General features: G+C 37.6%; 8 protein-coding genes across 14 annotated transcripts in view; 6 read left to right on the top strand and 2 right to left on the bottom strand.

Moving 5' to 3' along the window:
* Positions 1 to 1,224, bottom strand: part of LOC122075199 (bidirectional sugar transporter SWEET3b-like) — a 1,730-nt gene extending 506 nt beyond the window's left edge. Inside the window, exons 1-5 of the mRNA XM_042640150.1 lie at positions 851 to 1,224; positions 670 to 706; positions 353 to 575; positions 91 to 252; positions 1 to 2 (exon numbers count right to left, since the gene is read on the bottom strand). The exon at positions 1 to 2 is cut by the window's left edge and continues 118 nt beyond it. Coding sequence (XP_042496084.1) covers positions 1 to 2; positions 91 to 252; positions 353 to 575; positions 670 to 706; positions 851 to 1,019 — 593 coding nt within the window. The 5' untranslated portion in view covers positions 1,020 to 1,224. The remainder of the gene's footprint in view (positions 3 to 90; positions 253 to 352; positions 576 to 669; positions 707 to 850) is intronic.
* Positions 1,225 to 11,685: 10,461 nt separating this feature from the next.
* On the top strand, positions 11,686 to 18,668 carry LOC122081387 (respiratory burst oxidase homolog protein B). Its single transcript, XM_042648503.1, has 12 exons — positions 11,686 to 12,282; positions 12,371 to 12,536; positions 13,490 to 13,538; positions 13,632 to 13,745; positions 13,834 to 14,262; positions 15,172 to 15,558; positions 15,688 to 15,783; positions 15,945 to 16,060; positions 16,164 to 16,266; positions 17,190 to 17,263; positions 17,355 to 17,878; positions 18,352 to 18,668. The coding sequence occupies exons 1-12, from the start codon at positions 11,757 to 11,759 to the stop codon at positions 18,459 to 18,461; spliced, it is 2,694 nt and encodes an 897-aa protein (XP_042504437.1). The 5' UTR covers positions 11,686 to 11,756; the 3' UTR covers positions 18,462 to 18,668.
* Positions 18,669 to 22,538: 3,870 nt separating this feature from the next.
* Positions 22,539 to 28,066, top strand: LOC122075444 (CAP-Gly domain-containing linker protein 1-like). 2 transcript variants are annotated; one of them, XM_042640512.1, is made up of 7 exons: positions 22,549 to 23,073; positions 23,168 to 23,206; positions 23,300 to 23,353; positions 23,457 to 23,510; positions 26,914 to 26,967; positions 27,441 to 27,512; positions 27,697 to 28,066. In XM_042640512.1, the coding sequence occupies exons 1-7, from the start codon at positions 23,014 to 23,016 to the stop codon at positions 27,811 to 27,813; spliced, it is 450 nt and encodes a 149-aa protein (XP_042496446.1). In that variant the 5' UTR covers positions 22,549 to 23,013; the 3' UTR covers positions 27,814 to 28,066. The 2 variants fall into 2 exon arrangements, with proteins under 2 accessions (XP_042496522.1, XP_042496446.1); XM_042640588.1 differs by lacking the exon at positions 27,441 to 27,512 and having other exon boundaries at positions 22,539 to 23,073.
* Positions 28,067 to 36,299: 8,233 nt separating this feature from the next.
* LOC122088118 (heavy metal-associated isoprenylated plant protein 35-like) lies at positions 36,300 to 37,924 on the top strand. Its single transcript, XM_042657311.1, has 3 exons — positions 36,300 to 36,517; positions 36,598 to 36,673; positions 36,775 to 37,924. Exons 1-3 carry the CDS (start codon positions 36,470 to 36,472, stop codon positions 37,620 to 37,622), a joined length of 972 nt encoding a protein of 323 aa, XP_042513245.1. The 5' UTR covers positions 36,300 to 36,469; the 3' UTR covers positions 37,623 to 37,924.
* Positions 37,925 to 40,340: 2,416 nt separating this feature from the next.
* On the bottom strand, positions 40,341 to 48,466 carry LOC122086511 (probable protein phosphatase 2C 40). 5 transcript variants are annotated; one of them, XM_042655372.1, is made up of 6 exons: positions 48,311 to 48,465; positions 48,190 to 48,219; positions 47,441 to 47,532; positions 44,322 to 45,517; positions 43,965 to 44,229; positions 40,341 to 40,697 (listed from the first exon to the last, which is right to left on the bottom strand). In XM_042655372.1, exons 3-6 carry the CDS (start codon positions 47,448 to 47,450, stop codon positions 40,570 to 40,572), a joined length of 1,599 nt encoding a protein of 532 aa, XP_042511306.1. In that variant the 5' UTR covers positions 47,451 to 47,532; positions 48,190 to 48,219; positions 48,311 to 48,465; the 3' UTR covers positions 40,341 to 40,569. The 5 variants fall into 5 exon arrangements, with proteins under 5 accessions (XP_042511306.1, XP_042511342.1, XP_042511314.1 ...); XM_042655408.1 differs by lacking the exon at positions 47,441 to 47,532; XM_042655380.1 differs by lacking the exon at positions 48,190 to 48,219 and having other exon boundaries at positions 48,311 to 48,464.
* Positions 48,467 to 51,502: 3,036 nt separating this feature from the next.
* On the top strand, positions 51,503 to 54,611 carry LOC122075588 (bifunctional protein FolD 2-like). 2 transcript variants are annotated; one of them, XM_042640673.1, is made up of 5 exons: positions 51,503 to 51,798; positions 52,364 to 52,547; positions 53,017 to 53,174; positions 53,324 to 53,532; positions 54,196 to 54,470. In XM_042640673.1, the coding sequence occupies exons 1-5, from the start codon at positions 51,685 to 51,687 to the stop codon at positions 54,287 to 54,289; spliced, it is 759 nt and encodes a 252-aa protein (XP_042496607.1). In that variant the 5' UTR covers positions 51,503 to 51,684; the 3' UTR covers positions 54,290 to 54,470. The 2 variants fall into 2 exon arrangements, with proteins under 2 accessions (XP_042496607.1, XP_042496599.1); XM_042640665.1 differs by having other exon boundaries at positions 51,525 to 51,798; positions 53,324 to 53,536; positions 54,196 to 54,611.
* Positions 54,612 to 60,685: 6,074 nt separating this feature from the next.
* LOC122076121 (desiccation-related protein PCC13-62-like) lies at positions 60,686 to 62,115 on the top strand. Its single transcript, XM_042641414.1, has 3 exons — positions 60,686 to 61,130; positions 61,281 to 61,506; positions 61,598 to 62,115. The coding sequence occupies exons 1-3, from the start codon at positions 60,760 to 60,762 to the stop codon at positions 61,976 to 61,978; spliced, it is 978 nt and encodes a 325-aa protein (XP_042497348.1). The 5' UTR covers positions 60,686 to 60,759; the 3' UTR covers positions 61,979 to 62,115.
* Positions 62,116 to 67,969: 5,854 nt separating this feature from the next.
* Positions 67,970 to 69,783, top strand: part of LOC122076883 (desiccation-related protein PCC13-62-like) — a 3,189-nt gene continuing 1,375 nt past the window's right edge. Inside the window, exons 1-2 of the mRNA XM_042642495.1 lie at positions 67,970 to 68,403; positions 69,246 to 69,471. Of these exons, the coding sequence (XP_042498429.1) occupies positions 68,039 to 68,403; positions 69,246 to 69,471 (591 nt within the window). The 5' untranslated portion in view covers positions 67,970 to 68,038. The remainder of the gene's footprint in view (positions 68,404 to 69,245; positions 69,472 to 69,783) is intronic.

Here is a 69,783-nt window from a genome sequence, read left to right as displayed (position 1 = left end):
TTCTGCAAAATGTTACAAAGGATCCAAATTACTATCTTTCAAGAAAAAAGCTAAAACTGATGAGATTAGGATATGAGAAAGAGAACTCACCACCACAACAAGAGGAGAAGTGTACATTCCAATACAGACAACTAATCCAATACTTCCAACCATGGCTTTTCGAAGATGTCGATCCTGTAATGTAATTGACAAGACTACCACACTGACGCAAAACGCAATGACTGCAGGTAGTAGTATCAATGAAACCAGTTTCTGCAAACCCAGAATGATAATCATACCATCAGTTTAGCCTATGAAATGGAAAAGTGAAACTGGAATAGAGAGAATACAGAGTGGAAGGAAATTCACTGACCCTTGATTTTGTTGAAGCAAACCAGAGATAGATGAAGATGAAAGATAATTCCAGCAGGATCCCCACACAGTTGATGGTGACTAAGGGAAGATTTTCCCAGCCATTGCTCACCAAAGGCAACCCATACCACACATAAATCAAACAGTTCAATAAAGCAGTAATATAGGGGATGCAAGAGAACTCTCCTGTAGTTCTCTTTTGAATAACCCTCCTAAAAGTTAATCTGCACAGGAAAAAAAAAATCTTATAAATTAGGAGAAAAGAAAACAAAATCAGAAAGAACTGAAGAAGGGGATCAGTTTAAGTTTTCTCATTACATAGGAGCCGCATAGAGAAGTAAAGAAGCGGCATTGCCTGCAAAAAAAAATGTCCAATTCACAAAGCTTAGGAGAAGAATTACCTATATGGGTCGTGGAAACAAGGGAAAAATGGAAAATGGGTAGTGGTTTAAGAGAAGAGATGAAGAAGGGAAATCCAAGAAGGAGATGACAAAACTACCGATCATGCCGATCGCGAAGCGCAATTGTGTTATGGTCTCTGCGGAGAAAACCCATGTCAACGATTGCAGATCGGCAGTAAAAGAAAGGTTTGTCGCAAGCAACGCAGCAGAAGGAAGCCTGCTTTGCATTATGGATAAAAACCAAGAAATAGACATCGTCGTCTCCATCACTCCCTCTTATTTTTTTTCTCTTTTCTGTGAGGCTTTTTCACAAACGGCTACAAGGCCTTTATTCAGAAGAGCATATCAAGAGCATGGCCGGCCATAATTCATGAGCTTCCTTCCCTTAGAAAGGGAGAAGAAAGAAGGAAGTCTCTCAGGATGAACAGTGTCTGTGTCTGCCATGATCAGATCTCTGAAGGTGAAGAGGAAAGTGGGTTTTGGAAGGGTTTATATAAGAAGGGAAAAGGTGACTCTTAAATGATTCCAACTCACGTTCTTTATTAGGACTCGTCTTCTTTCTTCACTAGGTTCCAATAGACCTTACGTTGCCACGGCGTATCTGAGTCAGCCTATGTATCTATGATTGGTATACTGTCTACAGCTTGGCTGGCAGTGAATTCACAACTGTTACCCACTTGACTACATGACATACCATGTTTAGTCCTTTCATATTGGTTCTTTAGTATCGGTATTGAATCGGCCGTATCGGTCATATATCGTGTCGGTATTGGCCTCGGCTGATTCGATACCTGACCGAACCGAATCAATTACCAATATCGTTTTCAGGGGTAGAATGGTTAAGAAAAATAAAAGTAAAAGCAAAAGTGACCGATCCGGACCAAGGATTTAAGGGATGGTATCGGTATTGGTATCGATACCAATCCAAATCGGATTGGATCGATGTGTATCGATCGGTTTTACCCATATTTTTCTTTTTTTTTAAGTATTAGTTCTTTACTATTTTACCCCTAAAACAATATGGATACCGATTTGAATCGATGAGGGATCAGGGATTAGTCTTAGTCGATACCAATCCAATACGGCCAGTACAAGACCAATACTTGAAACCACGATTTGGACCGATCCAATCTGGATCGATATCGGATTGGTATCGATAGATTCTGAGACCGCAACCGATACCAATAACTAAATTCTTGCCTCACATGGAATTGGAAACAATGAGATCTAGGGTTTAAGAAATCGTGATCAGCCAATTTGTATAATGGTTTTAAGAACAATTATCCGAGTTGTTTACTTTTTTTTATATTTAAAATAAAACCAAAATGACAAACAAGATTTTATCGTTTCATCATTTTGCATTTCTAGCTTCTTCTTCTTCTAGTGACAGATCAAGATTTGGATCAGCATATGCCGTGACCGATGTCAATTCCAGTCAATATCCCATATTTTTAGGGCAATTTAAGCCGGGGATTTTTGTTTTGATTGAATCAACTCTGATTCGGAGCTGACCTGGTAACTATCTTGACGGTGATGGATTCCAAAATCATGAATTTGAGACTATCTACTGGTGGGGCCCATCGCATCTTAGAATTTAAAGTTCCAAGATAGGAAACTGAGTCGATGATGATTAATGGAAATAGCCAAGAGCATATCGGTGACTCGAACTCCACGTAGAGCTGAGTGGGATTTGCCTTTGCGTTACCCCCCTGTCACAAGGAGTTTACGGAACGTTTTGAGACCTAAAAAAAAATAGAATCCGAAACACGGTTTTTGGGTGAAGAAACAATGTTTTGATATCGAATCGGCCCGATATGACTGATACGTATCGGTAATGATATTAAAAATAATTAAAAATAAAGATCTAAATTCTAAGAGCATTAATGATTAATTAATTTTAAAATAGATTGCGAGATTAATCAAACCCTAAATACAGAGAAGATTCAAAATTCTAATACAATAAAACACCATTTCTCAAGATATTTTAATTTTTTTCTTATTCTGATAATTAAAGCTTCAATCTTTGTGGATGAAGAGTTGGACTTGGCTCCAACGGCTATAATCTCAAGATGAGTCATGATCTCGTGGAGATGTTATAAGCTTGTAAGTTTCCATCAACCCTGATCCAATCTGAATATAGGACCAAGATTTCCATCACTCCTGGGAATCTCTTCACTCACTCATGAGTTATAATGCTGTGATTCTATTAATCTTCGTTTTAGGATACTAGACGGTAGTGGCCAATATTGGTTGTATTGGACAGTTTTTCCCTCAAAGATATCAATACCATAAGTGTTTTATTTATTTATTATTATTTTTTTAATTATGAAAAAGGTGATCCATGAAGTGGTCATAGCCCTAAGGCCAAAGCCTTCATACATTAAACGGTTCTTTCGTAGGATCAACAAGCAACAATGAGAGGTGCCAACTTGAACTCACAATCAATCGACTCAAACGGTGATGAGATAATTTTCTATTTTTCATAGAATGATCGTCTTTCTTACCATTTACAGTAGAAGTCTAAATACATGAGTAAAATAGTCAAACTTTTTTCCAATTTTTATGCCATAGATAAGGATGCATGCATCTGAAAATACTTGATAATAATTACAAGTATATGAAAATGTTTTGAGAGTCTAAATGACTGTGTTTGATATGTATTCTTGGAATAGATTCTGGGTCTAGAAGTCATTCTGAAACCCAAATTTTCTCTATTTTTTTGCTCAGAATGCGATCTAGACCCTGAACCTATTCCAAGAATTTATATCAAACACAACATATTTCTAAATTAGTTAAACATAAGCATGATCAATTATACGGAATTTTGATATTAAATTAGTTAAACATAAAATTTTTTTTAATTGTCTTTGATTTAAAATAATAATAATATAATAATTAAATCTAAAAGATTTTATACTTAATTGCATTCAATAATTGATCAAAATATTAATATATACCTTATTCTATAAAAAAAAGATTTCAAAATATACATAACTTGAAAAGACTTTATAATTAATTACATTCAATAATTGATGAAAATATTAATATATACCTTATTCTTAAAAAAAAAAGTCAAAATATATTTAACTGTAAAAGACTTTATAATTAATTACATTCAATAATTGATAAAAATATTAATATATGCCCTTGTCTATAAAAAAAATAAAATCAAAATATACATATAAATGACGGGCAAAATGTGTCAGGCTAAGTCAGGCTTGTAATCGATCAGGCCGATCGGGCAACCTTATGGATTACACCTTGCACCAGGAACGACTGATTAACAAACGTGTCAGGCTAAATGTGTCGGGTTGGGTCGGGCTCGTAATCGATTGGGCTCGAACCCGACACATTTATTAATCAACCCGGCTTAGTCGGGCTAGTCTTGAAATTGACACCGATCTATTTGCTACTTGATGGTACATGGCTTAATTCATGTGTAAAAGGACTCAATTTCTATCTCAATGGCCAAATTTTAGTCCAACATCACTAAGGAAAGTGGCTCAAGCTTTGATTTAGGATTCTAATAAAATTACGAAAATAACATCACATATAAGTGAATATAACAATACAAAATGATATCTTTTGTACTTTTAGTTATATTCTTCACTTATTTTAAGCTAAATTTAGACAAAAAGGGAGAGGGATAGGCACACCGCCCATGTGTGGTATACTAGCGGACAACATAAATTGGGGGCATAAGATGAAGCACCATATCGAAAGGCATGATCATTTCAAAGGAGGGCAAAGAGAAATAGACATAATGAGCAATAGTTATCGATACAATGGGGGTGTGTCCAACATTTTACCTTGTATGATGAGAAGCTTAGTTGGTCCTGACTCTTCACTCGCAAAGACAACTCATGAGATGCAAAGCATTAAAACACTACAAAGAGTAGATTGCCTACTTCTCCATTCCTTCAAGTCTCCCTAGTGGATTGGTCCACTATAGAGTAATGGGTTGATAGCCCATACAAATCTTCTTGTTTTCAATAGATCGTATTTTGTTTTAGAGGGGAAAAAAAAAACACATATGCTCTCCTCCCACTATACTAATGGTGAGTTTTTTTGGCTTCCGCTGAGGAGCCCCATATTGTTGATTAAAAAAGATTCCGATCTGGTGATTTATTATAGAATGTTGTTCTCCTTCTCTTGACATTTTTATTTGGGTTTTCTCATTATTGTTTGGCAGGGTTTGTCCTACCATTGTAGGGACCCTTTCCCCTCTCTTGTCATTCCTGGAGTGGGTTCTTAGAGGAAAGGAAACACATACACGAAACTAGCATTTGCTGGAGTTTCATGTTTTCTAGCTAACATATTTCACTGGATTGAACTTGGGGTGTCAATCGGTTGGGTCGGTTTGGTCTCGATTGGACTTAACTAGGTCTGAGGACCTAGCTGGGCCTACAGGCCTATGCCCTCCGACCATGACCTACCTATTATAGGAAGGGAAATTTACCGTGCCACCCCTTGGAGAATGCCATAATTATAAGACCACCTCCTCTGTTTTACCAAATTATACTCAGACCCCTTACCGTTAGTCATTTTAAGGAATATACTATAGTTGCTGACTATTTTAAACACCAAATGCCCTTACTAAATTTGAAAGTACCTAAAATGCCCATGTAATAAGTCCCACCACAAATCCATAGTTACCATACCTTTCTCCCAACGATCGTCGGATATCACGGCGGCAGCAGCATCAGCGATAGCAGTGACCAGTTGCCGGATTCTTAGAGGAAGAAGGAGAGAACATGCCACCTTCACTTGGTCGCTTCTCTCTCTCTCTCTCTCTCTCAGCGAGCGAGCAGATCCATTTGCTGAGTACCCTTGAGTTCAGCAAAACTAACAAAGATCTCATCAGTACCTCTGCTCCTTGGGTTGAATTCGTCTGCAATTCCGATCTCGTACAATTCCGTGCAATACCACTTTCAGACGGTGACACGTGTATTGATATCAATACAATGGTCCAGATCTGATATAACTAATAAAACATTAAATCAGTGAAGAGGCATTTAAATCAGATCTGAACCATTGTATTCATTCAAGAACAATTACCTCGTCGTGTACTCACTGATTATGGGTAAGCCAGATCTAATCTTCCCTTTCAGTTTCCATTTGGAGATTCTCTCTCTCTCTCTCATGAACTCTTTTTCAATTTTAAAATTTCTATTGGATCTGGTATCTCTGGTTATTCACAATGCACTGTAACGGTATACGTGGCTTATTTTCCTCGGATCTGTGGAATGAATCTGCCCTTCACTTTCTCGTTTGAGAAATCGGGAGTTTTATGGGTTTTGTAATCAACATTTTCAGTCATTACCTATCAGAAAATTAAAAAAAAGGAGAGTACATGCCTAGATTGGATTTCTCCACCAGGTTTCGGTCTCAAGAACTCGATGCTTCCGCTCGAGAGGAATCCATCGCATGGATTCTCAAGGTATCTATCTTACTAACGTCAAAATAGACCTAGCTCGAAATGCCACTGGTTTTGCCTTTTTTTTTTTTTAGTTGCAGTGTTGTGAGTTACTTAACCATCGGTAAAGATCTGGATTAGTCACGATGCTCCAGCCGGCTGCTAACTTTTGCTGTAAAACATATTAGCAAAAGCCGTTCTAACTTAGCTATCAGATTCGAACCCATTGTTCGGATCTTCACCGCCGATGTTTGCCGGCTGATGTTAGTTAGTTGTTTGGCAACTAAGGTCACAATCTCATTGGTTGGTTGTGTGCAGGTGAATGCATTCTATCGCTTCCAACCTTTAACGGCAGGGTATAATGGTCATTTTAACTTTTCAATTAACAGTGAGTGACGGTAGGGGTTTAAGTATAATTTGGTGAAACATAGGGGGTGATCTTATAATTGTGGCATTCTCCATGGGGTGGTGTGGTAAATTTCCCTTAAAGGAATGAGCCGGTCTAGGTTGGTATAGTGTCTGGCTCAGTCGGGTCCCAGGCTTGAATCGGGCTTCTCCTAATCGGACTGTAATCATGCCTTAAAGGGGGTAATATACCAATAAAACCTTAAATGAGCCTTAAACGGGTTTTACTTTTCTTAGATTTAAGATACTTTAATTTATGTTATTAAATTATCAATAATTTTGAAAAGATATGGACTAAACGTGTCAGTCCAAATCGGGCTTGTAAATCAGCCAGGCCGATCAAAAGACCCATTGGGCTTACCCCTTGCACCGTGTACTACTTATTTATAAATGGGTCAGACTTAGACCTGACACGTTTAATAATTGAACCAATCCAAATCAGATCATAAATATGTCTGGCTCGATTAGACCTACCAGTGCAGCCTTGGAAGTGACTTAGATTGAACAACTAAAATTTTCAAATTTCTTATTTTAATCTAAATAAATATCTGCTTGAGTAGCTCAGTTGGTTCAAGCCCTTCCTCTGGCGATTACAAAAAATAAATTATAATTTTTTTTTTTTGACATTTTAGAGAATAGATCAAAGGAGAATGTTTCTTGGCCTAACTTTGTTCAACGCATCCTTCTTTACCCACTAGTTATTCCCTCCTTTAGTTCACATGGTGAAAAAGCTCCAGTTTTCATTCAAGGATGGCTACCGACCCACCTTACTTTCCCGTGTTTATCTTCTCTTTGCTCTAATAAGTGTCTTATTTATTATATATAGTTGTCTCAGTCATTCTATAGCTAGCTAAATCTGATTTTCTTCATCCCCATATCCTCCACTAATTGACACAGACAACTACGGCTAGGGGTGTCAACCGGTTGGTCCGATTAAGTTTTGATCTAGGTTGAATCGGGTTTGGTGTGGAAATGGTGAAATCAAAATCGAATCAATAAGAAAATTTTGATTTGGTGCGAGTTTGATTTTGATTTGGTTTTGGTTTCTTGTATCGGTTTGGTTTGGGTTTTTTGTCCAATTTTGATTTTATTTTCCATACAAAACTATGCAAAAAAATTGGGTTTTAATGAATTTTGGACTTTTTTTTTTGGGGTTTCACAGGATTATTTTGGTTTTGATTTGGATTTTGGGTCAGTTCTGGTTTGGTTTTGGGTTCTTTCAATTTTTAATGCAATCCAATTTGTTAGTGGGGTTATAATCTCCCAAACCAAAATTAGCCCAATAAGCCTTTGGTTCGATTTTGTCCGATTCAATCAACTCGGTCTGAGCTATTTTATCGATTTAGGTATTGACACCCCCAGGTGTCAAAGGGTCTATTTGGATTAGTTTTGGCCGGGTTGAATTGGTTTCAGTCCACGAATGAGGGAGACCAAAACCAATTCGTTAAGGAAATTCGGTTTTTGATTAGTTTCGGTTCGATTTGATTTCGATTTATTTTAGTTTTCCAATATCGAGTTAATACCAGTTTAGATCGATTTGATTTGATTTGATTTCAATTTATTTATTTATTTGGAATCATAATAAAAATACTTACCGTCATAACTTGTAGTGATGAAAGATTTGGTAAAAACACTTTAAATTTGTGATGGAATCATATTTTATCATTGTAAGGGAAAGATAACTAATATTGAAACCAATAGATAACTAATTACTAAGAAGGTAACTAATATTGAAATCACAAAATGAACCCTACTATGCAATCATTCATTTAGCTATCCAACTAATTTTGTATAGCAAACAAGTAGATCAATGGAAATATTGTTACAATTTACAAATCAATTTCTCTATTCATAACCTCATATTCATTGATTTGTAATAATTCCCCTTATAACAAAAAATATTCTCTTAATATTATAATAAATAGATAATTAATTCATCTATTTATAACCTTATAATCACTTATTTTTTTATCGATTTCATTTGATTTGATCTGATTTTTAACCGATTTTAATATATTTCAATGCAAAATCAATTCAATAAGGACCAAATAATTTGGTTTAATTCAAGTTTTTTCTGCCCGTGTCATCAATTCAGGCTAGGTTTTGACAGCCCTTGGCACAACACAGCTGGATCTCCATCTTCATTTCCTTTCTGAAAACCTTCATAAGTCAAGAGTCAAAACTGATGATCCACAGAGATCATAAGAGACGCAGAGATAGATTTTTTGATTTTTTCCAAGTGGGTTTGGTAGCTGTGTGTCTTGCCCAATCCAATTTTCCATATATTTTTCAATATTTGTGGGCTGTGGTTACTTTTCTCATTTTCGTTTACCCTATTATTTTATTCTATCGCTGAAAATTTGAAATATTTCAACTCTTCACTCTTGTGTTTTTCCTGATTGTGATAAACTGAGAAGACCTTCTATTTGTATAATTACCAAAGAGAAGACCTTCTAAATTCAATCTTCTTTTCTTCTTACTGGTGTGGAAATGGTAAGGAAGATTGGAAGAGAGGGTAAATGGGGTGTTAATCGGTTGGTTCGGTTTGATTTTAATTTGATTTAAATATGTTTATAATTTATATATAAAATATAAAAAAAAATTTCATTTTTCAATAAATTTTGGGCTGTTATCAGTTGGTTCAAGTTTTGATCTGATTTTTCATGTTTGGTTTTTTTTTGTTAACCAAGGTGTTCGGGCCAGCTTATGCACACCTCGACTAATACTTGGAGAGACTAACACAGCAGCCCACCACCATGATCTCCATTTATATCGTAGATGCATAGATGGAGAATCTAACCTGAGACTGTGCGTCTATCCACATAATTTCTAATTCGCCCTAACCATCTGAGCAACCTACAGATGGGTCTTGAATTACATTGGTTTGGTCTTGCCTGATTTCCCCGATTTGCTTTGCATCTTGACACCCATAGCTAAGCGTGTCAATTTCAATTCCTTTAAAAATAGGGGCCAATTTCCAAGTCTGATAAAAAATCGAATTGAAACCAAGCTTTGGTTTAATGGTTTGATTTTGACTTGGCTCACTAGAAGCCCAAAATAATTCAATCAGACCAAAACCGGACCAAATCAATGGATATCCTGGTAACTTGGTGGATCATTGACCTGGCTTCCATTGATGTCATGATTTTACAGATCACAGTATCCAATCCAATTAACCATTCATGCTTCCCAATCAAAACCTACCCTTTTGTCCTGCTAAGCCCTCCAAGTCCTCCACCCTCTCATTGTAAAAGATGACTTAAAACCATGGCATCATCCCGGAAATTAGGGCAATCATGATAGGAAAAATCTAAAGATCAAATCAGATTCAAATGAGACCCCTCGAGTCATTTTGACTATAATGAAAAAAATGTTGATAATTTGATTTTTAGGCTCATCCATAGTCAATTAACGGCATATGATGGTACTTTAACATATTTATATAATAATTACAAAAATATAAAGAAAAAAATCTCACATCTTGAGTTAAAAAGACACAAATAGTTAAGGTAGAAAGAACACTATCATGCTAATAGCATAGGTGCACGCTAGTGCACGGGTCAATTGAAGGAAGTGCAAGAGCATCTTCAGCACATGATGGGGCAAGGGCAAGCATGGTCTTTCCATGTCCTGTTGTGTCTGATGTGAGAGATTAGAAGTAAGTAGCATTATTTCTTCCAATATTTAATAATAACCATTTAATAAACATAATAAAATTGTAACATTTCCACCATATGAATATGATAACATTTTACTTATAAATGGATGTACTAACTTGGGCATTCAAATCAAATTTAACCTCAATTTTCTTTCCTTGGATCTATCTCCAATCCAATCAAATGATCAAATCTTATGGATGAAGAAATCCTCAAATGAAGAGAGAGAGAGAGAGAGAGAGAGAGAGAGAGAGAGAGAGAGAGAGAGAGAGCATAATTTTTAGTTTAACTTTCTCCCAAGATTCAAACTAATAAAGTTATTTAAAGGGAAAAGATTCTATGAGCCGCAAGGGAAGGTACATGAGCATCATCTCTCCATTTCATTGGTGCACCCCCTATGCTAGCTTGATCAGAAAATCCACAACCTTTTTTTATAGAGAAGTGGTTGGTGAAACAGCCTTGGCCCAAAAACTGGTCCGGACCATAAGACAATGCTTGACTTTGGTATGCATCAACGTCAACCACATTAAACAACAAGTGGAAATTAGAGACGCGTAATAGAGTTTATACTTTATATCAAGGAAAATGGAGAATATTTCTCCTAAAGATACAAATTTCACTTGCCTTTTGAACCAGGTACGCGCTTTAATTGGTTTACAGACAAATTTAAGGAGTTATGAATTGTGATCATAAAAGAGATTGGATTCGCTGCTCATATGATCACCTGAATGTACAGGTGAGCATCCAACAATTGTCTCTTTTATTTTTAATTATATCACTCTTCATCTATATGATGACAATAAGTATGATCTTCAATAAAAAAAAAAAAAAAAAGAAGAAAAGGCAAGAAGTATAACCATGGTTTCAAGTATCGGTTGTATCGAATTGGCATAACTGAGATTGATCCCCAATCCTTGACTGATCCAAGGGTAAAATAATAAAATCTTAATATTTTTTATAAAAAAAAACAATGGTAAAATCGACCGATACCCACCAAACAGATCCGAATGGGTATCAAATCGATATCAACAAAAACTGATATTGATATCAATACAGATATCGATACCATCCCTTAAATCATTTAGTACGATAGATATAAGATGCTGACCTGTATGGCCAGGTGATCATATCAACAATAGTTCTATCTAGAAAAAAAAAATCATATCAACAACAGATCCATTCTCTTGTGATCATCTGGTGGTATTGAAAATTTGTTAAAAGTTCCAACAACTGTTAAGTGTTGTTGAAGAACTTATGACCGAATCTTAAAATCCTTTTTGTCTTTTGTTGAAGAAGCAACCAACCCCATTTCCAAATTCTCATCACACAACCGAAGGGCGCCCATGGATTTCTCTGGTTTTGACTTCTCTTCTTCCCTTTCCTTCCAGAAACCATTACCTAAAGTTTAAAAGCCCCCCCTCCCCTCTCTCTCTCTACATTCCCACCCTCACCAAATCCTCTTCCAACCAAACAACACACACACTCTCTCTCTCTCTAGATACATTCACCCATTTCGGATAGCCGGAAATGGGAGGAGAGAACCAGTCGGACCAGGGTTCCGAGTCAGAAAGCATAGGAAGCGGACGAGTTGGGTTCAGTGGACCTCTAAGTGGTCCATTAAGTAGCAGCAGTAGTTATAACAAGAGAAGTAGTGGAAGCAAGCGAAGCACAAAGCTGATGAGAGAAGAAGAGTCCTACGTTGAGATAACATTAGACGTCCGAGATGACTCGGTCTCCATACACGACATCAAAGGAGGAGGTGGCGACCCAGAAGCCGCTCTCCTGGCTCGCCGACTCGAGAGACGAGCTTCTTCTCTGGGCTCTCAATTGTCTTTCCGGTTCAGGCAAGTTTCTCAAGAACTCAAGCGCATGGCTTCTTTAAAGACGTTCAATAAGGTCGACCGCAGCAAGTCTGGAGCCACCCGAGCCCTTCGAGGGCTCAAGTTTATGACTAAGAATGCTGGGACCGAAGCTTGGAACGAGGTGGAATCGCGGTTCGACGAATTAGGCATTGAAGGAAAGCTTCCCAGATCGCGATTTGGTCGATGCATTGGTAATTAAACTCAGTACTTTTTGGTACTTTCACTCTCTCCTCCCTCTATCTGGTCGTGGTTGTTCAACCGTGTTTCTTAAATTTTCAGGATTGAGTACAAACGAGTCGGACGAGTTTGTGAATGAGTTGTTCGACGCGTTGGCCAGAAAGAGAGGGATAGACTCTTTGTCGGTGACGAAGGCTGAGCTTCGCGAGTTCTGGGAGCAAATTACTGATCAAAGCTTCGATGCCCGGCTCCAAACCTTCTTTGACATGTAAGTTCTACTTTATGAAGAAAAAAAGAAAAAAATTGAGATATTTGTATTTTTTCAAGGGTGGGGCCTTCATTTTGCTTCTCTCAATGTCTTGGCGTAGGAATCACACGATTTTTTTTTAGCGTTTTTCTCCATTTTGGGGGAAAAGGAAGTCTAAAAGACAATACAGCCTTAAACCCAGACACAGGGAGGGGTGAAATGACCACCCCACCCCCATGAAAAATAAAAATTTCAGCCGCGGTTGATGCTTTTGCATGTGTTTCTATTGGTTTCCATGCTAGTGTACGACTACGCTACTTATTAGGGAACCTTCTTCTTTTTCATAATTATCCTTTCTGAAGCCAGGAAAAGTGTTCCTCTAACTAGGAACTTGGCCTTCCCGAACATTCTATATGTTTATTTATCTCCTCCTCTAATAAGGGTTTAAAATGTCATTTCATAAGGAGAAGAGAGAGAGAGAAAGATAAACAAATGGGAGTGCTGGCATAGGCATCGCTCTTGGACGAGTTTTTGCTATCTTTTATCTTGTATAAACAACATTAATGATGACGACTTAGTATAACCACATACGACTATATGGAAAACATCAAATTTAAAAATAAAATGAAAACCTCCCCAATAGAGGCAGAGTCAAACCAATAATAGTAAAGAATGTGTCTACCAACTCCGCATAGTAGGATATTGTATCTGCATCTCCACACTTTATTTACAAACCCAACCCACTCCCTATTCCCTAGACTCCCTACCGAGCTCAGCTCCGCTGCCTGTACAGGCAACACTCGACATCTAATCTTTTTTTCTTCTAAAAATAACTATTCTAATTTCTCCAACCAGTCTATAAATCAGACTCATCCCATAAACTAACAAAAAAAACTTATTTTTGAACTATTTAATTATTTTCTTATAACCATTTTCGACTCTTGAAAAATGACACGTGGCAACATCTGACACAGGGTGGACAAGAACGCAGATGGGCGTATCACTGAAGAAGAAGTCAAAGAGGTCAGATTTATTAGATATTATTTTGTTGTACTAAACAAAATCATATATAATTAATTATAAGAATTTATAATCTGTAATTTGAATGTTAAACAGATCATTAAGCTGAGTGCTTCTGCTAACAAATTGTCAAAGATCCATGAAAGAGCAGATGAATACACAGCTCTCATCATGGAAGAGTTGGATCCAGACAACCTTGGATATATTGAGGTTAATTAATTCCCTAACTAAACTCCCAATTACCTTAATTACTCTTTTAATTAACTCTTAATTGAAATTGTCTATGTTTTGTGAACAGCTCTACAACCTGGAGATGCTTCTATTACAAGGGCCAAGCCAATCTACAAACCTAGCCACCAACAGTCGCAACCTGAGCCAACTCTTGAGCCAGAAACTGGTTCCAACCAAAGAACCAAACCCGGTCAAGAGATGCTCCAGAGGGGTTGGCTACTTCCTAGAGGATAACTGGAAGAGGGTTTGGGTGATTGCCCTCTGGCTTTCCATATGTGTGGCTCTCTTTACCTGGAAATTTATTCAGTATAGGCATAGAGCTGTGTTTCATGTCATGGGCTATTGTGTTACCACAGCTAAGGGTGCAGCTGAGACTCTTAAGTTCAACATGGCTGTCATTCTTCTTCCTGTCTGTAGAAACACCATTACTTGGTTGAGGAGTAGGACCAAGCTTGGAGTCGTTCTCCCCTTCGATGACAACATCAATTTTCACAAGGTCATTTTTTCTTAACCCGAATCTTATCTGGGATCCGAGGAAGCCCTTAGAATCAACTTCCACAAGGTCATCATCCTCCAAAAAAATCAACTTCAACCAATTAATATGATTTTTTTTTCTCTAGGTGGAATTACTTAGGATGCAAATGGGTCAAGCTGAACCAGAGTTTTTAAAACTCCAGCCCAATCTTAGTTTTCCTTAACTTCGCCCAAGTACAATGCCCTAATTGATCCTGACTGGATTGGACTAGGCCAAGTTGACCTTGATTGACCCTACAAGGTAGGCGGGCTGGCCCTGATTCCCTTTTTTTTTTTTTTTTTTACTCATATGAATTGATTTTGCATGGGCTGAAAATCCCAACCCTAAACTTGTTGGGGTTCGGGCCAAATTTGTACCCTTGGATTACTTGGATTTATTGGTGTTATATAGTCCCACTTTGATTATTTGGAACCTTGGGTGTATATTCATATACCTCTAGGTCCCTCCACCTACTGTTTAAGTTCGAGTCTATTGGTTGAGATCTAACTTGATATCAAATTGTCAGTCTTTCCTTAAGACTGGTCCTTCTATGTAATAATTTGTGAGGAGGCACCCGTTCTCTTGAAGTTACGAGACTATTTTGCCGAATACTTTAGACAGAGTTGTTTTGTGCCCCTAAGTATTCTCTACCTACCCACTTGTATCGGTTTTGGATACATGACCCTTTTGTTGAAGGTTGTTCGAGCTTTTTCTGAAAGTATGATATAGGTTACTTTAGCGTCGTAGCACCTAGTACTCAGACATTCAACTTTTGAATCAGAATTTAAACCGAGTATTGTTACTGGTTATGAATGATAATTCACATTACTTGCCATCACTTTTTCATTTCTCCATTTTTTTTTTTATTGATGGAATTCTATATATCTACAGGTAATCGCTGTTGGGATTGCAATAGGAGTAGGGCTCCACGCAGGTGCACATTTGACCTGTGATTTCCCAAGGCTTCTACATGCAACAGATGAGGAGTATGAACCAATGAAGCCTTTCTTTGGTGAAGAACGTCCACCAAACTATTGGTGGTTTGTTAAAGGCACAGAGGGTTGGACCGGAGTGGTTATGGTTGTATTAATGGTCATTTCATACACATTGGCCCAACCATGGTTTCGTAGAAACCGGCTCAACCTCCCCAAACCAATTAAAAAGCTCACAGGCTTTAATGCCTTCTGGTATTCTCATCACTTATTTGTGATTGTCTACATCCTCTTCATCATCCATGGCTACTTTCTCTACCTCAGCAAGAAATGGTACAAAAAAACGGTAAGCATCTTCATAATAATTGATTTATGTGTCTATCTCTCTCATTTTTTCTTTTTTCCTTTTGCATCCAAATATAACTTAATAATTGAATCAATGCCTGTATTTATTTTATGTGCCACAACCTTATAGACATGGATGTATCTTGTTGTGCCAATGGTTCTATATGCGTGCGAGCGATTGATTCGTGCTTTAAGGTCTGGGTATAAGACTGTGAACATTTTGAAGGTAAGAATAGGCCTATTAATGGATGCTTAATTTTTTTTTTTTCAAGTTATAATATTAATTGTTCTGATCATTTGGACCTTTCAATTCATAGATGTGGATTTTGAACCTATGAATTGGGATATTCTAAGGATGATCTTGAGTTTAAAATTATGTTTATTTAGGTTGCGGTATACCCCGGAAATGTATTGGCTCTCAAAATGACCAAACCCAATGGATTTAAATATAGCAGTGGGCAGTATATCTTCCTCAATTGTTCTGCTGTTTCTTCTGTTCAATGGTAATTACTTGGAGAAATTACAAATTTTCTCATTATTTTTTTTAATGTAGTGATAATTATAATTAAGGTTAATAAATTTGCTTTTCTTCTTTTCCCCTTATAGGCATCCTTTTTCAATAACATCAGCTCCTGGAGATGATTACTTGAGCATCCATATTCGCATCTTGGGTGACTGGACATCAAAGCTCAGATCTGTCTTCTCTAAGGTACTGATATGATCATAAAATGTTGAGACATTGGGAATTATAGAATTATAGTAATTTTTTTTTTTGGGTAGGAATAGAATTATAGTCTCACATCAGTTTGTTTTGGTCCTTGGCGCCTTTATATACTTGAGGAGCTCTTTCCACCTAATGTTTTTAGTTTTTGTGTTGGAATATAGCCCTAACATAATATCAGAGCTTAAATCCTTTTGTTGTCCTCCACAAGTTGCATGCCCGCGTGTAGAGCTACGTATGCAGAAGCTATACCCAACGACGGAGAGTGTTAAGATGTTGGGGAATTGTAGAGTTATAGTATCACATCAGTTTGTTCTGGCCTTTGGTGTCTTCATGCTTAAGAGATCTCTCCACCTAATACCTTAAGGTTTTGAGTTGGAACCTCCAACATATTATCAAATACTTAGATTCCTTTGTTGTCCTCCACAAGCTGTTTGTCCATGTGTAGAGCTAAGTATGTTGAAGCTATTAGTAAATAAGGGAAATGTTAAGATATTGAGAGTCATAGATTTATAGTCTCACATCAGTTTGTTTGGTATTTAGTGTCTTCTTATGCTTAAAGAGCTCTATCCACCGAAAGCTTTCAAGTTTTTGAGTTGAACTCTCTAGCATACCAATGTTGGAAGTTAAAGAGTTAGAGAGCGGATCGGATCCTCATACGGGATTGATCCACATAGATGGAATCCACCCAACGAGAAATCCTGTGGTGGATTCCATCCCTGTGGATCAGACCGTATGAGAACCTAATCAACATTCAAAGAGTTATAGTTTCATATCAGTTTGTTTTATTATTTAATGCCTTCATAAATTAAAAGAGCTCCCTCCACCTCATATCTTAAGGTTTTGGGGTGAACCCTTCAACATATACCTCCTTTTAAACCTTTCCCGATTTATTTGTTTGTTTTGCTTAGGTATGCCAACCTCCAACTGGGGATCAAAGTGGCCTCCTAAGAGCTGATATCAAGCAAGGGGAGAGGAACCAAAGGTAATGGTTTTGCTTAATGAACTCTCTGATTCTTCTTCCACTGTCTCTGATAATATCCTCCTCTTGACGAAGAAGTGAACTTATGTAATAGGTTGCCAAGGCTGCTTATCGATGGCCCATATGGAGCTCCTGCACAAGATTATAAGGAATATGAAGTCCTCCTCCTAGTTGGGCTTGGGATTGGAGCAACACCATTGATCAGTATAGTTAAGGATGTCTTGAACAACATAAAGCAACAGAAGGAGATGACAGAGAAAGGAAGTGTAGAGAGTGGAGGAGAAGTTAAGGCAAACCAGGAGAGATCTTTTAGGACTAGCAGAGCCTACTTCTATTGGGTGACAAGAGAACAAGGCTCATTTGAGTGGTTTAGAGGAGTAATGAATGAAGTAGCTGAGTATGACAGAGATGGGGTTATTGAGCTTCATAACTACTGCACCAGTGTGTATGAGGAAGGTGATGCTCGGTCTGCACTCATAGCAATGCTACAATCACTACACCATGCCAAGAATGGTGTAGACATTGTGTCTGGGACACCAGTTAAGACTCATTTTGCTAGACCCAATTGGCGAAGTGTCTTCAAACATGTAGCCATTAACCACCCTAATCAACGCGTTGGTAAGTAAAGCATATTAAACTTCATTTTAATTCAGACTTAACTCGGCGCAACGGTAAGGTTGCTATAGCTATTATGACCTTGTTGTTTTGAATTTGAATGAGGAAACAACCTCTCCACAAAAGTAGGGGTAATAGCGGTGCACATTATGGCCTAACTAATGCACTGGATATGTCCTTTTTTATTCTAACTTGATCACCTACTACACCCTGTTGATTCTTGGATTGAACCAGCTTATTCTAGTATTCTCATAAATAATTTTAACTCCGTTTATAATTTATTGTAAAAGGATAGAAATGAAAATTTTCCTATTGTGTTTTAATGTAAAATAAAAATCACCGAAGGAAAGAGAATTTTACGTGGAGCGAAATTTTCATGTGAAATATCATTTGCATGGAAACTTACAAAAAAAAAAAAAAAAAAAGAGGCTGATTAGAAATTGAAATTTAGTACTGATGTTTGATTTTGATTGCAGGGGTGTTCTATTGCGGTGCTCCTGGTTTGACTGGGGACTTACGATGGCTAGCACAAGACTTTTCCCGAAAGACTACAACAAAGTTTGATTTCCACAAGGAGAATTTCTAAGCATTGTCTTGTTGGTCTCTTACCTATTTGTTTAAAAAATATAATATTTTTTTGAATTATAAATTATGTGTAACTTTTTTTTTTTTGAGTATAGTTCATCATTCTTATAATTTTTTTCCTTCCTAAAAATACCACCAATTTTGAATGTATCTCTTTTCGATCATACATATGAGTTATAGCAAAATTATGATATGATTGCCTTTTTTTTTTTTAATAAAAGGCTAATTTGCATTGTAGATAACCTCTGTGTGGTATGACTTGATATTTGAGATGTTGCTTCCCAATTTTACACCCGACATACTTTCACCCGTCAACCATAATTAAAATGGGTCAACCGTAGGGTGATTTTACAAGAAACACCAATTAGTAGATATTGAGATATGAAATATCATCTTTCAACAAGTATAATTTAGCATTTTAAAAATTCTGATCTTAATCTTGACTAGGACGTTAGCATTTTAAATCAGATCCGGCTCCTCTCCTTAGCATTAATCGCCTTAAAATGATTTGACTGGGAAAGGTGATAATACAATTTGATCTAATAATATATATATATATTGGGTAGAAATCTAATAATATCATTTTACTATCATAAGGTTTTACATGATTATAATTGGATAAATGTGATTCAAGCATTCTGAATTTTAGAATTTTTAAATCTAATTAAGCTGAATGGAAATTAATATTTTTTAGCCCCTATGTTAGGTCCATGCACAATCTGTGATAAAAATTTGACCAAAAAATCCATGATAGATAAAACGTCGCGTTGTTACTGTTGTTTTATGGTTGTCCTTGTTGGCAACCTGGCTAGGTGGCGGTGATGACGTGGCCAGTTTGGTTGACGTGGATGAAAATGATGACATGGCAGTGTCCAGTGTCACCAATGAGATAACAGAGCCGCTTGGTATGCATGGAGTGGTTTAATACATCATTAATAGGTGGTGCGAGTTTCTGGGTCAAAACTAAAAAAATTGGCTTATTTATACTCGGGGGCATTTTTTGTATTGAAAATGATATTTTTGGAAGATTGGTTCTTCATGAAAAAGATAGATTGTAATTTACCTAGTCTAGTGCATTTGATTTCGTCACATTCTGATATCGTATGAAGAAGTTACGATATTTGTGGCATTCGAGGGTAGTTACGGCATTGAAGATGACTTTTTTAAAGGAAGTGTTCTCCATGTAACAATACAACAAAAATCCAATCTTTCCAACGGTTTTGATTTCATCGCGATCCAATTCTATATGATAAAGTTGCGTTATTAGAAAGGTCTAGGGGCATTTTGATATTTTTACATGGATGATTCAGATGATTAAGTCTTCTAGAAAGTCATAGAGCGTCCAGTTATGGACCCAACGCACTTTGTTTCATCTCGATCGGATATCGTATGAAAAAGTTATAAGTATTTCCGTGAAGCTGGTTCAAAAATCCGAACTAGAAAATCAACAGATGCTCTTGGTGTTGGGTGGATTTTCTGGATTTTAATTTTGAAATTTCAGGGGCTTAGTATAATTTCAAGGTTTTAAAGGTCTGAGTTGATAAGGGGTTTTTGGCATTAAAGTTTATAGAAGCAGGGGCTTATGTGTATATAAGAGAATCAGAGGGATCCTTAATACACGGCTTAGATTGAGCCACGTGATAAGATTCCGATCTGACTGTTCGTACAAGAGCTTGTGTTGAAGATGCTTATCTAAGGCTTCTCATTGGTGGAGTGTATTAGATATGATGGTCTGGTGTTGCACCATATTGCATTGAGTAGTGTGTGTCGCATGTGCATCATCACCGAAGCTTAGATTCCAATCCCTTAGATCTAGATCAAGTAGATCTTATAGATCCAGATCTAATGGTCTATAAATTATTCACCTTTATGGGTTAAGCCGACATAGATCCGAAATATACGTTGATGTAGCCAATCCGTGGTCGACAACACTTATGACGATGTTAGTGTCTATGTCATGATGACATCATCGGGATTCAAATCTAATGGTTTGGATCTATTATCCGTTGGTTTAATCAGACGGCTTAGATTATAAGATCTTTTATATGAGATCTAAGGTCAGATTTCGCCCCTATTGCGCGTGCCGCTGGTGTAGCCTACGCCACCCCGACGAAGATTCCATTTCAAGCTATCTCATTGCTCCAACTTCAAATGGTCATATCTCCCTCATTTAACTCGGATCTAGTGAACCAAGTTGCTGCTTCTTCGTTTTTTCAAGCCCTACACCATGGAAGAAAGAAAAATGAGTTTTGAGTGAAGGAAGGCTACGGTTTTGGTATGAGAAGTTTTCCTCTTGATGGGCGATCATTGAATGAGGTTTATTGCTTGATGGAATGTGTTTTTACTCCATTAAAGTGGGTTTGAGAAGGTAGTTGAGTGTTTTTGATGTTTCAAAGCCAAGAGAAAAGAGAAAAGAAGAGAGGGTTTTTCTATTTGTGCTTCAAAGTGCAAGAAGATAAGGGACAAGACTTGTGAGATGCCATGGCCATGTTGAGCTTACTTGAAGTACTCTAGAGGGGAGTTGAGGATTCCAGTGTGTAGAGACTATGCTCTGAGACAACTCTGCTAATAACAAACAAGGACTGTGAGATTTTCTAACCCTAGAATTTACATTATATGCATATATGATAATATGTATGTATGTTAGGGTTAGTTGTGGATGAATGTTTAAATGCTAAGTTAGTTGTGGATAAACTGTAAGCATGCTAGCTAGTTGTGGATGTATTTGCTAGGCAAGGCTTAACTGTAGGGCATTGATATAAGCCCACATTTACTGTATTATTTATTGAGTGCTTAGTGGGTGCTAAGCACCAGGAGTGGGTGTTCCCGTGTAGTGGGTGCTACACATTGTACCGGTACTACGAGTGCCATCTTAGCTTCTGCTTGAGAAAATTGAGTGTGGGTGCAGTCAAAAGTAGTGTATTGAGTAGGTACGAAGCCTTTACAGACACTACTCTGGGGATGTAGGCAAATTGCCGAACCTCGTAAAAATCCTGTGTTGTGGGTGCTTATTGTTTGCATTTTATATTGAAGTGCGTGGAATGTGGAATGGGTGTACACACTTGGAAGTGCCTATGAGAGGCTGAGTGTGCATACGACTGTGTGCAAACAGGGACAGGTATACCAGGTTTTTCTTGGCCAGACATCAGACAGATTTTTGGGATCGGAATTGGACTCACTGATTCACCCCCCCTCTCAGTGACTGCCGGGTTACAACAGTTACCATTTTGCCTTACTTTTTTTTTTTTTTTTTGTCTTTTTATTCATCAATTTACGTATGTGAACAAATGAAAATGATTAGACCGTGACTTAGACTGATTAGACTAGATTGGTTGACACCACTATGTGTATCAGATCCAGATCCTCTCTAGTGTGGGAGGAAATCCACAACACATCTAGTGGTTGAGAGTTCTTCGGGCATGCACCCCAACACCTGAGTGGACTACCTCAAGGGGTTTCCCACTACTGTATGTGGTTGGGCTCTCTCCCATGCTGAAGAGGATTAGTATCTAGGTTTATCCAGCTCCTTAGCGAATTCAGATCCTATATGTTGGGGTGAAACAAGGCCAGATTTCTTAAAGCCCTAACCCAACCCAAAGTCTTCAAAATTCAACCCATGTCCAACCCAAACTTGTCGGGTTCATATTCAAGCCCAACCTGACCCTAATTGACTCTGTCAGGGCCGAATTGGGTCAGGTTGGGCTAGGTTGGGTTGACCCTGCCTTCTACAATGGTTGAATTAACCTTGATTGACTTGTTTTTGCTATTCATATCTTATACATTAAAAAATTAAAAAAAAAAAAAAAAAATACCAATAGGAGCCTAAATTGTAATATAAAAAATTAAGATTAAATTTTAGGCCGGGTTGAGCCAGGCTGAGGCCTCAACCTTAGCCCGACCCAATCCTGGGTGGATTTTTCAACCCTAAATCGCCTTCGGGGTAAAAAAAACTTGGCACAAGTTCGGTTCAAGCTCAAGGTAGGTTAGATCGTGTTTGGATTTTACTTTCACCCCTGCCATCTATTGCCCCACTGGAGATCCAATGTGTATCTGGGTGCAGACCCGTGTGTTGGGGTATGAAATTCTTATGCTCAATCATCGGATGTGTGCTGGGTCTCTTCTCTTCCGCATGGGAGTTGGGAGCATGAGATATTTTTTTTAATTTTTTAATTTTTTGGATTGGGGCGGGGGGATCACGTGATTTTTATTAATTGTGGTTGTTGCCAAATCTTGTTAAGTGACAACGCGAGTCCCCTAAATTCAGATTTCTAGATTGATTTTAGCCCGCTCAAATCCGTCGTTTTTAACGCAATTTGAACGTACACAACACCGGTCCCCGTCACATCCACTTCACTGTTCCACTCCCCACATCTTTAAACGTTCACAATTCACACCTGCCTTGGTTCAACTCGGAGTATCTCTTTACTCCTTCCCTTGAATTCTGTTGTTGAGTATTCATTCTCGAAGAAGCTCTTGAAGACGGAACCCTAAACCCTAGATAATCAACTCGGATCATCCAATTTTCTGTTACATTGTCGGATCGATCTCTAATAATGGCGGATTCTGATTCTACACGGTCTCCCGCTGCTACTGTTGCTGCACCTCTTTCTTTGGTACAGTTTCTTCCCTCTGAAAACCCTAATATTTACCCTACTGTTTCTCTAGCTCTGAGTCTTCTGACTTCTCTTTTTTTCTTTTTGGCTTCAGAAAAAGGAGAACATTACACCTATTAGCTCAAAGATCGCTGTGCGTTGTAGATTTTTTCCTCTGCTTCTCTCCCCCAATACTAATTTACTAAATATATATTGTTAATCTTCTTGAGCTCCCTACTGTTTGCAGGAATTGAGTGAATCACGGTCGGAGCTGCTTACTAGAATTCAAGGTTTGAAACAGGTGATTTGTCATTTTTTTTTTTTAATCTAACCATTTTGTCTCCATCTCTCTCGCTCATTCACTATCTTGTAAGTAATATCATGTAAATGTTCTGTGCTTGCAGGATTTACAGAGTTGGAGGTCGAAGTTAGATACTCAAGTCAAGATTTACCGAGATGTGAGTAATGTTTGTTTCATCGAACCTAAGTCTATCAACTTTCTGCTCTTTTGTGGAGTTATTATTACTCAAGGTGATCGCTTTCCTGGTGTTACGATGAAAATATTCTCTTAGAAAAGGAAATACAAGAAGCACAACAGAACATTACTTTTCCCGGGCATTCTCGGGTTTGTGTTTCCAATTTAAGTGCAAAGCTTTGTGATACTAACTACCACATGGTCTTAGGGATATTGTAGCAAATGGACCTTCATTCCTTTTGCATTTTGTGGTGTTGGGTGTGGGTCTGATGGATCAATCAGGGATGGTTATAAATTTGACTATGCTCTCGACTTAGAATCTTAAATAGCACTATCTATTAATTCATATTCCTATTTCAGTTTCTATTGTAGCATTTATTTGTTTATTGACTATCGTTTTTTAATTCCAGCCTCTTACAATGATGTGCATGCCTATCTAGGTTTCCCCCTTTCTTCTGAACTGATCTTCAGAAAATGCAGATGTTTCTACCATCTACCATGACATAGTGGCCATGATCTGCAATTCCAAAACATCGAAGTGAAAACAGATCTTTAAGGGGGGGGGGGTTTGTTGACATAAATCTCTCATTTTTTTTATGGACTCTGTTGTGTGTGGAGATGAGTTTAGGAGTCTTGTACGTGTAAAACTCTGAGGAAATAACAACTTGTAAGAGGAGAGTTGGTGACATAGGGCAAATGGTGCTTCATATTTCTTGTTGCCATCAGTCCTTCCTTATATTGGTTTTCTCAACAAATTTTAGGATTTCAATTGTGATTTTTGGGAATTCATGACACCAAAAGTATTGGTGGATACATCATAAATCTACTGCACTGCCTAACATAGGGAGTAGTTGATGCTCAGTAGTTTTAGTGAGAGGACAGAGGAAACGATGATGGACGGATTGGTTAATCTTTACGCCCCAATTTGTTGGAAGCCTCGTTTGTAACAGTACAGCACTATGGGAATGTTAACATAGGTCATGTGCATGAATGACATGCAACAATCAAGGAAGGCTGAGCCATTTCAGATGCTCAGTTTGTTGTAATATATTGTCGAACTAAGGCTTGAAGTGTCTTTAGTTTTTGTGTTTTTATGAAAGAAAGGTTGTCCAAGTGATCAGCATCCTATATAATGTGTACAGATAACTTGAGTATTTATCCATAAAAGTGGTGGTTTTTGTTGTGCTGGAAGTTGACAGATTGCAATAACTGGATTCTGCCTCATGGAGATATCTCTACATTGTATAATGAGAATTGATTGAGAAGAATTTGGATGCACAATGTGAAATCAGCCTGGGGGCGATTAAGTCGGTTGAGAATGTTTGTAGACGGATTAGGTCTTCTTGCTTAAACTTGTTTACATACGGTTTCATAACGGGTTCCACTGACATATATGTGGCTTAGAGAACACTTATGAGATGCGGCAAGTTGATATATTGATGAATTCAGAGTCTGGAAAAGCCCTCAAAACTCTTGAGTGCTAGAACCACACCTTAAGGACCAGAATCGAGTCTAATAGAATGGGGGAAGTCATGAAATTTTACAAATCCAGAATTTATTCAGGTTCAGAATAATGGATTAAACTGGAAATTTCCATGAGTGCTGTAATTATGAGTAAATTATTTTTGAAGTTTAGTAAACAATTAGAGAAGTGGACGATAGAATAGGAAGTGGAAAACTGTAACTTCTCAAAGAAGTTGATATGTGGTGAAACTCTAGTATTAAAGTTGCCCAGTCCTGGTAATTAAGTTCGAACAAGTAAATATTAAATTAATGAATTCTAGATATTGTAATGGGCTGATAGCAGAAAAACAAGAAAACGGGGCAATCCAATAAGATTAAAGATATGGGGTTTAAAGCTGATAGTTAAATTCAGATGAGAAGGGATTTAGGTAACAGACAGTAGAAAGCCATTTGAAGGCAAACCAGTAACTAGTGGGAGGGATTGATGAATTTAGCTGGGCTGAAACTGATTGTGAAAACAGGGGTTCTATCTATATTAGAAAGGAGCATAGTCCCCCCCCCCCCCCCCACTCCACCCTCCACCCTCCACCCCCTACCCCCTTTTATCCCGTCAATTGGTATGCTATATCTAAGTATGCTTTTTACAGACATCAAAAAGCATAATTAAGCCACATCAACTCATCAAGAATCAGTAAGAAATAAGTATGAGTGTATGATCACTAACCAGAATATCGATACAAAGATAGATACAGTCAATCTCAATTTTTTGGTATCATACAACAGTGCAAACTGCAAATCAGATTATCAGATTATCATGGTATCATCGCCTGGCCTAGGCAATGCCTTGACAACAATGGAAAGGAGAAAAATAAGAAGAAACAGAGAAGAAGAATATAGAAGAATTCCCATGATGACTCAACACTATTAATTTAAACTATACACTCCCATGATGACTTAAACACTAGTAATTAAAACTAAACAAACTCCTCTATTCATACCTGTTGACTGCACCTATTCCCAATTTAAATGAACTTTAATTACAATATTAACCCCCTAAAAATTCCTATATATTAACTACCCTTGCTGGACTTTATGGCCTAACTTAAGTCTGGATCTCCTCGACTTGGGCAGACTATGGCCTCTGCATTATATATCTTCCTACTCTTATTATACTCCATATGTAATTTGAGACATTTGGTCTCTGTAGCTGATTTCGTATCTTGGTTTGACTTCTCTATTCTGTACCGGAGGGGATTTTGAAAAATGAAGGTAATGGAGCTTGCCTTGGGATAGCCCACAAAGCTTAAGCTTGATAGCTCTTGATAGCGTCTGATGTACAAGGTTCTTTTCTGTTGGTCATTGAATACAGTAGTAAATTAGAAGTAATAGGAATGCAGATTTTTATTTGTATAGTACATTACTGAGATATACTCGAGAGTCCAGCCTCCTTACAACTCCTCACAGATGGAGTTATGTCTATCTACAATTGGTTGTTACATTTTATGTTGAATATTTTTGTGATATCATTGGTTCTTGTTGATTTTCTTTGATTCTTAGATGTTGCTTGCTCTTCAGTTGGATGAAGTTGTCTCTTTTCCAAAAGATCCTTTTATTTATTCCTTTTATCCCCGTGTGAAATTGTTAGAAGTACGCAACCATGTGTCCCAAAAGATTGAAAGTTCGATTACTTGTTGACACTCTTCACGTTTTTGTGAATCCACCAAGTCCTCAACACTTCTTCATGCTGTACTTGGTCCAAGAAATTCTGTGATGTATACTGTTTGAAACTCTTCATTTGCAAGTTTTTTGACCCATTCTTCTTTCCTTCAGCTACACGTTATTTAAATTATCTGTTTGTGATATTTCCTGACTTTGATAAAGTATACTTGGCTAGAACTTATCAGTTATCAAATATAATGCAGGAGCTTTCTGAGCTCAAGAAATCTCTTAATGTGGAAGTGGATCAGCTTAGATCGGTAAGTCCTCGTGAGTACTGTTGTTCCTTTTACCTCTAAAGTTTGGGTTTGGGTGTCCTGGGTGGCTCATCCACCATGGAATCTATGGACAAACACCTAGTTTTGCCATGTGGCAGGTCAAATGGGCTGAAATGTTATGGACGGTAGACCCCAATGTCTCCTACTTGTGTTGAGTTCAACCTAGACCGAGTTGGTTGAGAGGTAAAATATGGCATTGAGAAGTCTATGGCTATCAAGAGGATGCATGCCAATGCATGGGAGGGTATATGATTGAATTTGAATCTGAAATCTGACATGTGGCCTATCCTAACCATTACCTAGATATCCCAGGTTGAGAATTGCCAATCACTCTTCTATGTGGCAGAACTAGGTGTACCCTTTGGATTCTTTTGGTTGATGGCTGTCCACCATAAAGATATTCTTCCATGTAGCGTTATTTTTAAATGGAATAATGTTTCATAAACTGAAAATAGGAATTTCAAGAACTGAGGACCACTCTTCAACAGCAAAGTGAGGATGTGACTGCCAGTTTAAGGAATTTGGGGGTATTTTAAGGCTATACCTTCTATTGTTTTGTTTTTATTCCTAATATATCACATTTCATTTTGTTTCCATATCTGTGCCATTACTTGGCCAAGTTATGGTTTGGACTCCATGAAATGTAAGCTACTGATCTGCTTTCTATAATTAGCAAATGCAAAATTCTAATTATTTTTTGAGATCCTTCAGTTGCAGGATTTGTCAGAGGATGCCAAAGAAGATACCCAAGATGCACAAACAGAAGGGAACACTGAAGAAGTCACTTCTCCAACTTCTACCCCGGTGGAGAATGGACAGGAAAATTGACATTAGATTCTTATCTCCGAGGGAAATCTGCGTCTCATTCTGGAAGGCCAACATGCAGCAGTCTTTGAATTCATTGTTTCAGCATTCGATGGGAAGGGTGCTGTACCCAATTTTCATTACCTAGAATGAAAACTGTGGTAAGTGGATGGTTTATCACAAACCCAGGACGTATGTGTATTAATCACCCGAGGAGAGTTGAGTTTTACCAGTGCTTTAGCCTTAAAAATGAAGCTTCAGCTTCTGATTTGAATTATTATTCATCTTTAGATACTTGTTCTCCCTACACCCAACCCCTTATTGAAGCTAGTTTGATGAAGGGGATCAAAAATGTAGCTTTAGAAACAGAAAGACCAGAATTTCAAGAGGAATGTGTTGGAAGTGGATGGTGGATTTCTGGTCCCGGGCAGTAAGGGGGTACCGCTAAATCCAATCGAAATCTGACAACTGGCTTCTAATTCCTTGATTTTGTGCAGGTTCATAAAATGATCCAACCTTTTAATTCAATCCAACTCGTTGTACCCACCTGTGCCTAATGACCATAATCCGGCCCAAGTACCCTTTTTTACATGCTACCAGAAAGGGTAGATTGGGGTTTGGTGCAAACCTTTGGCATTGTTTGTGTGCCTCGTGGACTGATACTGGAGTTTTTCCAATTGTTGCGACTTTCAAGATGTGGCCAAATGCGGGCTATTTTTCTAGAGAAATAGGGCCCGGCCCAGCCCAACCCAACCTTATGTATCCCTTGCTGGGCTGGGTTGGAGTGAAAGCACCAAATCCTGTATGTAGTAGATTGGGCCGCAGCAAGTTTCATCCACTACTCTTGTAGTGGTGTTATAAAAGAAAGGGGAGAAAGAATGTTCCCTGGTTGTGTGGCCTTGAACCTAGGCAGATGGTGGTGAAATGACACCTCTGCCCCTGTGAATTCAGGAAGAAAGAAAAATTCTTTGATGCCCACTTGTGCCCCCTCATTGGGCCCTGTGTAGGTGCAGGGGTTCGTTATTTTCTCTGAAAAGAAAAGGGGAAATATGCTACCAAGGAGATTACTAATGCTGCAGAAAGGTGAGTAGGCAGGCAGGAGAAACATTTAAATTCTCTTCGATATAAATAAGCAGGTAAGACATAAATGCCAGTGGATTTACTTTCGTTCCTACCAAGGGGAGTTAGCTATCGCAAAATGAAAAAGGGCAAGTGAGCTCAAGTACTCATCTTTGGTATTATACTAGGTTATACTTATAATTAGTAATTTCTTTAACTGACATAGCTTCTCTCCATTATGATTGTTAATCAGAAGAAGGCAAGAAGCCCTTGTTTTTTTTTTAGGTGCATTGGCGCCCACAGTTAGTTCCTGTGGAAATTCAACTAGGAAGGTACCCCACATGTCATGGTTGCGGACTAGATATTTTTTGGGGATTGAGTTTCCTGACCAGCTGTGAAAAGGGGATTGAGTTTCCTGACCAGCTGTGAAGTGTACGTTAGCACTTTCTTGTGTCTATTTCTCTTCTTCCATATTAGGAGTATATATGTCATTTCCTGGATTTAGTTTTCTTTCACCCCATCGTGTAGAGAGATTCTCTTTTATCTATCCCATCTATCCTTGGATTGGACTAGAAAAGTGTATTTTGGACAATGAACAATAGGGAGTGGAGTTGATGATTAACTCATAATCTAATCATAATATCACACAACATTTGATTAAGAGATTCTCTTTTCCCCACAAGTGGAGAGAATTTGGATCCTTATATATTTATATGTGTATGTGTATGTGTATGTGTATGTGCATGTGCACCATTTAAATATATTTTTCCTTGTTGAGAAAAGTCTCTTTGAACATGAGGCATAGGAAAGGCCCACTCAAATTTGGAATTTTTTTTTCTATAACTTTCTCCCTTCTTCTAAAAATGAATTTAGAAACCCATTCAAAGTTAACCCTTTTCCCTTCTTTTTTTTAAATTTTAAGGGGAGAGCAGAGTACTCTACATCTTCTCACAATGACTTAAATTTTTTTATTAAAAAATAAAATAATCTAATAATTTAATATGAGAGGGTCTGCACTATGCCTCAGGCTAGAGAGTCTTTTCTCATTTTTATAGCAACAGGTGTTAAAGATAGTCCCATCCATGGAGTATCTGTGTGACTTGCCTAGATGTGCCATGTGGATTCATAATGTGGCAATTTTAATTATTGTATATCTAGAGAATGGTGCAACTTGTTATTGAATTGAGAAGTTATGATTTTCTTTTATTTCCCATAAGTTATTCATTGTAGTGAGAAAAAAAGAGTTTTCAAAAAAATTGAAGAAATAATTCAGTTATTTATCAAGAAGTTTTCGCAACTCTTATGTTATTATTAAAAGATGCACATTTTTCAAGTAGACAATATGAATTGACATGATCTACATTCACTAAGGAAAAAAAATTGTGTTATATCGAAAGGGCAAAGGGAAAAAAATAATAATGATAAAGTTACAAATTTTTTTTCTTTAACAGGCTACAACAAGGTTTTCTTACTATAAAATGTCTAGACTAGCCACTTGGCAAATTAAATACTTAAATTCAATCATCTACTGTCCATTTATTGGCATGCACCTAATTAGATTTTTGAAAAATTTATTTTACTTTGACAAACTCTAATTGAAATAAAACTTGAAATATGAGTGAGGGGATGTTTAGACCTGACCCACCATGGTGGTACTCCAGTCCATAAAACCTATTCCCATCTTTTATCTCTTTTCGCCATATCTTCTTTACTCTTTTTCAGAATGTGCAGCACTTAAATCTATCATGAAGTGATTACAGAAATTTTTTGAGTGGTAGATGTGATCATAGGTGATCTATGTGGGGACTTAAAATTTTCTTTTGGAAGTCCTACCGAAAGCCTTGAGCAATAATACAACTAGCTTAGGAAAAAGAAAGTGAAACATTAATGTGGGTTTGTATTAGTTGTGGAGAGATCATGGCCGGTTTGTCATTGTTTGTTTCCCTTATTATTCATAAAGAGGGACTAGCCTCATCGTGGTGATTAGAGGACAACTCTGATCGTTCACCTCCAATGAGACATGTTCCCCCTCAGTATCTTCTTTTTTCTTGATAATGGGGAGTGTCCTCACATCCTTTGGACTGGGAATGGTACCTATGATTTTCATAAACTGTTTTCGCTTGTTGTAGAGAATATAAACTCCTCTGCAACAAGCGGAGAGGTGCAGTAAACCTTGGACGATTGAGAGCATTTGGACATATGTCCTACAAAATTTCTAACCATCTTATATTTATTGCACCGATACAGCGATCGGAGATGATTTTCACACCCAATACGGGTGCCAATACCGATACCCGAGACCTAGAACATCTGTCTCATGTGTGTTATAAAGAATGTGCTCCGTTACCTGACTTTCTACAGAATCAGTGGAGCCCTCAGGCGAGGTTTAGAGATTTATATGATTACGGACAGATCTAATTATGAGTCTAGTGCACTCAAAGAGGTGGATCTAACAAAAGTATCCTGATGTGGCTATAATAGGTCCAAATACATAAGACAAAAGAAAGTGATTAAAAGTTGATGTCTAATTGTCTATTGACACTGGTGTTTATATGACTTCTGCTTAACTAGAAAATAATTGTAATGTAAAAGTGTAAATTTAGGCTCCGTTTGATATCGTCCTAAAAACACGTTTTTGAAGTTTTTTTGTTCTATTGTAACGAAAAAACAGAATCTTCTGTTTGGTGCACTTATGGTCAGTTTTTATTTTTTTGGAACAAAAAGTGAAAAAAAAACTGAAAAAACTAGATTGGACGGAACTCCATTTTGGAGTTCTGTCTTCCCAGTTTCGTTCCATTTTACAAAAAAAAAAAAATTCCCGATAAAAATCTTAAATTTTGAAACACCATTTTTTCGTTTAAAAATTGCATTTTGACACAAAAACTGAAATTTTCGTTTTTGACACGAAACGGCGTTTCTGGAACAAAAAAGATACCAAACGGGCTCTTCGTGTTTTAATGATAAATTTAGGCACTGTTTAATAATATTTTTGTTGTTTCTATGTCTCGAAACAGCAGAAACGAATTTTCATGTTTTCAAAAAAAAAAAAAGATTTTTTGATGCTTGAGAAACCTGTTTCTCAAAACATTTTTTGTCGATATAATTCCACTAAAAAACTCAATAATTTCATTAGATGTCTAAAAGGGAGAGAGAGTTTCTTTTTAGATTTAAATAGTTGAGAGATTTATCGGGTGCAACAACCTTTTTTTTCCTCTTAAATTCAGACTTATTTCGTTAAAATCGTTTCTAGAATTGTAAATAGGCATAAATTTTGATTTATGTTTCTTGAAATGAAACAACTTTATCAAACATTTTTTAGGCTATTTCTCCATTTCTGTGAATAAAAAAGCACAGAAACGGAACGTTGTCAAACGGTGCCTTAGTGTTTTAACATTGTGAAATGACATTTCCCTCTTCTTTTGGGTAGAGAAAATATCATTAATAATAAATTTAGTGTTTTAACAGTAGAACAATTTTCTATAATAGTGACTAGTGAGCATCCAATGGTTGAGGTGTATGTCAAGGCTTTTCCAGTTATTGGATCTCACTGTTGCTCATCATTCACCACAGAAAATTTGAATCCGTTTTAATACCATATTGAAATATTCAATCTAAAAATTTAACCTGAAGAGAGCAGACCCAATTGGTATATGAAATTATCTAAAGTCATAAAATTAGTCAACGTGAGATTATTCCCAACAAGGTTTACTATAGTGTTTTATGGGGAAATCTGAAGTGTTTTCCTGTGAGTGTGTGTGGCGCTCCCAAGTGTGTGCGAGGGACAATGTGAGCACCTGAAGAAGTATCAATATGGTGTGTCATTTTGCATTTTGTGGGAGATAGGGTAGTCATTTTGTTCCTCCTGTATCTAGGCATAGGGGCCACACTCCCCCACGAAAACTATTTTTCTAGTTTTTATATATGGATTTTTCGTATATGTCTCGTTGTTTATTAATTATCTCAATTATCGATCAATACCACATTACACATGAGATGTATGGAGACCAAGGTATCATATGAAATTGGTATCACAGGGTTATCAGCCTGCTCCATATCATTTTGGTATCAATATCTATCGATAAGGTATGTACCATACCAACACTGATATACCTTTGTGAGAAGGGAGGGGTCGATGAAGTGTTGAATGTTGGGTCAAGCTTTTCATTTTGGACAAAGTTTTATTCTTCACCAGTTGGTGAGGTTCACCAATCTGTTCTAGGAATCATAAACCCCTATTAAATATTAGTACATTTCCAAAATACCTTACTAGCTTTTGCATTTCGATGATTATTCTCTGCAGTGAGTGCGGCAGTGAGGTGAGCATCTATGCATGCGCCCCGAGGTCTTCTCAACCATCTGATGCTCACTGCACCACCACACTCATTGCAAAAGATGTTTTTACATTTAAAGCACACACGGTGAAAGGAAAATTAATGCTTTCATTTATGCTCTTTTTAACAAAATTCAAATTTAATTTGTGTTCCTTCCTTTGATCAATATTTGTGTTTTTTTCATCCAATTCCCTACAAAAGAACAGAAAAAATATTCAATAAAATTTTTTAAAGATCAATATTGTCAAAACACTATTTTCTTTTCCTAAAAAATACATAAAAACAACAAAAATACTTAGAAAGAATATTACCAAACAGACCCTTGTATGCTCAGTGTGGGTTGATTGGCCCAATAATAAATATCAAAAATATCTTTTTTTTGTTCCTCTCCCTCACACATACACAGACATGACATATTGGCACATTAATTAGTGATTTAAAGTACATAGGATGAAGAGAAAATGATGGCCACACCACTATTCTCATTTATTCACTCTCATGGCCTCAGGCCCTCAACACTCAAAACAGTAACGTGTACAGCTCCACCATGATTGCATCACTACCACAATGAAACAACTACTCTAAATACCTCAGAAACATTGAAAGCTACTTTGAAAGAAAGAAAGAAAGAAAGAAAGAAAGAAAGAAAGAAAGAAATGTCTGTCTCGGTAAGAGAGGAAGCTTTCCATTGCTTTGCTCTGCTTTGGATCGTGGGAGTAATGAAGCATAGACTTTAGAGGGGTAAGTGAAAGAGATCAGTAATGGAGTCTTGTCTGATTTGTACTCCTATCTCAGTCTCTCAGGGCCAGTGCCCAATGGCCTAATGGGCCACCCCTTTCATCTTTATTCGCTTTCTTTCCTCCCCTTAATCATTACTTACCTCAACACTTACATGGTGCATCTATGAAACGTGGCAGCCAAATCCATATATATATATGAGAGAGAGAGAGAGAGAGAGAGAGAGAGAGAGAGGCCCAAAGGCCTCAAACTGATAGAACTCTAAAATAGATTCAACTGCAACATTATTTTCTATCCCCTGTGCAGGCCTTACCAACCATTATCCCATTCAAATCTCTCTCTTCCTTGATTGTCCTAGTAGTTGGTAGTGCCGTTTGGAGAAGACATGGATGTCATGGATGTCCTCTCCTAGTAGTTTAAAAATGCTCTTAGTTTCTTCTTGCTGAGCTCTTAAATGGACAATTGTTTGAAAGAGTTACATTAGTATCCTTATTTAAATTGAAGTATGTTAAGTTTGTTTCGAATTCTTGACCCGTTTTGAAGATTGACCCGTTCTGATATATTTTGGTGGCGATTTAAATGAGAAATTTTATGAGATTTGTGATGAAAGCAAATGTGTTAGCTGAGGAGTCCAGCAATAATCTCGTATGAGGGTGCAGGGGCGTAGCCCCCATAATATGGTTCAACCAGATTGACCGCCACCCGATGGGTTGACCCACATCTTGGAGTATATAATGTGCTATCATCTTGTTGAACATTGTCATTATAATTTGGGGATTTTCGAGCTAGGGTTTCAGGGCGAGTTTTCTCGCCGCTGCTTGGGTGTAATCTCTCTCTTATGCATAGTGAAGCATCTTCTTCTTCGCTTGAGGACGTAGTACACCACATTGGTGTGTTAACCTCGTTAAATCTGTGTGTGTTGTGTGATCTATCTTTGTTCATTTCTGTATTTCTTGGTATTTGCTCTAACAAAGTATTTTAGGGTATTCACACTAGAAAATGGAAAATACAAAAGTGGTTATACTCGACCATTGATACTTCTAAAATATGCCAAGAAGATTTTTCCAAAGTTAATAGTAAAAATATTGCATTTCTCTTCACCCACAATGAAGAATTTTCCCATCTCCAGTGCGATTGGATGGAACTCTAAGGGAATTGTTCGACTTTGTATAAGAAGGGGAAGATTCATGATCCTTGAAGAAATTTCATTACGTATGAAGAGTAATTTCTTATAATAAAAAAATTCCCTATCTTTAGTGCAGTTGGATGGAACTCTTGAGGGAAGTGTTCGACTTTGTATAAGAAGAAGAAAGAAGATTTATGACCCTCAATGGAATTTCATTGGAGACGAAGAGTAATTTCTAGAAAAAAAAAAAAAATTTAATAAAAAAAATCCTCATTTTTAGTGTTGTTGGATGGAACTCTAAGGGAAGTGTTCCACTTCGTATAAGAAAATAGAAGATTTATAACCCTCGATGAAATTTTATCGTGATGAATAGAAATTTCTCAAAAAAAAAAAAAAGAAAAAAAAAAAGTAAAATAAAATAAAATGTAAGGCAAAAGGTCTTGTGCACAGCCATGCATGGTTCACACGCACGCACAAGACATTCCATGGGGACAAAAGCTGCCCCGTAAAATACCACCCTTATTTGATCGAGTGCCGGATCACCTTAAAGTAAATTCCTATAAAATAACTTTGAATTCATATAACAGTGGGAGGTGATATTTTTGAAAATCACTTGTTCCCACTCAGAGTTGAGAGAATGCATATGGTAATATCTAGAGTATTGATGTACATATACAGATATCGAATACGTTCTAATACATTTGAGGATATTTGATTTACTTGCACTTTAAAATTTGTTCCATTAAAAAAAAAAAAACACTTTAAAAATTTGACATGTGACTAATTTAGATACTCAATCCAATAACATGCCGAATTATTAAATCTAAAGTCGAACTAAATTGAAATCAAAATCAAACTAAACAAATTAAATTGACTTGAATATCCAAACTAGAACTGAGTCGATTCTCAATTCGATTTTGATTCACCTCATCATCTCTCTCAATCAAACCAAGCTGAAACCAAGCCAATTGATAGCCTTATCGGTCACCCTGGAAATGATACAATACCAATATGGATTGGCCCAGATTAGCCGATCTGAGATCGATACCTCATACCGTGGTCCCCAAGAACAGGCGATTTTGAGGTTTATTTATGTGAATCGGCCGATTTTACCGATCCGATTCCAGATTCCCGATTCCCGATTCCCGATTCAAAAGCCTTGGAACCCACGAAAGCCTGCCTACTGTACTAAGGAAGGATCACTCTCTCTCCTCATATGGCTTCCATAACTGCGAACTTTCTCTAAAGTTTTCTATTTCTTTTTTCTTCTTTTAATCAGAACTTTCTCTGAAGTGTGAGCTATAAATAAGTAGAATTCTACTTCACATTTCCCCTCCCAGAGGTTTTACAAACGCAGACACCTCTCAGAGACGTTCACTTTTCCCTACGAGCATCAAAGTTCAGACACTCGTCACTCTCTTTTTTCATGGCGACCAAACCAGCTGAAGCAGCTTTGGAACCCTTGAAATACCAGGTAATATACTGCTTCTGATGATTACCCATCTCTTCATCTACACCAATCTCAACATATTTACTCTGCTTGGGTTTTTCCAGACATGGGTCTTGAAAGTATCCATCCATTGCGAAGGTTGCAAGAGAAAGGTCAAGAAGGTTCTGCAGAGCATCGACGGTATAATGATTATAATCCATTAGACCCTTCAATTCCATTTCCAGTTTCTCCTTATTGAGTCCAATTTCAGCTAAAATCTCACAAATCCCTTATTTTTTCAGGCGTTTACACAACTACGATCGATTCCCAGCAACAGAAAGTTACAGTGACTGGGAATGTCGACGCTGAGACACTCATCAAGAAGCTTTTGAAGACGGGGAAACCCGCAGAGCTCTGGCCTGATAAAGCTGAGAAGGAAGGGAAAAAATCAGGGAAGGGGAAGAACGCCAAGAAACATAACGACACAGAGAGCATCGAGAAGGGCGAAGTGGTTGTCGAGGGAGAGAACAGATCTCCAGAGAACGAAGAACCCAAAACTGCTTCCACGGATAAAAGCACAGGCAAAAGTAGCGACGGTGGCGGTGCAAACAAGAACACCGGCGGCGGCGGCGATGAAAACAATGAGACGGCGAAGCCCGATGGAAAGAAGGGACAGAATTCGAACGCCGGCACGGACCAGAAGGACGTGACCGGAGAAGGCGACGGAGCAGCTGAGAAAAGCGGCAGTGGCAATGGAGGTAAAAAGAAGAAAAATAAAGGGCAAAAAGGAACTGACGTCAACAACGAGGGTGTGGGTAAAACCTCCGGCGATACAGCGGCGACCACTGGATCGGTAGCTACTCCTGCTCCGGTCCCTACGGAGCCAGCCGCAGCGTTCACCAATATCAACCCTCCAGGTCATCAAGGATACCCGTATCCATACCCGTACCCATACCCATACCCTACCTACGTTGCTCCTCGCGTATTGAGTTACCACACGGCGCATCCTAGCGCGAGCTACACCTATGCTCGGCCACCGCCGTATTCTCATACGTACACGGCTGCGGAGTCTTACTCACCTCCACGACAACCGGCGGATTCTTTCGAGATGTTCAGTGATGAGAATGCCCACGGTTGCGTGATCATGTGATTTCCGGTTCTACCACATGGTTCAGCGGTTCATGGAGATATGGGTTAAACCTAAGCTTATACTACTCGTTTTAGCTCAAGGCTATTTTTGTAACAATGTACATTTAAAGGGGGAAGGAATATTAGAATTATAAAAAGAAGGGTCTTAGAGGATGAACCAATAATATTGGTTTTGTCTTGGGGGAGGGGGGTGTTTCTGGGTTTTTCGTAACTAGTTGTCCTTGTTTTGCATTTTCCCTACTTGCTTTTGTTAAAATGTTATTAGCCCTGTAATGACTTAGTTAAACTACTTGAATCAATCAATCAGTCTCTCTCTCTCTCTCTCTCTCTCCATGTAATGGAGATTATGATGGGAGCTCTTTAACTTTGCTTACTCTTTTAAAAACGGATGAACCCTTCATTGCTGAGTTGGTTGGTGCTCTTTCTCCCTCTCCTCTTATGTGTAAAGGCAATTTGATTGAGAGAGAGGAAGCCAAAGGCAAAAGTTTTTCGGCCTCAACTTAGTTTTTCTTTTGAAAAGTCATGCCTTTCACTAATCCAATGTCAATAGAACCTTTTTATGTATGGAATTGGCTCTGGGGTGTCTTCTTTACAGATGATATACAAATTTTATAGGGGAGGGGAAGGGTGTGGGGTTCTGGCTTTTTCCTTTATAGTGTGTGGTGTTATTGGGACTCCCACTTGTGATTTGAAGGGCAGTTTGTACCATTGTTCCTGGCCATTTCCCTCTTTGAAACCTTTCTTTCTCTCAACCTTCTTACTTGGGAAGGGAACCCAAAAAGCATTAGATCCACTTTAATAGTAGAGAAGAAAAAGAGGAGATCGCATTGACTTGATCTTTGACTACTTCAGTCTGACAATTACAGTATTAATCAACTCTCAAAGGTGAATCAAAAATCAAATCCAGAGACACAGAATGGGTTGGAACCCACCAGTTCCCCCAACTCCAGTATAGAATATTCACTGGGGATCATTCCTCTTCACCAATCTTGAAAATAATATGTGGAACCAGAAAAAAGAAAGGGAAGAAAAGATCTTTTTCATATACTGTTATCAGAATTGAATATCCATATATTATATATCACCAATCCATCTTTTTCAAAAATCTAGAAAGTTCTAATTATTATTCTCTTGAAACCAACTGAGTCTGATATTCTCAGTTTTTTGACATGGTTCCAAAGTTATCTCCACAATAATGAAGATGATGGTTCTGTACTAGTGTATTGCAGTGCATTAAACTAAATCATTTGGGTTCTTCTTCTCATTCAAGTTTAATAACAAGAAACATGACAGAATGTTCCACCAAGCAACTGACACCAAATTTCAAATTTGAAATGAAAGGAATTGATATTAAATTGTGAGATTCTATTCTTCATGAAGGTATAGTTGACAGAATCTACAAAAGGAAGTATTTCTTTTTACTAGTGCTCCTGTTCAATTATTAAGCTTAAAAATTCTTGGGTATGGTGGCTGTTGTGAAATTACCAAGATGGGCTACACCCAACTTACTACCCCACATCATCCTCTGTTTCCAATACCCTAACAGCAGCTCCTCTGTATTGTTGTGTGAATCATACAGTTCAAGTGTGCCTATAAATTTGAAGACCCAATAAAAAATTGGTGATGCCTGGTCTTGGGTTCTTCCCCTCATAGGAGAGACTGGTTCATTAATAAGCTCTCAACCAACAGCCTTGATCATCACCCACTGGGGCCAATATAAGAGCACTAGAAGCAAAAGAAATGGTGACTCATTCTAACGAGGGACAAAACTATATTCAGATGTTTCATGTATCAAATTTATTCACTTTCTGATTTATCAAAAACAAAGATATTTTGCTGTTGGAAGCTTGAATGCTAAGAAAAGGAAGTTGTGATCAAAAGAAGATGAGATGGGATTGTATTGACATACTGTTTGACATTTGCTGTGCTCGGAAGAGAGAACAACATTGACTTTAAGAGAATCCTCACCCCAAAAGCAAATGAATCATAATATTATGTTTAATCTATCTTATGAGATGACATCTCCATATCCATTTTAGCACTAGTGAAATCATCTTGTGGGCAATTTATTCTCTAGGAACCAGATTCTTTGAAAGTTCAAACCACCCATCTTCTTTGCCAAGCCTCTAAAAACCCGGTTTGAGGGGTTGGGAGCTTGTGTGAAAGTGACTATGATGTAATAGCTGCAATGTTTCATGGTATTAAGGTCCAATCCAATCTTTATCCACAAGAGAGATCATATAATCCTTGACTATGTAGATTACTTTCGGCTTTGTATTGGTCCTTCAAAAAGCCAAGTCTCATCATTCCCATAATCCTACGAGTATTCATTTAAATATAATCACTATCCCAATGGTGGTGCAACAAAGTCAATAATGATGCTGATATTGATGATGTTAAAAAGAATAATAATGATGATTGTGATGAAAAACAAGAATTAACGCCACCAGAGAATGAATCTATCTAGATCAACAAGGTTAGGAGGTCAACATTATCAAACCATCAACCTAACTCTTCTGTTCAAAGAAAGAGTGACTACATGAAGGCATGACTAATAATTGAGGACAGCTGACCACCCACAGAATCTGCAGACAAATGAGTCTCAGCTGTTTGCCCAGTTGGATAGAGAAAAGGTATCATTGAGATCAAACCAAAAAGGTGGGAGGAGGCTTCAATGAATTCAATTCCAACACCAACTATGAATAAACACATGAAAGTATATGACAATAGCTCTTACAGAACGATAAAATTGCATTGCCTTTACTTAAAAATCAAGATACTTATATACATGGAGTAGCAAATGTAGGAGCAAGCTTGCAGCTTTCAGAAATAAATACCTGCACACGTCTATAAAAGTAGTGTAGATGAAGAAACTTTACAATTAAAAGCCTATGGTACAATTGGAGGTTATCAACCTCATGTTGTCCGCCGCAAATGGGCACGGTAACTTACAGACAAGTTGATGCTGTTGATGTGCGTTGGTTTCTCCCAAGGATGATAACAATAACGGTCACATCATCATGATATTTCCTTCTCCGACCAGCAGGTATCCTCATCAACTCTTCTGTACTGAAACCTGCAGGAGAGAAGAATTCTGAATTGGAGATGAACTGGGCACTTGTTTATCTGTAGAATAAGTACTTTATACGAAAAGTCATGGTTTACGCTAACTTGGGAAGAAACAGATTACATTATTCCAATATTATAAGTTATTTAGAAGTAAAAGCGACCTGAATATGAGGAATCACAAAACAGGATTCACGCACCCAACCTCAAGTAGTTAAATCTCTAGTAGCTGGGGTAGGGCTCAGTGATCTGTGTTTACCCACCATGTTCCTCTAGGAGCAAGTTGGATTAAATGTTTCTAGAATCAGTCAAGCAAGTTGATGAATTCTTGATAAATACAAGTGGCCTAAATATGATGAATCACAAAACAGGATTCACGCACCCAATCTTGAGTGGTTAAACCTCAAGTAGCTGGGGTTGGGCTAAGTGCGTTGTTACCTAAACATGATGTTCGTCAAGAGGCAAGTAGGATTACATGGTTCTAGTGTCAGCTAAGCATGTTAATAAATACCAAAAGATGAAAATTTATAATCCAATCACATCTAGTAAAAATGGCTAGAAGGTAATACTCACTGCTCAAAATGGAAGAGGCATCACACGGTTTCCAATACCAATTTTTTCCTTGTGTATTTTCTTCCATTTTTTTTTTGGACATAATATTTTGTAGCCATTTTATGTTGTAAAATACTTGACATGAAGAATGAAATAGGTAACACAGGTTGGAAAGAAAAATAGTTGATAAAATCCATGACATGAGAAACAGTCAAATTGATCAAAATCTGCATAAGGATAGGAAGCAGAAATACAAAAAAGACTTGTCTCAAGGAATAAGGTTTGGCAGTTGTTGATAAAAATTTTACAATAATAAGGGCAGCCATATTTCAAGATCAAAGCCTATGAAACTTCCAGAAGAGTGTGAAACAAGGCTTATAACTGCACTGAACATGTTCCAGATTAATGTCTATGTTAACTATGCTGCTAGGGAAGAAGCAAGAAACTCCTTTCACATTACTAAAAAAGCAACTTTCAAATCCTGCATGTATAACTTGAATTTCTTCAATTTTGAACATTCTAGCCAATATTTCATCTTGCCTGGTGACTAGGGGTGTCAATTCATGGCCCGACCCGACTAAACCGACCGGGACCGATCGTTTATAGACCGGCCCGGTCCGGACCGTTTATTAAACGTGTCGGGCTTGAGCCCGGCCCGTTTATAAATGGTCGGTCTCGATTTTGCTACTTGGACCGTCGGGCGCCCGACCGAGACCGACCGAATAACGCCCGACCGAGACCGGCCTATTGTGCACCGACTTGGCCCGACCCTTTAATGATTGTAGAATACCTATTTTACCCCCCAAATTAAAGAATAAAAACTAAAAAGTAAAGACATGTTCACATTTTAAATAATGGTTATATTTGGCATCATTTATTGATTTATTGTCATTTTTTTGGGCTTGCATGAGTGGGCCGGAATATAAGAGCACATTTTAAAGAGGGCCTGTTTATACCGGTTAAAGCTCGTTTAACATTAAACATGTCCGTCGCCGGTTAAGGCCCGACTAAAGCCCATTAAGGTAACGATTATAGCTCGAGGCACCGACCGACGAATATAAAGTGTACCATGCCCTCAATAACTAAGCCCGATTAGTTAAATGGGCGGACACGGTGTAGCCTTTGAAAGTCTTCGAGCCCGGTTAAGCCCGACCGGTTGACACCCCTACTGGTGACAATTACCAACTTCCTGAATGACATTCTAGGAAAATTGTTTTTTTGATATGAGATATTTTTCCTTTTTTTTTTTTCATGGGGAGGGTGGTTGATGTAGATCAGAAGAGCAAGAAAGCCAGCAACAAACCAGATCATCAAACTGAACCCAAAATGGACTAATATGTGTAACTTTGAGTATCCATTGGTTTGTCTGGGCCATGGGCTTTATATTTTGGGTTTACTTTTGTAATGGGCCAATTCTATAAGCCCAAATATTAGGGATTTAAAAACTATATGGGATTAAGTAGGTTTTCATTTTTCTATTTTCAGTTTCTTAGTCATAAGAATATTTAAGTTTCTATATTATAAGCTTCTATTTCCTTGTAAGTTTTATTTTAGTTGCTATTTTGTAATTCTCTCCACTAGCCATGGGGAGTTTATAATTTTGTAATCAAGGCAATTGTTATTAATAAAAGGGATGGGCCGTTACAGCTTCCCATGATTTGAAGATTTAAAAAAGACTTGGTTTTGTAATTATGGCTGTGAGAGGCAGTAGAGTGAGGTGAGACCTTGGGGTGAGATGCTCTTCATGAAATACGTGGGATACCTTCTCTACAGTAGGTGAGATAGCTACATATCCTTCTTATTCCCTCTTCCTTATCTACCATCTTTCTTCTTCTAGTCTATTTTCTTCTAACTTAATCTGTAATACAGAAATATCTCTTGGTTTTTCCTGCAACTATACAAGACCTGCGACACCTCTGTTTCGGGGTTTTCAGTGCTGGATAATTATTCCAGCAACATCTGTCCTTCAGATCTGGTTGTTGATTTGAAGGATTGATCACTGACCTAATAGGAGAACTCAATCTGTCCTGGGGATTGATGGTTACTGTTAGTTTCTAAAACTGGATCTCAGTTGCTGTTTTCCCAGCCACTCTCCCAGATTAGCTACTTCCTTGCTGTGACCATACGGTTAACCTAGCTTTGAACCTAACTTGGGGCTGATATCATCATTATTCTGGCTGTTATTATGGGTCTTCTAATGCTGCACATTAGTACCTAATGGTCCTACTTGTTGGTTGGGTTTGTTTACTATTAAGTGAACCTAGCCCTACATCAGGGGTGGGGGCATCATCTTGTGCAAATGACATTTGATCCAAATGCTGTTTGCATGTGCATACTACCTTCTCTGCAGCTTCAGTTTCTTATGATGCAAAAAGGAAAAAAAAAGCCCTCATGTTTTCTAGTAAATGGATGTTCATTGCTATACAACATTTTACATCCAATCAAATGGAGCCTTATTAAATAAATTACATGTAATATGCAAATGGATGTTGTCTGAACCAATAGCAATCATCTAGGCTACGGAAGACCTAGATCTAGATTCTTCAGGCCCCTCCTCAATTTTTATATCATGATTCATTGATAAGCTCAGTCTTTTGACCGATGCTCCCGAAATTTACAGCGAAGTGCAGAATTATGCCCACCAAAGCAAATAAGAGAAGCGAGAATTATTTTCTTCATCCATCAATCAACAGAAAATTATACTTTAAATTATGTCTAACTATACCTGCACTATTAGCTGCTCTTAATACTAGCTGTTCCAGCAAGAACTTTGCAGGATCGCCAAATGGATTGCTCAAAATATAGGTGAGGACAAGTTTTACAGCCTCATCGTTGCTAAAGAAGTCAAACAAACCATCACTTGCAACGATTACAAAGTGATCATTCTTTGAGATTCTGTGAATGTTCACTGAAGGTTGCGTGGAGATATATGGAGGACTTAATAGGCTTTGGACTCGAAGAATACCCATAAGAACATCATTCATTTTCTTCTGCAAAAATCAAGTATGCATTAGAGAGACATGTGAATTTTTTTTTGGAGAATAAAGTGTCTTTGTTATAGAAGATGAGAGACAAAACACACCTTTTTCAAATAGCCTACTCCAAATGCACGGGTTACTTTCAATTTTCCTTTAACTTTTCCAGCTACAATTGCTGCGGGGTCATCAGGATGATCATTCAGAAGCTTCCTTCGTTCTACTTCATTATCAACGGTATGACTATCAGTGAGCTGGATAACTTCCAAAGACTTGGTGCCGCCTTCATCAATGCTTTCGCCATATGTAGCCAATACAGCTCTACTGTCACCTAAATTAAGAACATAAAGATCATTCCTATGAAGAAGCACAATCAAAACACAAGATCCAATGGATACCAAATCTGGACGGTCCTCCATTTCCTGCTCGACCATGTGCAAGAAGTCATTCTCTGCCTGACTAAGAGCATGTTGGAGACTATCAAGCACCCCCTTCCTAAACAAATCATTTGAGTCTTCCTCCTTGGCCAATGAGCCTTCAATGGTGACATTATTTATTCTTGGATTCTTGCTCCTAAAAATTCCTGGAGGACTTCCCTTCTGAGAGCTAATAATACTGTCCTCAAGAAAATATGAGAGGGAACCATCTGAAGATATGACGGTGTCTTGCTTTGGTTCCAAATCCAAGGAACCCAAGTAGAATACAATTGTCTCATACAATGTTCCAGCCAGAAAGTCAGCTGCATCCCGTCCATTGAATCCATCATATATACCACAGAAAAGCCACCCATTCTCTTCAGAACAAACAGCTTGAACTCTATCTTCCCCAGCAGCACCACCAGCAACTTGCACTTCTCCAGCATTGAGGAAACCTTCACTTCCTGAAGGGGCACTCATAGAATTCAACACACGGAAATCCCATTCAGATGGCTCACTTTGCGTCGATACACTGGAACTCAAGATTGATCCACTACTCTGCAGAGAAGATGACAAAATATCCAACCTTGAGAAAGATGGCGAAGAGGGAACCCTTCGGAATGACTTTGGAGAATCCAAACCAGGAAGTATTCCTTCCCCAATTAGACCATTGCAGATGTTTGTGTTTGCCAATGTGGCATTAGCACTTAGGGCAGCTCCAGACAAGCAGAAAGAGCTGTTGTTTCTTGGGAGTTTAGCTCCAGACGAGATTTCACATCCATCATAAAGCTCGCAAGAACTTCTTTCATTTCCATTGCATTGGTAGCCAAAACTAACTTTAAGCTCTCCATCTGGCCCATTAATTATTTCTCCTAGCATGGTTACAGCTAAAAAAGAACAAAACACTTGATTACAAAAAGGAAAAAAAATGGAATCCAGTCATAAAACATACATTGCAGATATAAAGAAGCCAGTCATTAGAATATGAAAATTATCATAGGATAACAAAAACTTCCTCAAGGTCAAAATCATAAACTTCAGTAATCACAACTCACAATAACAAAAAGTTGATTCTCTAAGATGAACTGACAAAAATTTGTCACCAAAGCCTACTGTTTAAAACCAATCCACATTTATCTGCGGATATAGGTCTTGAAATGCTGCCAGAGCATCTAAAAATCATATTGTTATTTTTAGAAAGAAACAAAACAGTATATATGCAGGATATGTTAGTTATCACTTATCAGTACCATATTAAGGTACCGACCATTGTCACGTTCAACGAGCCAATTGGGAATAAGAAATTCATGCACAAAGAGAAAAGCCACTCAAAAAACCAATTGCTAGGGCTTATGGGAGAGGCATCATGCAGTGCTTCGTATGGGGCTTCCACAAATACCTAATCATTACAATTCTATGGTTATTGAAATTCCGCAACAGAGCTTTAATTCATTGTTTGATCATATAATGGACCTGAGACTTCATAGAACCACCTTATGTGTTAGTCCATGACCAACCACGATCATTTCTGCTAGCAGGGCTAACCACAGCTACCCAAATCATTGGCTTGATCCAATATTAGTTCCCTAGGGTACCCATATGTGTGGCAGAGTAATGCCTGATTTACTCGGTGCAGAAAAGCCAGATCAAACGGTAAGGTACAATTGTTGCGACCTGGTGGTCAAGAGGTCAAAACAGCCTCTCGACATTCTCAGGGTAAGGCTGTCTCCCGGGACCTCGCACGTGCGGAAGCCTTGTGTGCCGGGTATGCCCTTTTTGGAAAATCCATATCAAAACCACTTGAATTCTTGATGAAAACTCAATGAGATTTTTGGACTCATTCAACTGCACACCGATTCTAATAACTAAAAAGGTTTAATTTGGAATTAAATGGGAACCAGCATCTTCGTAAAGGGGGTAAGGCTGTCTACCTATATACCCTCCCAGAACCCTGCTTAAGTGCGGGAAGCCTTTGTACACTGGGTAATGGCCTTTTTTCTCTTCAGTTGAGAAAGTTTCACCATCATGTGTCAATCACAACAGTCCAGAAGCTGCTCTCTACTTCATCCACCAACTCTAGGTTTAAGAGCATCATCATCTCCAATCTCCCTCTGATTTATGACTAGGCCAAGATAATAACAACGATGACAAAGGGGTATCCCTTTATTATCAATCTGACCTATTCCATCTGTACCCTTAATTTTATTAAAGTTGCACTCAAGATCTGAATTCAAGAAGAATGTGAGATACCTCTCAGTTGACTCTATCTAATCACCCTCATTGATGCTTTCTATTTTCCATTTTCTAGAAAATGGAAACAACCTTGATTCTAGGTCTTGGGTAGTTCTAGTTCTTGATTAGTTAATATCTCCACCAATTATGTCATACATACTCAACACAGCCATATCCAACCCCATTTACTCAAACAACTCAACTCTTTAGTCCTAATACATGCAAATTATCCTCGTTCTTAAATTCTTATCCTAAATCATGCCAATGGATGTGTACCATTCAAAATTTCTGACCAGCTCCTAGCCTAAGTAATTGACCTATACACTTCTCTAATAGCTTAATGGAACAACCATTACTATGACTTTTAAGGTTTCCTGAACTTTGAAGAATTTTCTCAACCAGTAAAAACCACAAAATTGTTTCTACTAGCCAACCAAATTCCTATTTTATTGATCAACATCATATCAACTGGAAGAATACATACAAATTCCTATTTCAAGCCCAATGATAACGTTAAATCATGGCCAATCAACTACAATGGGTCAGCCTTCACTATGTGGGTGTGTTTGGTAGCTTACCTCCTTGCATGAAGCAATTTCCTAAACACTGTCAATTTCTTAGGACAGAAACTTCATTTTGGCAGCAAACTTCAAATTCAATAATTCAGATCCTGTTACATATCATGCACTCATAAGAAAACCAAATAAATAAAATATGAAACAACAAAATGGTTTTTCAACGCTTGAACTCGAATTAACTTCTTTCTGATTTACCTCATGAACAGGATTCAGAAGGATTTGTTTCCTCTCATTTATTTCAATGTGGAGTAAACAATTATAATTGATTTTTGGAAAAGTCAAGAGAAAACAAAATTCTACCCACATGCCAGAACCGTGATAAATACTAAGAAAATAGGATAAAAGCAAGAGAACTAAAAGTGCAGCGCAACTAGAGCTAAAATGCTCATTATCACTCTCCCAGAGGGAGAAATTTTTTAAAGATATACGAATATCGAATATATTCCGATCCGTAAAAGCCTCAAACTAGGGCCATTCACCAGATTGACGAGTTGGGAGAATGTATGACTCACGAGAAGGATTCCATTCTAAATTAAAGCAATAATAACATAAAAAAGAAGGGAGAGAAAAATTTCTTTAGTATGCACAAAAATAAGAACAAAAGAAGAAGAAGAAAAATTCAAAAAGGAGAACCCAGAAAGGAGATCAGCAAAAGAACGCCCAGAACCATATCAAAAGCAAATCAATTCATGAATTATACATTGGGGAGAAGCGAAAAAATAGAAATGAAGCATAACCCAACATCCCACCTTTAACTTCTTCAATAACAGATCACCTTTCTGCAACACAAGAACACAAAATGCGCTAAAATCGAAGATATTGATGATAACTAAACTACTATCTAGTGCAGAAACAGAACTCAATTTTTACCTTGCAATGAAGTTCGTCTGAAATTTAAACTAAACTTTAATGGCGTCCCTCAATTTAAGAATCTCGTAAGGGATTCCACTTGGGGCTTTTGGTGGAGGACAATTGAGCTATTGATGGTTCTGAAGACACTTGTACAAATTTAGCAGAAGTGTAGGAACAGAACTAGTCTTAACTCTTAACACGGAACGAAACGAAAGCGGCGTGGGAGACTTTGGCACTCGACAAGTTTCGTGTCTCATCACTAAAATGGACAAATTATAAGTTTTAATAACGAAATTGCCATCCTTTCTAAAGTTGCAACCCCATTTAATCGGTTCGGTTCCGGTGTAAAAGGTTTGGTTTGGTTTGATTATTATTATAATTGACAGAAATCAAAATCGAACTGATCAGTAATTGGTTTCAAATTCTCAAATTGAAACCGATTACTTGTTAGTTTTTGTTATCATTTTGTTTGATTCAGTTTTTTGTTATTATTTTTTTAATAAGGTTCATAATTGGTTTAATCGGTTAAATTACTCGTATTAATCATTTTACTTAACGGTTTACAAGTTCTAAGAAGTTTAGAACCAATGGTTTGGAACCAATATAGTTTCTATTACAATATCGAAACCAATATCAAACCGATAATTATTAATTTACTGTTTCAATACTGTTTGATTTGATTTGGGTAAACAGTTTTGGTTTGACTAAGAAGGCATCTGGTTTGAACTTTGAACGATGGTACTATGGGAGGGGTATGAATTCCGAGTCCAAATTCTCTACCCACATGGGTAGTTAGCTCCATCTTAACCAACACAACTTTAAACAAAGGGAGAATCTATTTCATTGGTAACTACCCGTGTGGGGAGAACACAAGCCTGGACCCACAGGCCCAATTGAGCGATCATTTAAAACCCAACTTGTCCTAGCTTGATTAGTTAACGTGTCAAGCTGCAGTCAAACATGTTTGTTTATTTGTAGTTCCTAGTACAAGGGTGCTACCTAATTAGAAGCCGACTGATTAATAGCCCAACTCGGCCCGACATATTTAAGTCAGATTATAACCCATTTAAAGCCCAAATAAGGCCCGTTTATATCGATTATTGATAGCCTGATAAAAGACCATGCCTAGCATATGAAGATCAATTACTTAAACATACCAATCATAGTGCAAGATCCTTAAGCGGGAAAACCCGATTAGGCATGACCCAATCAGCGCGACCTGACTAATTGACACCCCTAGATTACGGAGTTGGAATTATTGGGAATCTTAGTCATGCAGAATTGGACTTCAGAATTTATCTGGTCCAAAATGAAACTTAAACCCATGAACAAATGAGCTTATGGACCTGTGGTGTTTTCGGTCATTTTGAAGAATAATTGTGGCCAATTTTGTAATCTTGGGTCTTCTTGGTCCTCAGAAGATAGTCCAAAAATGGCTGTGGTGGGTTCTTATGACATGGAGACTTTTAGAGAGATGGGAACCCCTAATTACAACTCTCTCTCTCTATACAATTTTAACCTCAGAAAAGCATTTAAAGAAGTAAAAGCTTCAACCACTACTCTTTTTGTGGATCAAAGCTCCTATATATTTGTAGTATATTAAGTATCACTATCACTCTTCCACTCTTCATGTTTGTGTTTAAAATAAGGTTAAAAAGGAGATAATTCTAAAGAAACGTATCTTTCTAAGAATGAACTAGTAATGACTAAGACAATGAATCAGGAGGATGTGAAACAAGTTGGTGATATTCTCATGCATGTTTGTGTCTACCATTCAAAGGAATATTATCTGCCTGAGGCTGTAGCTTCTTGACAATGGTTGTGGACTGAGATATCTAGATGTAAATAGTGGGCCCATATCTAGAAGATAAAGGAGGTTCTCAGTCCACAGCTGTAAGATAAGGCCCAGAAAATCTTGGGTGCCCCCATTGCTGTTCCACCATATCCATTCAACATGGCATCCATTCAACAAATGCCCCAAATTCTAGGGCTTTTTGGGACCGATTTGGTGTTCGATTCCGTCTTTTGAAACTTTTTCAATCGGTGTCGATATCAAAATATCACCAATACCTATATGATTGATTAGTGGTGTAAATTTGGCTCTATGAACCCGAGCCCTGCCATGAGCCTGTACAAAGCCTGGACTGGGCTTTCAGCCCACAATGTTATCCTGGGTTAGGATTTTTAGGCCTGAGATCAGGTCGGGTGTGGGCTGAAGCTTCAGGATAAGCCTGTCCTGACCTAGCCCAACCCTGATTTTATGTAATAGAAGGGAAAGGGTTCTCTGAAAGGCCTCTGCACCAACGTGGGGGGCCAACAGAAGCAAGTGTGAAAGCATCAACATGGGTGAGATTTCCGTCTTTCATGAAGAGTGGGACGGTTATTTTGCCCCCTCTTTGTCTGGGTGCATGGGGCACGTTGCCTTGCATCAGAATCATCTGCGGTGAGGCAGTGAGGTGTAGTAAGCATCCAACGGCTGGGGTGCATGGCCGGGCCCTCCTAGCCATTGGATCCTTGTTGCATCTCACCGCTTGTTGCAAATAATTTAGACTCTCTTGCCTTTCAGGCTTCTTTTTCCCTATATATTAATTAGGAAAAAAATTTCTTTTATGGGAGCATGGTCCACACGCTTGCGCCTTTGTGTCGACCTCTCACTCCTCCCTATAAAATGACCTTCTTGCCTCCCATAGATTGAACCAACATGCATTGAAGTCACACTCCTGAACAGAGAACACTTCACGTTGTCACCTATTAATTAATACATATTACATTCCAGACTATGAGCCTTTACAGATAATTAAGGATAATTGATGTTGATGATGGCCCTCTTTATCTTTTCTTTTGTTTTTTTTAATACAGATAAGGACCCTAATGGCAAAAAACACAGGGCCAACCAGCATAGAATGACCTGATCAAGGTCAATAAAACTTAGGTTGGGCTAATCTGAGCTAATAGAGTTGGGCTTGGATTGAGATTTCTCAATTTTCATTTGTACCATCAGAGGTTGGGCTTGGATTGAGAGAAGAGGGCTTAGGCTGAGGGCTGAGGGCTAGGGCTAGGGCTTAGGGTTGGGTTGGGGTAGGGGTATGTTGATATTTTATTGAGAATATATTTAAATAAAGGGATCAAGCCTTGTAAGCGGCACCATACATGCCATTTGGCAAAAATGTTTGGTGGCACCAAATTCCTCCTTGGAATGAGTTCATGTGTAGTTGCTATCTATAGATCCTTCCCAGCAGTTGGATTGGAATCCAAGGGTATTATTGTAAATTAAAAGTCTGTCGATTGATTTCAGATCCCTGATCCTAGATGAAACCTATCCATCCCTGTGTCAGTGTTAAACTGGGTCTATTTCACCGCAAATTGGACAAATTTATCAGTGTTTACCGTCAATGGCGTCGACGGCCAATCAAAAGGCATCTATCATCGACGGTAAAGCCATAGCTCAGACTATCCGGTCAGAAATCGCCGCCGAAGTTCAGCATCTTTCCCAGAAATACGGCAAGGTCACTCTCTTCCCTCCTCCCCTGAAACTTATTTTCTTTACTGGGTTTGTGCTTACGTTTCCTCTCTGAAGTTCTTGCTCTGATGATTCTGATTTGGATTCATGGTGCATCACAATCTGAGTTACTGAACTAAGAAGCAATTTGTCGTCCCTAGTTTTTGTTTTTCTATTTGGTCGGATTTAGGAGAACACTCTATATGAAAATTGAACTGAAGTAGAAGATTTATCGATATGTATCAGGTTATTAAATTGAAGCGGAAATTAACTCTAATTACTGCTGTCTTGTGATTATAAAATTTTTATTTTATTTTTTTATTTTTAATTCAATGCGCTTCTCTAGAGGTGATAATCTCTGTGGGTATTCTGGATTCTCCATGTCCAGTACTCCTACTTATATGGTTTCAGAAGCATAATGCAAATTAATATATCAAGTCTTATTACCTTCATGGGTTTCTCTCTTTTATATATATATATATATATATATATATGTATATTTTTTTTTTTGTGTTATTGGATTGTCTATTGAGTAGGAGCTGTAACTAGTTGTGTTGTTGGTGGATGCTTAGGTCCCTGGACTTGCTGTTGTCATTGTGGGCAACAGGAAGGATTCTCAAAGCTATGTGAATATGAAGAGGAAGGCATGTGCTGAAGTTGGCATTAAGTCAGTTGATGTAGATCTTCCAGAGCAAGTATCTGAGGATGAATTGATCCAGAAGGTCCATGACTTAAATGCACAACCTGATGTACATGGTTAGTTGATCTTAACATAAAAATCCTGGCTCTCCATGCTTTTGGTGCGGAGAAAACTTACATTTCAATTTCCAGAATTAGTTACTAGATTTTTCCAACTTCTCTCCATTAAAGCATTTCTTTCTTTTAAGATAACAGTCCCCTCCCTCCCTCTTTTACTTCAAGCATTTCACATTGCTTGACAATCTGCTCTTCAGGCCAAGTGTGTTGGTCTACCAATCACATAGCTGAAATCCATCTTCAACTTCTTTATTTATCTATGAAATATATAAATTTTTTTAATGTTTATCCAGTTGTCAAGATATAGTCTATTGTAATGTATTCAATATGGACATTGTATTGTGATAAAAAAAAAATGTTCTTCTGTATCATTAAATTGAATGTTCCGAATGCATTTTCACTTTTACTGAAGCAAGTTTTGTAAAACAGCTCTTATTCTAAAATGAGGTCTGCACTGTGAAATTGGCAGGGATACTGGTCCAACTTCCATTGCCAAAGCATATTAACGAGGAGAAAGTCCTAAGTGAAATCAGCATTGATAAGGATGTAGACGGTTTTCATCCGCTGAATATTGGCAAGCTAGCAATGAAAGGCAGAGAACCTTTGTTTCAGCCTTGCACCCCCAAGGTTATTCAACTTAAAACACTTTTCTTTGTTATGGTGCAGGAAAGAACAAAGTTTTCTTTAAGAACGTTTGATATGGATGTTAAGCTAGAATGCCCATTGTATTTTAGATTGAAGATTATGGATCTTGAATGATTGTTCTTTCTGTACAGGGATGTCTAGAACTTCTGTCACGGAGTGGAATAAGTGTAAAGGGTAAAAGAGCAGTTGTGGTTGGTCGAAGCAACATAGTCGGATTGCCGGTTTCACTATTACTTCTGAAAGCAGATGCCACTGTTACCGTAGTTCACTCTCATACCCATAATGCAGAAAGCATCATTCGGGAAGCAGACATTGTTATTGCTGCAGCAGGACAAGCAATGATGGTAATTATAAAATCGAGCTTCATATTTTCTTGCAACATTACTATAACTCAAAATAAATCATCAATTTCTTGTGATGGTACTATTAATCAAACTGGTACTGGTGCACACTCTGGTCCATTGCAAATATCTTTTTCGTGCTGCACTAAGGTTCATGATTAAACTACAGCCAAATTCTTGAGAGAGTATATGTATGAGTTTGTTTAAGATGTGAATGTGGTTGCTTTGCTTGAACTTAAAGAAAAAAAAAAAAAAAAAAACCAGTTGGTTCCATGATTCATCAACCATGTGAGGCCAAACGTTTGATCCTGTAACCATCCTTTTCTCCATACCATTCTAACTAAATGGGCAGAAGAAAATTAGTTACTACACTGAAGTAAACTCCACAGGTGGTGGATATCGATTATCAATCAGGGTAGTTTTCCCCCAGCAGATCTCCTTTGATGAACCCTACTTACCTATGTGCATTGCAAACACAGCAATGCCATTTTCTGCTTAATCCATAAGGTCTACCTGACGGGAACTTGTATGGTTTTGTTTTTATACATCAAACCCCATCTGATTGCATTTTTTGGAACCTTATTTAAATGGAATAGGTCATTTCTCTTGTTTGGAGCATTTTCATTGCAGTATGGTGATTGGTCACTCTTTGTCTCTCTCAGATCAAGGGGGATTGGATTAAACCTGGAGCAGCAGTTATTGATGTGGGTACAAATGCTTTTGATGACCCAAGTAAGAAATCAGGTTACAGGTTAGTAGGTGATGTAGACTTCCAAGAAGCATGTAAGGTAGCTGGATGGGTGACACCTGTTCCTGGTGGTGTGGGCCCAATGACCGTTGCAATGTTACTCAAGAATACATTAGATGGTGCAAAACATAAGATGGAACACTAAAATCTTATTTCTCCAAATCCTTTTTCTTGTATCATTTCAGGACACCATGTTGATATTGATGTCTTACAAAAGGAAAAAAGGAAAAAAAAAAAAATAAAATAAAAATGATTAAACCTTAAAACTATGATGTTGTTTCCCAACATTTGCTTTCATAATGTGTGCAAGAAGCTGTTTCATTGTTTTGATATTTGTTTTTCTTCCCTTCAGCTCTCTATTTGATTGCATAAATTCTATTAGAAAATCATTCCAAGTGCCCTAACCTTTAAATGATGATGGAGACTGAAGTTCCAAATTACAGAAAGCATCTCTGGTTGTGTTAAATTTTTGTACAAACTAGGCTCTTATATTGCTCAATTAAGCAGTTTCAAATAGTGCTTTCTTTCCACCAATGCTTTATGATTAAAGATGATGAAGTGATGCTTACACAGACTTTTGCCATGCCCTGTGACTTTTGCCTTCACTCTGGCCTGGGTGGAGTGATTGTGAGAAGAAAGTCCAAAAGCAAGAAAGAGAAAGCATACAGACCAGATGCCCAACCTAAAACTTTTGAAAGTCCAGCTTAGAGTTTCTGAATGGTGGAAAAATTTGCCTCTGACGTTGTGGGACCGTTGGTTTCGGTTGGACCTAATCACTCCCACAAATTTAAAGGCCATGCATTGTTACGAGTCATGTAGATAATCGGGTCTTGTAAGCCAGGCCATGAACATGTTTTTATTTGATCGATTGGTTGGTTATTTAAAAAGTTATAATATTCGGAAATGGGTTTATCGGTTCAGTGGTCTACAGTCGGGCTAACTGTCTGTAATTGGGCTATAAACAGTTGGGAGCCAGCCTCGATTGGGCTCCTGCCAGGCTACAACTAGAACACTGTTATTGACAGGTCTGTAATCAGCCTAGGTCCAGTAATCCGGTGTCGAGCTTTAACCAGTCAAGTCCACTTCTAATACTAAAACTAAGGTTGTGTTTGGTATGATTTTTTGGAATGCATTATTAATCTAAAATGCATACGAAACACAGCCTCAGACTTCATAGACTTACTCGGAAATGGGTTTTTGATTTGACTAGTGAAGTCCAGATCTCCCATAGTTATTATTTTTCTGGGTTCTATTATGTCACTTTCTCAATTCTAGGAGGGATTCATTCACGATGGTTATCATTGTGATTGGATGGTGTTAAGGAAGATTAAAGAACATTTTGGATCTCCAACATATAAGGGGAATAATGATGACCTAAAATTCGTTGATGAACCCCTCACAATCTTAAGGGAAACTTTTCCTATTCCATTTTGAGCTCAAATTTTTTAGGTTGTGTCCCATAGGGTGAAGAGAGGATCTCTCCATTTATGTTGATTTAACGTTATGAGTGGCCTCCTTAGAACAATGATCTCATCATTAACTCTTCCCCTACCCTTGTTGGGAAGGTCCAAACTATATAACCTTATAGGGTTCAATCAAAAGGTTAGAATTCTCTCTTCACCATATATGAAAGAAATCTTGGTCCAAAAATGAGAGCCCGTGGACAATGTGAGAGCATGGGGGTGGTTACTCGCAAGGGAGAGGAACTTGATTCCAAAAATGGAAAAAAAATTCAACTTGCATAAACTATCATAAAAATTCAAATATTAGAAGAAACAGGGGGAGGGTAAGTTTCCCTTCTCCCATAGTGAATGGAGAATGCCTTGCCAAATCAGAAACAATGATGAGGATATTATTGACTTCATACAGTAAGTGATAAAAATAATTGAGCTAGAATCCTCATATGAGGACCATTGCACTGGATTTCACACCATCCATATGTGTGGGTCCTGGACTCTAAATTATGGTGGGTCCCACACCAATGGACTAAGGGTGTCAATTCAATATGGTATCAATCTTTGGTATGGTACAAGCCATATATACGCCATAACAATACCATACCAAATAGTGATTAGTACAGTAACCTCATATTGATACCATACCAAATTTATCTGGTTTAGTATTCGGTATGGGTATTTGGTACGAAATCGACACAGTATGGTGTGTTTTTAAAGTCATGTCCCATACCTATACCAAATAGTATCCCGATATAGGAGCCTCATACCGATATTGTACCGAATTAATTCGATATGATTAAGTATGGGTAATTCGGTATAGTATCGGTTTTGATTTTCAATTTTCGGTACAGGTTGACACCCTTACCATGAATCGTGTGAGACCCCCACTAGGAAGGTCCCTATATGGAGAGAGGAACCAAATTTGTAATGGTGACCCTAGATGAGTGGGTGAATCCTACTATATGGTGGAAAAAACTTTTCCTGAAAAATAATGTCATTTTTTTTTTAATATCCAAGGTGTTCAGATCTTTGACCCGACTAGACCTTGGGGTCACTATGATACCGCTTCCATAACACTGGGGTGTCCCCTCCAAGCCAACTAAAAAAAAAAAAAAACCTACTCCATGAGAAATTCATAGAAGTTGCATGGAACTCAACTTCTGATATATCATTTTCCAATCCAAATTTGCATATCCTACAGGTTATACATAGACGGCAAAGAATAGGATAGAGTTAGGGTAATTTACAGCGCCACCCCCTGAAGAATGCCAATATTAGAGGGACACCCCCTCTCTTTCACCAAATTAGACTCGGACCCCTTACCGTCAGTCACTGTTAAGTGTCGACTTAAAATGACCATTATACCCTTGCTATTGAAAAACTCATATTTTTTCATTACAGTGAAGCTTTCAAAATACAGAGAACCACAGATTTCAACCATAATTTGCCGGATTTTCAACCAAGACCACCACAGACTGCAGATTCCGAACAGATTGAAGGAAAAAAAGGAGAAAAAACGCAACCTTCGATTATCTTCTCCGTCGGATCTCCATCGCCGGTATTTGGATCAATGAGATCGGATCTGTCGGTGGCGGATATGGAGCAGAGGAGGCGGCGGCGGGACTCCTCTCTTCCCTACCCTATTGTGATTCTTCTGAAGCCTCGGGCTCCAAAATCTTCAAGCTTCCTAAAAAAAGAACACGGCTCATAGCTGCTACTGTCCAGCTGACCTGAAGAAAAAGAAGAGCTAGAGAAGAAGAAGAGAGGATTTAAAAAACAAAAAATAAAACCTTATTGCCGGACCTGAACCACTGACCAAAAAGAAGATTTAAAAAAAGAGAAAAGGAAAGCCTTATTGCGTCGTTATTGTCGGTGCCTGAACCGTTGTAAAATTCTCGATGAGCCGGATCTGTCGGCGGCGGATCTGGAGCAGAGGCGGCTGCGGCGGCGGCGACGATGGAGAAGGACACGCTTTTTCGGATCTCGCAATAGGTGGCGTCCGTGGTCTGATCTTGGTGATGACCTTCTTCGCTTTCATCATGGAGAAGCTGTTTGGAAGAGAGGGCACCGGGGTCCTTCGTTAAGGTGCGGCCGCTCCTTCGCTGCCTAATCTCATCAATTCCATTGGGAAACTGTAATCTACATGTTTAAGAACCCAAGTCTGCAGTCACAAAATCCAGGGTTATTGGTATAGTTTTCCCACCTAATTACCATCAAATCAACAATCTTTGGAAATATATTGGTTAACTCATAAATCCTGATTCACCATAATTTACAACAAATTTCAAATTTCTTATCATAACTGTTGTATGAAGCATCTCCAGATATGCAAATCAATTACCAGATGTTTCGTCCTAAGGGTTTAGTTAGGATGAAAGTCTTCTTGACAAATGGGTAGGCTTCCATTTGATGTTTTTGGGTTTCTTTTGCTTCCGAAGGGTTGGTGTGGACGAAATTCTACAGAAAAATATGATTCTAGTCAGCAAATGTGTGGGCAATGAGTACTGTTAGATTATATGGAGCACTTTCAGGTCAGAAAATCAAATACAGTATCTCATTGAGACATTCGTTGAGTAACTTCTTGTCGTTGATTGTGGCATTGCTCATCTGCTGGAGAGCACGGGATATGCTCCCCCCGAGCTCTGCTAACACCATCTTGTTCAATCAAGTGGGAAGAGATCTGTCACCTCTGAATTTGATATTCCAATTTCCTACAGAAGAGAATAATTCAGAGATTAGGGTTTTCACAGATCGGCCTCGTTCTTCCGTTACCAGGAAAGAATCCTTTCAGACATTTGCCCTGCGGCTTACTTCTCTATGTCTGAAGAGATGGTGAAGAGATGCAGAGTTAATTTCAGGGTTTAAAACGAGGTGGTGAGGAGGAACGAGAGTCCTCATGAGTTTTTGGATTAAGCGGCGGACATGGAGCAGAGGCGGCGGTGGCAGAAGGGATCTTCAATCGATTTTGAGAATACAACCATTAAGGACAATTTTGGTATTTCCCTATTTTAAGGGTAAAATGGTATTTAAGAAAAATTTGAATTGCTGATGTCAGCATTTTTTATATATTTTGTAACGATGACTGACGGCAAGGGGTCCGAGTCTAATTTGGTGAAAGAGAGGAGATGTCCCTCTAATATTGGCATTCTTCAGGGGGTGGCGCTGTAAATTACCCATAGAGTTATAGAGTTTACTGTTACATGCTTCCCTAGCTAGATACCTACAAGTTGCAAAGCGTAAGTACAAAAATTGTATTTTTTTCTTTTATTTTATTTTCTTCTCTTACTACCAAACACAGTCTAAAAGAAATTCAAAACAAAAGGTAACCCTTGCGGCTTCATTGCAGTATACCTTAAAAGATGTGTATAATCAGTTATTCCGTCTCCATCACCATCACATGTTAAATCATAGACTTCCTTTCCTCCCTGCAAGAGAGATTAGTTGATCATTTGGGCAAAGTTTAGCTAATATCAACTCAACTAACACTTCAACCTAATCCAAAAACCTGAAAACCAAGAGCTAGCTACCCTTCAACTCATAGTTCTACAAATAGCTGATATCAATAACACTTCAACCTAATCCAAAACCCTGAAAACCAAGAGCTAGCTACCCTTCAACTCATAGTTCTACAAATAGAATTGGTAACGGTTGAGATTGATTTTGATCTGTCAAAAATAATCCACTGATAAAGTATGAGGCTATAGTTAAAATATCAATTTTTTTATACCGATTTGATTCAAATAGTTGAGAATGATCGGAGTTTTAAAACCTTGTTTTAACCTAATCACAGATGACTTAACTGCCCAGGTAGGTATCCACCTCAAAGAAGTTTAGATGTCTCCTGAGATTGATCTGGAGTTTTAAAACCTTGTTTTAACCTAATCAAAGATGACTTAACTGCTAGGCGGATGTCCACTCAAGGTTACGTGTGAAAACATCCATCTGCGTTGAGTAATAGAACTATATTGTATTACTTGACTTGAGAAGATAACAACCTAGTTGTCTATATATATAGAGCCTAGATAAGAATCCACATGATTGGAAACTCTATCTTATAAGGAGATCCAATAGGATGAGTTACATTAGAATACAAATTCTAGGAGAGGATAGGGTTTGATATCATGTGCAACTTTAGTGAGATAAGAGTCCTTACTCAAGTTCCTATTGAAGATCAACCAAGATTTCATTTCATTGATTCATTTTATTCTTCCTTTTTTTTAGATTCCTTGTTCAATTACGACATAAATGAAATGTGAAATTATTGAGTAATCTACTTCCCTTTGAAAAAGGAATCCCTTGAGTAGAATTCTTTCTAGTTAAAGAATCGCTTTCTAATTGTTTTGGAATAATTAGGAGATTTTCTCAAAAGAAATACAGGTTTAGGTGGCAACATGCTATTGGGTGGTGGTCCCTCTTATAGGGTCAAGTTCGGAACTAAAAAAAAATAAAAATAAAATAAAGAAAGTAGAGATTAGTAACACAAGATGGGGAAAGATAGATCAGCATTGATTGTGATAATTTCTAAAATAAAGTGGAACTCAAGCTCTAACTGATAATTTGAAATTCACACTTTTTATAATTATTCTAGTTCATAATGGGATTATCTATTGAAACGGTGAGATCTCGTGTGAAGAAGATAGCTCTTCTCCCACGTGGGCATTGAGCTTATCCAAACTCTCACGGTTCTTTAGATTGCCCTACACCGAAGAGCTGCCTTATGTGATGTCCCTATCTGATAGGCTCAAACGTTTTTCATATCTTTATTAGTTTTATTACGGGGTCCTTCCCCATTTTTCAGAGAAGTAAATCTCAAGATAATGAAGAAATGAAGAAACCGACACGTATATATATATATATATATATATATAAACATTTTTGATGAATTGATTGATGCAAGAATGCATGACAACCGTATACCCATGCACTACCTCTCCCACTATAAATATAATTGAAAATCTCTCTCCCACTGTGGAACAAGTCTCTCTCCTTCTCTTTTTCTCTCTCTCTCTCTCTTCATTCCAATGACAATGGCTTCTATGTTCTGCAACTACCTGCAGCTGTCAGTGCTGTTAATTATCTTAGCCAACTTGCTCTTCTGTTGCTATGGTACCTCTGATCACTCCAAGGGGCACCCAATATGTGGACCATATCATCCTTCCCATGCGATTCCGATTTACTCAGAAGATGTGGACCTGATGCAATTCCCCCTCAATATTGAGTTCCTCGAAGCAGAGTCTTTCTTGTGGGGAGCAATGGGATACGGCCTTGATAAGATCGCCCCGGAGCTGGCCTTGGGCGGCCCATCTCCCATCGGTGCCAGGAAAGCCAACCTTGATAATCTCACTAGGGCCATTATTACAGAGTTTGCCTTCCAAGAAGTCGGCCACCTCAGGTCAGTGAACACTCTCTGTAAAGGTGTTTTTTTTTTTGTTGTTAAGAATTTGGGTATAACTCATCATCCTTAAAATGTAGCTAAAAAATGTTTTAAGTATCTATAAGTCTCCACATCGGGCTAATTTGTTTGGGTATTTTCTATCATCAGGGCAATTGAATCTACAGTTGGTGGGATCCCGAGGCCATTGTTGGATCTGAGTGCCCATAACTTTGCCAAGCTATTCGATGAGGCATTCGGATACCGATTGATCCCTCCCTTCGATCCATACAGTAACAGCCTCAATTTCATGTTAGCTGCTTATGTATATCCTTATGTGGGACTTACCGGTTACGTTGGAACCAATCCATTCATCAAAGGATACAAAACAAAGGCAGTAAGTAGTGATTAATTAATTGTGAAAGAGTCCATGTTTAGGATTTGGGTGATGGGTTGATCCATTTTAATTAATTTGTTGAGAATTGCAGCTGTTGGTGGGTCTTCTAGGAGTGGAATCAGGTCAAGATGCAGTGATAAGAACTTATTTATATGAGAGGGCCAAGGAAGTGGTGGAACCCTATAAGGTGACAGTGGAGGAGTTCACAGACAAGATCTCGAAGCTGAGGAACAGACTAGGTATGTGTGGAATCAAGGATGAAGGCGTCATTGTTCCACCTGAGTTGGGTGCTGAGAATCGTACTTGCAGTAATGTCTTGTCTGCAAACTATGACTCTCTCTCTTACGCAAGAACTCCCAATGAGATCTTGAGGATCGTCTATGGCACCGGCAATGAGCACATTCCCGGAGGCTTTTACCCTAAAGGTGGCAATGGAAAGATTGCAAGGGAACTTCTTGAACACCATTCTTAGTTTCCATCTCTAGATTGAGTGGTGCATACCTTGCATGTGGTATATGATTGTGGTGTGTACTCATAGAAAGAGAGAATATTGTTATAATGATATGAAAATAAGGAATCTAGAGATCCAATATCCAATTTTTATTTTTATCCAAGTTATGTAAGAAACCCATTGAGGGTTCTAATTAATATATATATATATATATACACTAATGTATAGCAACTTGATTTTTTTTTTTTTAATTAAATTCTCCATTTGAGTGTGATAAAATTCTGTTGATCCAAAGGATCCTATTAGGTGAAGGGTTGGTAAAGACCTGGAATCTCAAGACTCTGCAGTAGTTGTATTCAAGGATGTTGCCAGATGTTTAAGTGACCCCCCTTACCATCCAACAAACACAATTCCATAGAGTTACTCCAGACTTCACCAAATTCATGGTGAGGTTTTACAAAGTAAAGCTTCTAGAAAAGAGGATCATGAGAAGTATTTAACCCCAAAGATCTTAACCCCCAGGGTGTAACCAAGTTGGCAAGGGACCTTTGCCTCATGAAACATGAGGTTCTTAGTTTGATTCCTTTTATCTTTTTGGGACCACTCACACAAAGGTGTTTAGTGCTCTTCATTGATTCATTGAAGTCATGGATTGCAGTGGACAATGTTAGTCCAGGCCAACAGATTATTTAGTTCATATCAATCATTTTCCAAGGCCTATTGGCTAATTGCCCATTTTTTAGGAGGATATCCCTCCTTCTATTGCTAGGGTTGTAAATGGGTTTATCGATGGATCCAGTGTTAAGCTTTAACCGGTCAAGCTTACTTCTATGATCAAAATTAATGTTGCGTTTGGTTTGGTATAATTTCTTGAAATACATTATTAATCTAGAATGCATACCAACAGCCTCAGATTCCATAGACTTACTCGAAAATGGGTTTTTGTTTTGATTAGTGAAATCATCAATAATCAAGATCTTACATGGTTATTATTTTCTCAAGTTCTCTTTTGTCACTTTTTCAATTTTAGAAGGAGAGGGATTCCTTCACAATAGCTATCATTGTGATTGAATGGTAATAATGTTGACCTTAAAGTTCATTGATGAACCCTTCACAATCTTACGAAAAAATTTTCACATTCTATTTTGATTTGAAAGTTTTTCGTGTCATGTCAATTAGGGTGAAGAGAAAGTGTTTTCATTTATGTTGATTTAACGTTATGATTGGACTACTTAGAACAATGATCTCATTATTAACTCTTCTCGTACTCCTGTTGGGAAGGTCCAGACTATATACCCTTGTAGGATTCAATCAAAAGGTTAGAATTCTCTCTTCACCATAGATGACCGAAAACTTGGTCCAAAAAATGAGAGCCCCAATCCCCACATCCCATGGACAGTGTGAGATGAGATGGGATGATTACTTGCAAGGAAGAGGAAACCTGATTCCAAAAATGAAAAAAAAGAAGTGCATTTTGCATAAACTATCACAAAAATTCGGATATTAGAAAAAATGAGGAGTAAGTTTCCCTTCGCCACGGTGAATGAAGAATCCCTTGCCAAATCGGGAACAATGAAGAGGTCATTATTGACTTCATACAATAGGATACAGATCCCATATGGGGACCTTTGCACTCGATGTCACACTACCCATGTGTGGGTCCCGAACTCTGAATTATGTTGGGTCCCACAACCCATGGGAGGTGTGAGGTCCAGTAGGAAGGTCCCAATATGGAGAGAGGAACCAAATTCGTAATATTGACCCTAGATTGGTGGGCGTATCCTTTTCTATGGTGTGAAAAGAATTTCTCCAAAAGGTATAAGTCACTGTACTCCATTAGAAATTCATAAAAGTTCCATGGAACTAAGCTTCTGGCATCATTTTCCAATCCAAATACAAGTGTTTCCTACAAGCTACCTATATACAGCAAATGGGAGTTTATTGTTACTTGGATAACTATAAACTGCAAAGTATAGGTGTTAAAATAGTTTGCAGTGAGCATCTAATAGCTGGAAGTGCCTTCAGGATTCATCCAAACATTTTTACGCAACATGAGGCCAGAAGAGGACTATTAACAAAGACCTATGGATTCCCCAGTAAGGAAGAGTGACCGGATTCATTTGGAGGGAGTTAGAAAAGGTAGGGGCAGGCCAAAGATGACTATTAACAAAGTGGTCCGAAATGATATGCAAAGTGTAAGGCTCGACCCTAGTATGACTTCGGATAGAGTTTCGTGGAGAGAAAGGACCCGTGTTGCAAACCCCCTATAAGGGATGTTTCCATGATGCGCATTTCTATATTGTTATACCTTCTTCTATTATCTCCAAAGTTTCTTCTTTTTAACCTCTCTTTTGTTTCTTTACTTTCTTTTTCCATATCGGATCCATGTAGCCGATCCCGTTCAGTTAGAATAAGATTATGATTATTGTTATTTGCATAAGGTTAGAAAAGAATGAGAAGAAGAAGAGGAAGAGAAAGAGGAAGAGAAAGAAATTAACAAGAACTTTTCTTCAAGAAGAAATTTAAAATGGGAAAGGTAACGCTTGCGGTTTCATTACAGTATACCAAAAAGATTTATAGTATCAGTTATTCCATTTTCCATCATCATCAAACTTTAAATAACCGATTGACTTTCCTCCTTACTTTGTTATTAAAGAGAGGTTAGTTGATCATTTGGGCAAAGCTTAGCTAACAGCAAGAACTCTTCAACCTAATAAAAAAAAGAAAAACCTGAAAATCAAAAGCTAGCTACTCTTCAACCCATAGATATAAAACCGGATCCAATTAGTCAGGATCACCCGGACTGAATCGGTATTGACTGAGATCTATCTCTGATCTTGACTGATCCAATACCAATCCGCTGAGAAGATATAAGGTAAATTAGTTCAAAATATCAAATTATTATTATTTTTTAATAACAGGTAAGTTTGTTTGATTTAATATGATCCCAACTGATATCGATTTTGGTTGAGACTGATCCCAAAATTTTAAACCTTATTTCAACCTAATAAAAGACGACTCAACTGTTTAGTTGTCTCCATTCAAGTGTTCTATTAGTGGTGAAGGTTATGTGTGAACATTAATGCCTTTAACGTGTCTGAATCCAATTGAAATCCACAAATCATATACTGGAACAAAATATGATGGTTATGTGATCATGAATTTGATGACTCATGACCTAGATCGATATCCTTTGACACTCAGTGAGATCCCATGTGAAGAAGGTAAATTTTCTCTAATATGGATTCTCATGGTTTTTTCAAATGGGCTACACTGAGGCTCTGCTAATGTGATGTCTCTGTCTGATGAGCTCAAACGTTTTCCAAATTTGTATTAGTTTTATTGTGAGTCCTTGATTTTTCAAAGAAATAAAGCTCAAGATAGTGAAGAAATGAAGTATATAAACTTTTTTTTTTTGGGTTAAATGTATAATCATAAAGAAGAGAAGGATGGATAAAGATTGGGAAAAAGAAAGAAGACTCAAAAGTTTACCTAGGGTGAGTTCCTTGAAGCTGAGTTTTTCTTGTAGGCAGCACTGGGACAAGGCTTTGATAAGATTGACCCGAAGTTGGCCCTAGGAGGCCCACCTCCCATTGGTGCCAAGAAAGCCAACCTTGATAATCCCACTTTGGCCATTATTACAGACTTTGCCTTCCAAGAAGTCGGCCACCTCAGGTCAGTGAACCCTTACTTGGGTATAGGGGTGTCAATTCGTGGCGCGATCCGACTAAATTGATCGGGACCCAATTAACCAAATAAATATGCTCATGCCCATGAAAATTTCTCCACTATTTGAAGTTCTAATGTTACGGAGGTGGGAAGGTTGTGGGCATAAGAGACAAACCTTGATGCATGATTCGAAGATGATTAATATATGATTACCAAATATGATCAGAATGAATAATAATTATTTAACAAGGTTGTCTTGTAGGAAGAAAAGGAAAAGGAAAAGGAAGACGAAGAAGAAACCATTACACAAAAATAGAGAGCTTAAAAAATAAGTTGATTCTTTATAAGAATAGACGTTAGTCAGTTAGTGATAGCCAATGTTTCAAAAATTAGGACGCTTCTACCATGGTAGGTTCTAGCAAGGGGTATATATGTGCAATTTTACCCTTGTTTTGAAAGGAGATTATTTTTCTATTCAAACCCACAATAGCCATGTTGCAACGGACCAAACCTTATCGTTACACCTAGGCCTACCCTTTACTCCCCTGTATACCCATATATAGACACTCACCTTGTAATACTTTTTCATATATGTTGTATTTTGCCATTTCATTCCATTTGGACAAAGTTTTCCCTAAAGCACAATGAACAGTGGCCATATATCATTGTTTTAACATAAAATGCAATAAAAGATATTGAAAAAGTAGATTTTATTTTGATATAAAATATCATTTACACAGAAAATTTTACAACATGGCAAACAAGTTAATACTCTTTCTTTCCTCTCAAAATGGAAATATAGAAATCTTTTTTTTTCTCCTTTGATTATGTTTGATTGTAAGAGAAATCAAAGGAAATGGAAGTGAAATTTTCATACTTAAAAAAGAAATATATGTAATCACTAATCATTACCCATATGACTTTAACATTAACTTCAAATCATTCCATATTTGGTTATAAAATTTCACTTTACTTGGCATCCAAATCCCTTTGTTATGATATGTAAAATTAAAATTACATGTAAAATACATCATTAATAAATATGGTTAAAAAAATAAAATAAGTTATACAATCATATGCGGTAATAATTATAAACATTTCTTTTTAAAGTAAGAAAATTTTACTTCACTTCTCTTTAAATTCCCATTGCAATCATACGGAGCCTTTGATCTAAGGGATTGTGGGGGTAAAGGGAAAGAATGCCTGGTAGAGGAAACAAATTTACAATTTTGGATTCGGATAAGTTTTCAAGAAAAACGTAGGTCAATTCAAAATTGATAGTATAAAGGTTTTTTTAACACAACACAATGTTTTATGTGGTTCACCCAAGGTGGGTCACATTCATGCATCCTTACGAGATATCAACCTATGTATAGCATCTTATGCATTACAAAATAGAGACACCCTATTCACCAAAAGTAAATGATTTTCTCATCTATAAACAACTCCTAGAACAAATCTCTCACAAAAATTCAAGTACACGAAATATATGATGGCCAAATTAAAGTTTCTATTAATGCAAGAAACTAGAATTGTCCTTAAAGATGTCCTTCTAGAAAACCTCATATTGGAATCAAAATCAACCATTTATGTTTGAATTGACCTCACCATTATTATCCGATTAATATATCTTGCATTGATACAAACTTTCGAAGAACTCAACCTCATAAATTTAACGTACAAGTCAAGAGAGCCAATGACATATCAGCTAAGCCCATACAAGATCACTTTTGCAACGATTCCTATCTGAAATTTTTGGGTGTCCCAACTCCTACGACCATTTTTCTCACACAAGAGGAAGAGAGAGGTTTCCCCACTCTCATTCTTTTTGAAAAACCTCTAAATGTGAGATTTCAATCACATCAAATTAAATCATAATAAATGGGTGTTGAGACCGTTATTTTTGGTGGAGATTTTGAGATCTTTCATTAGTTGTGATTTGAAATCACAGCAAATAGTTTATCAATCTGATAACAATGTTCCTTAATTCTGTGGCTTAGATGCCGACAACTCATTGCCATTAATAAACACTTAATTAAACAGGTTTGACATCCTCAACAATTTAATTTATTATTATTATTTACTTTTTTCTTGCTAAGGTTACGTGTGAAACATTGTCATTAACGTCTACAATTTTCTGCTGAAATCCATATGTCCTGTAATTTATCTAGTGTTCTTTTAAAGGCTGTGTTTGGATATCAACAAAAGAAAAGAAAAGAAATCTTGAAAAGATGAGTAAAAGTTTAATAACTTTTGAAATCGGTAGTTACAGCATTGATGAATTGATTAATGCATGATAACCACTACTTATCCATTACAAATATATCTGAAAATCCCTTCCCACTCTTGTGGAATTGTTAACTCTCTCTCTCTCTCTCTCTCTCTCTCTCTCTCCTGATTATTCCAATAACAATGGCTTCTAAGTTCTGCAACTCCAAGCTCTCTGCAGTGCTGTTAATCATCTTAGCCAACTTACTCTTGTGTTGCTATGGTAGCTCGGATCAATCTCATTCGAAGCCTCTATGTGGACCGTATCATCCAGCCCATGCGGTTCCACTTTATCCAGAAGATGTGGACCTGATGCAATTCCCCTTAAATCTTGAGTTCCTTGAAACAGAGTTCTACTTGTGGGCAACACTGGGTTACGGGCTTGATAAGATCGCTCCCAAGTATGCCCTGGGTGGCCCACCTCCCATTGGTGTCAGGAAAGCCAACCTTGATAATCTCACCTTTAGCATTATCGAAGAGTTTGGCTTCCAAGAAGTTGGCCATGTCAGGTCTCTCTCTCTCTCTCTCTCTCTCTCTCTCTCTTAAGTGATTAGTTGCACTTAGGCCGCGTTTGGTAGTTACCCAGAAAAATATTTCCGACGTTTTCTTTTTATAGGGAAAAAAAAAGAAACAAAATAAAGCTTTGATGTCAATTTGGTGTTTTTCAGTTTTTTTCAAAACGAAAAAGAAAAGAAAAAAACATTAAAAATACAAAATGATGGAACAACGAAACTTTATTCTGTCATTTCAGTTTAGTTCCAAATACCAAAAAAAAAAAAAAAAAAAAAAAAAATACAAAAAAGAGAACAACTAGGATAATTGTTCCTAAAATAGGTTTACCAAACAAAATTTTATTTTTTTGTTTTAAAATGGCATTTTGACACAGGAACTGAAAATTCTGTTTTTGACACTAAACGTCGTTTTTGAAACAAAATGTTAGGTTGTCTTTGATAGTCATTTGAAAAAAACATTTCTGGCTTTTTCTTTTTTTTTTCTATGGAAATAAGAAAACGAAATCTTTCGTTTTGGTGTCCATGGTTTGTTTTTCCATTTTTTTTTTAAACGAAAAATTCTAGTTTTAATGAGAAACATTGTTTCTGGAACAGAATGACTATCAAACGTAGGCTACACTAAAGGTGCTTTTTGTTAGGATTTGAGTAGAACTCATCCTTAAAAGTTAATCTTCACATTGGGCACTGAGGTCGATCTTAGATCTTCCCCGAGGGCTTTGTCCATCCTTAGAAGTGGATGATTATCCAAGTCCAAAGATCCCAACACTTTTCACATTTGATTCATTAGATTAACAGTGATTTAATTTTGCTTATTAATTTGTTTGAATATGCATCATCAGGGCTATTGAAACAACAGTTGGTGGATTCCCAAGGCCATTGTTGGATCTGAGTGCACATAACTTCGCCAAGATATTTGATGAGGCATTTGGATACTCATTAATTCCTCCCTTTGATCCATACCGTAACAGCATCAGTTTCATGTTGGCTGTCTATATAATTCCTTATGTGGGTCTTACTGGTTACGTTGGAACCAATCCATTCCTCAATGGATACAAAGCAAAGGCAGTAAGTAGTGATTAATTATCATCAAAAAGCACTATTAGATACCCTTGGCTGCCTCAATGGTCACAATCTTTATAATATGTACTTTGGGAAACAGGGATCAAATATTGGTACTTTCTTCATTGACCTATAAGAAAAACACTAGAAAGAGGTCGAAATCAGAATTTCCCTTTTCTGTGTTCAAATTCTATTTTAGAACGAAACTCAAATGTTGTAATATGGTTATCATTAGGAGTGAAATAGGGTTGAGCTTTTTAAAACGCTAACCCAACACTAGGTCTTCCAAATTCAACATAGGCCCAACCCTGTGGAGTT

Source organism: Macadamia integrifolia, chromosome 1 (assembly GCF_013358625.1).
Source record: "Macadamia integrifolia cultivar HAES 741 chromosome 1, SCU_Mint_v3, whole genome shotgun sequence".
NCBI classification, from domain to species: Eukaryota; Viridiplantae; Streptophyta; class Magnoliopsida; order Proteales; family Proteaceae; genus Macadamia; species Macadamia integrifolia.
The sequence above is the reverse complement of the archived record's forward strand: the minus strand, read 5'-3'. Positions and strand labels throughout refer to the sequence as shown.

Bases quoted from the DNA above. Each gene is read 5' to 3' on its own strand.
- LOC122081387 (XM_042648503.1), top strand. From the start codon at position 11,757: ATGGGAGGAGAGAACCAGTCGGACCAGGGTTCCGAGTCAGAAAGCATA. The intron at 16,061-16,163 runs GTAATTACTTGG...TTCCCCTTATAG, and splicing joins GCTGTTTCTTCTGTTCAATG to GCATCCTTTTTCAATAACAT. The intron at 17,879-18,351 runs GTAAGTAAAGCA...TTTTGATTGCAG, and splicing joins CCACCCTAATCAACGCGTTG to GGGTGTTCTATTGCGGTGCT.
- LOC122088118 (XM_042657311.1), top strand. From the start codon at position 36,470: ATGGCGACCAAACCAGCTGAAGCAGCTTTGGAACCCTTGAAATACCAG. The intron at 36,518-36,597 runs GTAATATACTGC...GGGTTTTTCCAG, and splicing joins TGGAACCCTTGAAATACCAG to ACATGGGTCTTGAAAGTATC. The intron at 36,674-36,774 runs GTATAATGATTA...TTATTTTTTCAG, and splicing joins GGTTCTGCAGAGCATCGACG to GCGTTTACACAACTACGATC.
- LOC122086511 (XM_042655372.1), bottom strand. The intron at 44,230-44,321 runs GTGTGTTTTGTC...TGATTTTTGCAG, and splicing joins GAGTAGGCTATTTGAAAAAG to AAGAAAATGAATGATGTTCT. The intron at 40,698-43,964 runs GTATAGTTAGAC...TCTCTCCTGCAG, and splicing joins AAGAGCAGCTAATAGTGCAG to GTTTCAGTACAGAAGAGTTG.
- LOC122075444 (XM_042640512.1), top strand. From the start codon at position 23,014: ATGGCGGATTCTGATTCTACACGGTCTCCCGCTGCTACTGTTGCTGCA. The intron at 23,074-23,167 runs GTACAGTTTCTT...TTTTGGCTTCAG, and splicing joins TTGCTGCACCTCTTTCTTTG to AAAAAGGAGAACATTACACC. The intron at 23,354-23,456 runs GTGATTTGTCAT...CTGTGCTTGCAG, and splicing joins GAATTCAAGGTTTGAAACAG to GATTTACAGAGTTGGAGGTC.
- LOC122075588 (XM_042640665.1), top strand. From the start codon at position 51,685: ATGGCGTCGACGGCCAATCAAAAGGCATCTATCATCGACGGTAAAGCC. The intron at 53,175-53,323 runs GTTATTCAACTT...CTTTCTGTACAG, and splicing joins TTCAGCCTTGCACCCCCAAG to GGATGTCTAGAACTTCTGTC. The intron at 53,537-54,195 runs GTAATTATAAAA...TGTCTCTCTCAG, and splicing joins CAGCAGGACAAGCAATGATG to ATCAAGGGGGATTGGATTAA.
- LOC122076121 (XM_042641414.1), top strand. From the start codon at position 60,760: ATGACAATGGCTTCTATGTTCTGCAACTACCTGCAGCTGTCAGTGCTG. The intron at 61,131-61,280 runs GTCAGTGAACAC...TTCTATCATCAG, and splicing joins CAAGAAGTCGGCCACCTCAG to GGCAATTGAATCTACAGTTG. The intron at 61,507-61,597 runs GTAAGTAGTGAT...TGAGAATTGCAG, and splicing joins AAGGATACAAAACAAAGGCA to CTGTTGGTGGGTCTTCTAGG.